Raw genomic sequence first — 72,089 nt, forward strand, 5'->3', positions numbered from 1 at the left:
TTGCTGTGGTATTAGTTGAGTTGGTGGTGAAATACGATTTCTGCTCAGGGTTTTCTGGTATACGATCAATGTCTCCAGCTGCAATTACTAGTCTGCAGATACATTTCCTAGTACTGTAAACGGCATGTAAGGTTAACTTGCAGTGTCCATTCAGTCAAGAAATACAATAACAGATATTGATATATTGGAAAAAGTGATCTGCAAGTGTGCAGGTGGACTGATTAGTGATTACAATAAGAAAGAATAATGATTATTTTTATGGGCTTATAGCTCTAGGCACTTTATAAATACAGAAAATAGATATCTCCTCTAAAGACTGTAGGCTGATGCCCTCTTGTTTTGACTTTGTGGTCATTCTAGGTATGTAGAATCAGTCCAGCGTTACTGTGCTTGTCCATCTGCAGACATATTTGTGGGTGGGATCTACAGTAACCAAGTGTTTGGTGCAGCAGTATCAAATTCCCCACTTTTTTTTGGACCTGTTTTCTGTTCCTCCACTGCTGTGCAGTGAAATAAGTGACTTGTGCGGCATTGAGAAATCTCCTTGTATCAAAGTGCATGGAAAATGCAGTGTAGTAAAATACAGACAGACAGAACTGCTAGTGAAATTATACTCGTTGGTTTGCTGTCTCTACAAATTTTCACTCACTTAAAATACAAGTAATCTGCTGAATATTGAAAACTGTTATAGGCATGTTGAGGAACTGTGAGAAGGTATCAACACTTAGTCAGTAATAGGAAGGTGTGGGAAGGTTCCTGTATTCTATTTGTGCAGACCACTATAAATTGAGCTATTAGGACACAAACAAACAAACAAAACCCCTAAAACTGGTGAAGCATGTTTCAGGAAATGGTGGCACGGAAAAATGGTGCTAGCATCAAGCATTTCATTCCAAAATGTAGACTTTGCAGTGCAAAGGAAAAAAAAAACCTAACAAAAAACCTTGCAAACATCCAATAAAAGTGAAGATGGAAAAAATTGCCTGAAAATAGAGACAAAACACCAGGTAAGCAGCAGAAACATGAACAGACAAAAAAGCTACAAATTCCATACATCTGAGATGAGATTACAGTGTCAGGACAATGGAATCATACTCTGAAAGTGATGTTTAAACTGCATTTTAGAAACATCATTACTACACTGTAATGATACTTAACAGGAAAATTTTTATTTTATTCTTGCATGTGTCCTAAGAGTGAGATGAATGTATGTATTAAAAAATATTACAATAGCATATACATTTTAAAAAAATGCATCACTGGTTCCTATTTATTGAAAAACTGAACATTTAGTATATGATCAATGCTAATACAATTTTTCATTTTTGCTAGCCCACCTATACACTAACTGAAGAATTCATATAAATAGTTGAGGTAGATGGCCTGTGGATTTTGTACACAAATAAGCTTTCTTAAAATATCTCTTTTCTACCATCAATGACGCTTTAGAATAAACTGACCTCCAGGCTTCTAGCACTGCAGCTGAAATGGATTTTTTTTTAAATTTACTTTTAAGGAATAAAACAGATTTCAGTCTTCAGATCATTGTTATTACATTAGGAATGTTTGCCGCATGAAATACATTCACAGATGGTCCCTAAACATAAGCAGCACACACTGCGTATACAAGATAAGTCATTATTTAGTTTCACTGGGTTTTCACATTTAACCTGTTAGGAGAAAAAAAAAAAGATGCCACAAAATAAATCTCTCAACATTCAGGTGCTACAGCCCAAATGATCCTTTGTGCAGCTGTGACTCTAGTGCTGCTGTCTGACTCCTCAGCTCCCAAGGCTTTAGAAAGAAATGTAGCTGGCTTAATAAAAGCTGTGTGGCAAATTTACAGTTATGCATGATTTCAGACTTTCTTTTATTAGGAAGTTCACTTTATCTTGTCAAGGCCAGTGTGATATCTGACAGAGGTCAGAGACCTCGTGGAGCTCACAACTCTAGAGATTGATGGCTAGGAAGGCATGATTCTGCTAATAGTCTTCACAGTAGTTCTTGTAATGTGCCAATCAGATGCCCTTAAATAATTAGACCAATTTCTTGGCGATACATATGAAGTACTCTTCAGAATCTTTCCCAATCAGGCATAGGTGCTTACAGGGAAATGCAGAGCAGTTAGTCTTTTGTAAGTAATAGTAAATGACTGCATTTTGTCTGGACTCTCTGTGTTCTGGGGTACCTTTCACACATGCACATAACTTTGTGAATGCTAAAAGTTTACAGAAGATCACAAAGCAATCAAAAAGAGTGGTGGGAGCTGTTAAGCACAGACATCACCTTTGCCTCAGGATATTCTTGAGCAGCAAATTCCTGGAGGCTGAGAGAAGATGTTGGGGAAATAACCCACCCCATACATCTGTCTCCTCATTCTTTTCCCAAGGTTAACTCTAGTTAGCAACTGGCTGTTTATGAGACTGTGTGGATACACAAGAACCATGTCTGGGAGGACTCAAAAAAGGATAGCAGACATGTTATTCTTTGCTTGAACTATAGCCGTAACCATAGCTAGTTCCTTTTTCCCCATAGGCTTTAGTCTTCTATTCAGTCTGCGCCATAGGACGTAATGGATGCAGTGGTGGAGAACAGAGTTTTTACACAAAAGACACTGAATCGTAGTCTTATCTCTGGGCTCTCTTTTCACATTTCTTTTGGATTCTGTGAAGTTTATTAGCTATTAATTTCTATTTTACATAATTTTATTTCTTTTTATAACTGCTTAAAGGCATAAAGGTGGGAATATTTTTCATTTAGTGCATTAAACTCAAATTCTGCATAACCACTTCAAATAAGAAATTGAACAAGGTTGTATTACTAAGCAAGAAATCAAATTCAGATAGACATAAATCTAGAGGAGAAAAAATTAACCAGCAAGCCTAAATGGATTTGTTCTTTATGTGAGTTTACTAGGAATCTAATGTGTAACCCTTTATATGAGTTCTGTGAGAAGAGGAGAGAATCAGCTCCCAAAAGTTTATACTGGTGCCTGTGGGTAAGACTCTGCACTAGATCAATAATTATGAATTGACCCGTTGTGTAGTGACTATTCACCCAGACCTACAGCCAACACTGGAGCTAATCCTTAATTAGAGCTTTTCAAAAGTAGGAAAAAAAAGCACCTTGTTTGTTTTTAAAATATGTTTGTCTTAGTTCTGCACCTTCTGATTTCAAAGAGGAGTGGAGGCAGGAATGCTGAAAATTCAGTAGGAAATACTAATTTTATACCTAGGAAATACAATTTGGATTGCATTAGAAGTCCTGTTCTTTCTGGATTTTCAGGCCAGATTTACAGGCACTCAGAAGTTTCCAACTCCATAGACAAATACCTGTGTTTATGAGAAGTACGTGGTGTTTTCCTGGTTAGAATTAACTGTTGATCTTTCTCCATCACTATACAACTTGTGATATGGCCCTCCAAATTTTTGTTACAGCTTTATTAAATGTTGTAAAAAAGATTTCTATTCTGCAATTCTCAGTTACAGATTTCACTCTTCCTCACTTCGTCCCCACCCCAGGGAACCACTAAGGCACATGCTTAATCAACTACATTCAGCTGGATTAGTCTCTTGATTAAACGTGAAGAATACATGTTGCAGGGTCACAGCCTGGAAGAGTCTATGAGGCAACTGTGTGACCAAGGGCTATAGAGAGTGAAAAGGTATAACAGAAGATCTTCAATATCAGATATGTAAGTTGAAGGTGCTGGAATTTATATTAATTAAAATGTATTTACATATGTCAATATCATATAAATCTTGGTGGGGGAAAAATGGAAATGGATGGTTTGGTTTGCTTCAGTTAGAGAGTGTAATGTAAACCTCTGATTTTGGGGTAGATGAAAGGCATGGGGATGAAAACAAAGCATATGATTTTACTGAAGGCTCCTGAAACAAGAGTCAAGGATGATTTTTATGGATGCTAGTGGAAGCTTTAAGCAAAAAGGCTGTTCCTGCTCTGATGTGTCATACTATTATTATTTTCCTTTGTGGTTCTTGATGATTTGAGGATGTGGCTCTCAGAACAATCATATTTTCCCTAAGGAAATTGAAATAACATTAAAAATTACTGTTGCAAAATAGAAGGCACCAAATCTCTAAAAGATGTAGGCACTTGCATTTCCAAAGCCAACACAAGAATGAAATGTTTGCTGGTGTTGTTATGGTCTAGAAAATACAACTTAATATTGAATTCTATTCAATCTGTGCAATGCTTAGAATGTCCCAGATTGTGCTAAGTCAAATAAAATCTCTCTTTGCTAACATTTTTTCTTACTTCCTTGCACACCAGTTTGCTCTGTTGTGCATTCAGGCTGAAGGAAGGTAGCCTCCTTTACGCAAACTAAGTGCGCTCTGCTGTTTCAGTTTGCATGAGGTAAATCAATATATGTGTTCAGAAGCTTTCCAGCTAAGGATATGGCTTTCTTTCCGGTTCATCATATCAATAGATACGGAATTAGAAAATTCCTTTTCCCTTCACATTTATTGCATGATTCTTCTATAGAGTGGTTGTTCTGTTCCACGTTTCTAGAGGAATTTGGGTCATTGTTTATGTATGGCTTCATTGAAGAACGTCCAGTAGCTAACAGTTTCCATTGTCAACCTTTGAATATCAACCACGCTATTATAATACTCTTTGAAAGCACTGCATGTAGCCCAGAAACCTGAGAGACGCCAGAGCAGCTCTACTCAAGTTATAAAAGAGCACTACCATTGCTACCTGAACAGAAGGAACATGTGGGGAGATCGAGGGCATTGCCATGACAATTCCGACCGACAGATCTTTGTTCTTTTTGCGTTCTGACATACACTTTCTTGTTCCAATATCAGGTGCAAACGATAATTATGAGAAGCCGTGCTTGTTGTGAAGAATACATGGCCAAACACTACTTCTTCTGTTTGTTGGAGCTACAAAATACGTAGTCAATGGAGTCTAATTTGAATGAAAGTTTATGGGCACACAGAGGTTGGTGTGAAGTAAGGAATGCTCTACTTTGACCTCTGTAGCCTCTCTACAGAAAGCTTAATAGAGAAATGTTTTAAATTACAGTATGTTCCAATTATTGTACATTTATGGGACGGTGTGAGCTCCCTCTACGGGCTAATTTAACGTCTGCAAATTCCAATAATTCTTTTTTGTAACAAAGCCTCTATGTAGCCTAGTGGATGAGGTGCCTGCCTAAGGTTTCTAAGGTTGTGCTCTTTTGAGCGTGTGCAAGATGGCTGCCACAAAAGTGTTTGAAGCTGCCGCGTTTGAAGCTGCCGCGTGTGTTTGAAGCTGCCGCATTTGAAGCTGCCAGGTTTGAAGCTGCCGCGTGTGTTTGAAGCCGGCGTGTTTGATGTTGCTGAGTACGTTTGTAAATTTGAGGCAGACTTTAATATTGTTAGACGGTAGGGGAGTCCTTTTCAACCTTTTTTCATTTTTCACTTGAACTTTTAAAAAGTTTTATTTTAACTTTTTTTTAAACTATTTTAACTACTTATGTCAGCTGAGGAATGCTGTGATTCACAGCCATTATTGTAAGGAGGCTGTTATGTATTTTTAGTGCTGCTGGGACCATAGGAATTTTTGAGTGACTTTGACTGCAGACAACAATGTGGAGAATAATCCTGACTGTGAAAAGTGCCGTTGGGGCTGCAGAAAAGTACAGAATAATTTTGACTAAGGGCAATCATGGCTGCATTAAGAAGAAATACGAGTATGCCCAGGTGTTGAATTTGTGAGTTGCTGGGACTGGGAGGAAAAAAATTGCTGCAAAGACAAGTTGGGAGTTCTGTAGAGAATTGACAGTGTGTTCAGGTAGTCAGGAGCTGAGAGTTTAAAAAAAAATTCTGATGGGACTGTAGAAGAGCCTTCAGTGATGCTGGGAGTGAAGAACTGAAGCTGTTTGGACAGCAGGAGAAAAGTGTAAATGGTGCCATTTGTTGAAAGCTATGAACTACTGAAAATGTTAGGAAGTAAATGCTGAACATATTTGTTGAGAGATGTAAGATGTAGTTTGTTTCTTCTGCAGGAGAAATGTTCTGTAATGTTATTATTTAGGAATGCAATTTTTGAGGTCTAAAAACTGTCTCAGACTTGACATGGGACTGGAAAGTCATTAGCTGTTGGGTGGGAGAGGGAATTATCTGAATACTGGTTTTTGCATGAACAAGCAATATCTTACTACACACATGGAAGTGAATATTGGTTGAAAATTGCAGGGTTCATACAACTTAACTAAATGGATGTTCTTCTAATGTAAATGATTAGCTATCAGTGAACCACAGGTGGATGACTTCTACTATTGTTCATCATCCAACTGTGATTTGGAAGCAAATGTTTTGTAGTTCTGGGTCTCTGGAGGTCTCCTCCCTATCATTTTCATCCAGACGTGGAGCATCCCTTACTGTTGAGGTTTGTTCACTGTCTTGGAGACCCTCTAGAAATCCCGTTGGCTCCGGTAATCTTTTAAGCATTAGAAGATAGATCTGGTAACAGCTATTTTAACATATGTGCTATGTTAACTTATCCATCCATCATTTATCAGAGTGAAATGTTGACACAAGATTGGGATCTGTGAGTCTATACCTCAGTTAATTTGTAACAAGATGTTGAGATCACAGTTTATTTTGTTTATAGTGTCAAATCTCTCTTGGACTGAATCATCACCTTTTAATTTTTCTAGACCTAACTCCTCTGTTTTGGTGATTCTTTGTTTAGATGTTCTTTGTTTTATTGTCTGAGCTGCTAACACTAAACATTATTTTGTATGAAATTACACAAGTGATGAAACGTTGAAAAAATTGTGGGGTACATTACAAAGAGTTGGGTAACTGTTCATGACTTGGCTTCCATGTGAAGGTTCGCACGTAGAGATTTTTAATTTCTGTACAATAACAGGTGCTGAACAGATCTGATTGATACTGTTTGTGATAAATTACCAGTATTGTCCTTTTTTTTTTTTCTCCAGGCATTACTCTTTCTTATTTTACAATATTTGTTATGTTTGTTTGACTTACAATGTTCTTCTTTCTTTCATTTATCAACCACCTCATGAAATTAACTTCAGTGTTTTCTTTGCTGATTACAGACTTCCATTACCTTGAACCATTTTTTTAGCTAAACCAAAGTAGTCTCTGTGCCGTGTCTGGTAAAATTCCAGAGGAGCTCAGCTGGATCGCCAGTCCTAGAGTCTGGGCCCAGTTGTTGGCTTTTATGCACGTTTGGAGCAATGTTCTGTCCTGATTCGATGAGTAGACTTCCTCTTGTAATTTCAGTCATATATATGGCGCCTTGTAGTCTTAATTACCATATCAGATACGATGTTTTTCTTGATCTTCAGTAACCTCTTTGATTTTACTGTTTATGAAGTTTTTATTGAATATTATAAACCTTAAACACCGTATGATTCGATAATTTTTTTCATAATTTTATAGGACATTTTGGTATGGTTGTTGCTCTATTTCTGTTTGTATTCCAAGCTTGGTAAATCAGATGGTTGTTTACTTTTGTTATAGTCTTGTTAACAGAAAATGCATTGGCATTCATTCTAAACTTTATCTATCTTTCTTGTCAGCATTTTGGGTTTTTCGTCTGTGAGTTTCCTGCTCCATTCTTTCCAACGTGTAGCATTCCCTTTGTTTTACTATGGTCCTTGTTAATTTTAAATGGAATGCCCCATTAACTTGTGTGTCAGTGTATCCCACCATCAAGTTCAGTGTACTACTCATAAAACTTTTTATTCGATTTATGTTCTTGCCCTTAACACAGAAAAATTATTACTGATGGTGATAGTGCTACAACATTTGAGTAGCTTCTTTACCTAAGAACTTGCTACTGGTGTAAATTAATCAGAAAGTTATCTAAAGCAAGAGCATTGCATAAGCTTTAGGTAAAATGTCTTGACTTTTCTAAAGCAAAGATATGAAAATTTCAGACTACTCTTCAACTGTTTAATAAAATTAACAGCATAAGCCCTGGCAATTTACATCCCCCCTCTTTCTTAAAGTTGGTATATTTTTTGTTCCTTTTGCCAATTTATATATAATAAGGTTTTGAGGAATCTAAAGCTGTTTGAAACAGGAATGTTTCGGTTTTCTTCTCATTTGTGATCCTGAAACTTGCTTCTGTTAGATGAAGTTGGTGATACTATGGCGGTTTATAAAACTGCACTGATGATCAGTCTCACAAATCACATATTAACATTCTAAAAGTTAGTAATTATGTTGAAAATATTTGTTGAAATAGTTATGTGAAAACTAACAGTTACCTATGCACAATGCTATGCATTTTGTCAAATTATTAGAAATAATCTGTCTATGCACTGTACTTTTTCAATTTTCCTCATGGACTTTCATCAATTTGTGATATTATTAGTATATAGTTGTACTTAATAACTACTGTACTAGTTATATTTAATTATATGTAATTATATTCTGCTCTCAGTCACATATGAAAAATTACAAGAAGTAAGAATATGTGAAGGGTTTAGCTTATTGTTTCTTCTACTGTATTGTATGGTTAATGCACAAATGGGATTACAAGGAATGGTGATGTGAGGTTTGCTTCTCATGTATTCTCCCTTACTTTTAGCAGAATTAATATTTTACTTATCTTGATCTAATAGTTTTTTTCAAGAAAATTGTCATTGAGCAGTAGCTGCATGGCTGTAGTTGAAAATTATTTATGTTACTGTTTCTGAAGTTTTTGGCTTCTGTTTGTTTTGGAAAAACATCTTGTTCCCAGTTAGATGGGCTTTCAGCTAGTTAAAAACGGTCCAGCTCTGTTTCAGACTGTGATGCCTAAAATTTAGCTGGAAGATCCACACTGAGATGGAGTGGCCTGATTTTGAAAATGCTGAAATTTGAGATGCGAAAGAATTGGCAGAAGATTTGTACTTCTAAGTGACACCACATGTATAAAATTTTGAACGCAACTTTTTCAGCTGTACTTTAGGCACCTTGATTTGAAAATATTAACCTTTGTCTCTTTCTAAATAAGCACAGACTATGTTTGGCATTGCACATTCCATTCCCCCAAAGAGCTTATAACCAGAGCAAAACAGTCAAAGCATAGCTAGGATATAGTGTGACATCTGAGAAATGGAATTAACAGGATATTTATTTTTATTGTATTTGTTTTGTTTCCAGAAAGCAGCAAAAGAATTCACTCTCAAAAACTTAAGTTTGGAGTTTTAGAAAGCAGGCACTCTTTATTGCAGAGCTGGACGTGCAGGGGTTAGCTCTGCCCAAATATGTTGTTTTGGTTTCGGCTGCTACTGGCAACAAAAGCGCCACGCGGCCGCCCCTCCCCCCGCCGCGGTGCGGAGGAGAATGGAAAGAAACAGGCAGAAAACCGGTGGGTTGGGATAAGGGCAGTTTAACAGAACAGCAAAGAAAGGGAAACAGCAACAACAACGATACAGATAAGGGGAATACACAGAACAAACTGCACGACCCCACAGACCCGCTCTCCCGCACAGGACCGGCGCCGCACACTCCCGAGCCGCGAGTGAGTTCCTGCCGCGCCGCCCCCCCCACCGGAACCCAGCGTGACAGCACATGGTATGGAATACCGGGCTCTGTTTGGCCAGGTGGGGTCAGCCCCCCCGGCTGTGCCCCTTCCTGGATTCTGGTGAAAATTAACCCTGTCCTGGCCAAACCCAGGACATGTGTGTACCAAAAAGACATAACTACTAGGTATTTATGCTATGTTAATGTATATCTCCATTATATCTCTCAGAAATGCTTAGCATATTAATGGCTTTTCTGGGAACTCATTAGCATATGTTAATATTCTTTGCGCATGTCTGTTGGTGCTTCTGGGTAGTCGTCGGTGGTCTTCAGATGAAGGCTCGTACTCTTCATCACGGTGTCTGCTGGTTGACCTTTGTTTCTGTGCAAACTCAGTTCTAAGATCACGTACAGTGTCCTTCAAGGTTGTTTTGTTCTGGTCTTGTAATCATCTTGCAGCTTCTTTATCTCTATAGTTCATGCATCTGCTCTCCCAAGGCCGAGCTGTCTAGTGTGGGATTATTTGGGAGTCTCTTATCTTATGGCCATCCCAATTAATCAGAAAGAACCAAAATTTGCTTTTCTTTAGGTACATCAATTGTGCAATGATTGTGAAGACTTAAAGTGATAACTTTATCTACATCCGCTACTACATCTATTACATTTGCTACATTCACAGGTATCAGTTTAGCTATGGAAATTCATACCAAGCTTATGTCTACCCGTACCTCATTTCTTAATTTTGTGACTATAAAATTTCGATCTCTGAAAAGGGAAATGGAAAGGTTTTTGTTTAGCCACAGAGCAAATACATGTAGTTGTAGAACAAAATTTCTCTTGATGCATGGTTTATCTGTTAGTACACCTGACCTACCAATTGAGGCAATCTTTGGCTTCCTCGGCCTTAGTAACGTACCTAAAAAGTTGCAAGGTAGTGGGTTTTGGATTATTGCTAACACAAAGGCAATCAGTTACAATGTAACTACTTTTTTTCGCACAATCAGCCTACTTTGGGCATGGACTGGTGGCACAGTGATGAAGTATTTGCCATCCCATGGTTGATCCATCCATTTTCACTCACTTAATTTGATCCAGATTAGGGGATCATTTCTTTTGTTCCCTTGCCAGAGAACACAGAGTGCCATTTCTGTTGACATGGTAAGAGACGTTAATGAACAGAATTGATCTAATAATGTGAAAACTCTCCAGTTTCATTTTGGTTTCTTCATATTCTTTGCTTGGCTACTTGTGCTTCAGGAAGATATATTTCTCTTATGCACACCTATGTGTTTGTTAACAAGTTATTTATGTTAAAAAAAAACCATTTTCTACTGCATAGTCATTATTTTTTTTTAATAATTCATTATGCCTTGCTGAGTAATTCCATCCAAGAGAGAAAACAGTACCACATGATGTTTATGAGTGGTCAAATACACTTGAAAACTAACTTGCAGATTTAGATTTATGTCACACAAATAGTGGAAAAAGTTTGCTTTATGAAAAGTGCAGGAAAAGCAAGGAAGTGTTAATTGGAGAATTTATGTGCAATAAATAATTCTACCTGCTCTTTTGTTATGTGGTAATGACAGAACTGAAATGAGTAGTGCAGATAATGGATAAAGAGGAGTCTTTTGTCAGCTGAAATCCTTTAACTTGGGGTCTGTGGAATTCCCCTTGCTCTCTAAAATGTTGGCTAAACAGCAGCTTTTTTGGCATCATGCACAGGTGTGTTTTTGTTCTGCCACCTGAAAATCCAGCAAAAAGAAAGCAGCCAGAGGCAGCGTACTGGAGGTGTGGGTTTATACGTTTACTTTTCCACAATTTTGCTAATCTTGAAGTCTACTTCAGTACACAAAACTGAAGAAGCTGGCATGTGTGGAATCACACAGCACACTAGGGTTGAAGGCGATTCATAAAGGAGCAGCCAGGGTTTTGTTTTCCATGGATTGCAGTGTTTTCCTACCACAGCAAGTTAAAGCACACCTTTAGCAAGAAGTATTTTTCATCTGAATTTCCAGAACTAAGATATCTGCATTTTGCTTGTGAGCTTTTCTATACTTGCCAGATATTTAACTCTGAGAACAGGTAGTATCTTTAGCATCTGTGTTTTGCAGTTGCGAAAGGATGGCTTCTGTGTTTGTGAAGTGTTGGTGTCTTCCACCAAAAAATATCTTGATTCACATATGAATGCAATGCAATGAGACTATACATAAAACTCATTCTACTGTTGCGGGACTTAAAATAAGTAGCTTTAACCCTTCACTGTGCATGGGAAAGCAAGAATAGGTGGTGTTGTTTATGGTTGGTGAACAGACACAGGAGTGAGATAGGTACTGGCAACACTTTTCCCCTATGAATAATAAAGTTCTGCACATGAAGGGAAATCGGAGCATTAATATAGAACCTTTTCTTGAAGTTTCAGGACTACATTATGCATCCATATCTTGGGCCCAATAAAATGAATGAATCCTTTTAGTTTTCCTACCGTTATGGCTTCATAACAGGTGAAGCCTTTTATTTTCTTCAACTACAATTTAATCTAATTTTAATATTCCCCAGATAATAGTGAAATAACTAATTCTGTCCAATTCTGTCTTAGATAAAAGCATCAGCATGTTTGGAACATAAACCTTATTTTACCTTTTGTTGAGCTGCCCAATTTTGTAAGAGCAATTCAGTGCTACATCTTAAACATACTATGACTTAGAACACTGGAATCTGCCTGGAATGTGAAAAAGGGAATAATTTATATTTAATTGGTCTAAACCTACCTTTCCTAGGTCAATAAGAGGAGGAAAATCAGCAGCATTAATCAAGATAAAATTATCAGCTGATTAATCAGTGTTCTAATTACTGCATAGTTCTTTCCCTTTTCAGTTTTAATTACTAAACTTCATTGTCTTTTCCATATGGCCATCATGCATTCACGGTACACTTTTTCTCCTGGTGAGATCACTAATATAAAAAATGTACATTCAAGACATTACTGAAGGTATAAGAAATTGCTACTGCCTACTAAGAAATTACCTAGGAAGCTGCAAATCAGCCATAGGTTATACAGGATAAGTCTAATAAATCTACAAACACTTAAGAAAATAGATATAGTGGAAATGCAGTTATGATTATCAAATCAACCTTTGTCCTAAAGTGAGTTTTACCAGTCTTATTTCATCAAATCTATCTTTTGGTTGGGTCAGAAACCAATCGCAAACTGATTTAAATTGGCAAAATACATGGGAGACCTCTTAAATTCATAGGCCTTACACAGACCACAACAATACTCTCAGCATATTCTGTTTAGCAGAATATTGCTTCTTACTAAGGCCCAAATCCTCAAAGGTGTTTAGGCACTTCACTGCTATGGAGTAATTGATTTCAGTAGATATTAGATATCTAAATATCTTCTGAGGATTTAAGCCCAAATGAACAAATCTGCCATGTCTTATATTAACAAAAATATCATGACTTATTTAGTCTCTGTGGAAGTCATAAGCAGAATGAAGAATTGGGCGTTGGCCTTTAATGTTATTTTTGAGTATGGAAGAAGGTTAATAAAGTACACAGTAGAACCAAGTTTCTAATGAAATCTTAATGTCTCATAACCATGTCAGTCTGTGACCTATCTCACAGATGCCTCTCTGTAAAATCCAGGAGCTTAAAAGACAACAAACAGGATGTCTTCATGCACACAGGCTAGGATTTAGGGAAGAGTAAAATGTATCTGGGATACACTAATTTGTAAGATAGTACCTAACTGGAGTAAGTGAGGAACGTGTCACTGTTCCCTGGTAGGAGCTGGTGCTTCCTTAGTGAGAGCATCCAGTTCTGTACATCGGGAAATACACAACATGGTCTTGCATAGTTTTATTTTTTTTGATTAATACTTTAAAGCATTTCTACTGCCTGTGATTTCTTTACCCCTTATTACTAAATGAGGGAGGGCATGCAAAGTTGCCTTTATGCAGTGAGCCTCAGGCGTGACTTGGTATCAAGTTTTTGAGTTTTGTGTGGATGGCCCATGTTGTGCAGGAGTCGTAGAGGCTGCTCGAACACCCTCTGCCTCCGTCTTTCACTCCTGACAGCAACATCTCAGAGATCTACTTTTCCAGGAAACACGGTGACTTGTCTCTAATTGCACCCCTATTTCGTAAGTATTTGTCGTATTCCTGATGAGAATGTGTTAAGTGAGCATATGTACGATGTAATTATGGAGTTTCTCTGTTGTGTTTTAGCCCATGGATAACCCATGAGACTAGATGCGATTAATTGTCCCTGAGAAATACAACTGCGTAATAAAGCAGCACATCTTCAGAAGCGTGCATGCACGGGAAGAGCCGTTCCCACCGCTTGCTGCTGTGTGCGCCATTAGCCAGGCTGCTGGACAGGACAGTCACAAAGCCTGGTCCAGCGCAACAGCCTTTGCTTTCTCCTGCGCCACAGGTCCTGTGCCTGCTCTGCAAGGTAGCTGGACTTGGGAGCACCAAATCCTTCAGAATGCTCCACTCTCCATTTCTTTGCATCCGTGATCTAAATGGTGCTCTTCCACCACCCAGCTTACAACAGTGTCTTCTAATTTTTAAAATATTTCTATATGCTTTCCTGTTTTGTTTAAAATCATTTTTCCTGAGAAGACGTAGTCATACGAGTTATTTAGATAACTGATTCGTAATTGAAGGCCTAGTTTGGAAATTGTACAAGTTTCCTATGAATATTCATAAAAAATAATTAACTTGGTTTCTGATTTAGAACCCAACAACAGTTCACTTCAATTTGATTTTTTTTTTTTTGATAGATGAATTAATTACATGCCGAGATCTAGTTGCTGGGGTTTCTTTCCTAAGTGGCGATTGACTAACTGCTGCTGGTGACAATAATACCGGTTTGCAGGCTTTTTTTTGGTGCTTTGCTTTGGGTTGGTTTTTTTTTTGTGTGTGTATGGCTTTCGCAATGCTACTCTGCACATCGCCCCCCCCCCCCCGCCCCGCAAGGAAAGCCCCTTCCCCGTTGCACGGGTGGACCCGCTGCGGCCCGGAAATGAGGACTGCTACGATCCAGCGAGGAGCTGATCCCCGCAGGACTTCCATTCAAATTCGCGCCGTGGTGAAATCCCTGCTGCCCCAAAGTAGCTCACAGGCTGGCTTTGCCAAGAGGACGGCGGCGGCTGCTCCCCTTACGACAGCCTGGATGGGGCAAGCGGCCCTGCTTTGCCTCCTGTCGGCGAAAAGAGAGGGAAGGCAAAGCCCATTTCGGCCTCCGGGAGCTGCGCACGCCCTCGCCCAGCAGCGGGGGCGGCGAGACCGGCCGCGGCACCAGGTTCGGGCGGCGGGCGGGCGGCGGGCCGGGGAGCGCCGGGCCGGGCCCGGGCGGCACCGCCTCCCCGCAGGCCGCGCGGCGGCCGCGGCCCGGCCGGCAGAGCAACGCTGCCACCTAGCGCCGCCCGCCCGCCTCTGCCTGCCTCCCGGTCGGTCGGTCGGTCGTTCTTTCTTTCTCTCCGCTTTTTTTATTTTTTTTCCTTTCCTGAAAGGTTTTTATCCCGTCAAGGAAAAACTGGCTCTTGGAAAACAACCAACTCAGTTGGAACTCGGAGATAATAATCAGTTTCTCTGGGCTTGTGAAATTGGCTCATTAAGCGTGCTTTTTAACAGAAAATATTGGAAGCGATTAAGTCTGCTTTACTGAGTGGGCATGAAATGGCTAACCTTCGGCCACCCACAGCTCCTAGGTGCCTGGCGTCGTTTTATGCATGCAGCGTAATGTCTTTACTTGAAGTGCTGTTTATTCATCACCTGCTTATTTATCTTTTTGCATTTGGCAGGCACATCGATCAATGTTAAACTGTCACACAAGGTTATTTTTCTTTTACATAACAGTAGAGGCCTAAGGTAGTGGCATATTAAAAGTAATAACTTTCTAACTTGTAGCTCAAGATGACAGCAGCATTCATACCTGAATATATTACATCCAGAAATTAAAAAAAAAAAAAAAAAAAGAAAGAAAGAAACCAAGAAATTTAAAAAGTTAAAAAACCGGATGATGTCTGTTAAGAATTAATGTTCTTCAAAGGTCAAAGACTGGAAGACAGCATTCCCTGTGTTGCTATCATTGTGTGCCTGTGTGTGATGTGGATGTGTCTAGTGAATGGCTCTCCACCACAAAAAAAAATCTCCTGTGACCCGTGGGAGCTGTCTTTAGGCCTTAACATCCCTGATAAACCGTCAGCGAGACTACTTTGCATATGCTGTTGAACAACCAACCTGATTTATCCCATGGTGGTCTGGTAATTTTGCTGAGAAATGGATTGAATCATCCTAATGTTTGGATATCAGTATAGACACTCGTGTCCACATCCTCCTCGCATGCAGTGCTGCCGTGATTGTGCAACAGTCACCTGAAGTCAGGCCACGCACATGGAGAACTCCTGGCTTGAGCTGAATAAACAGGGAGTGGTATATCTATCAACAACTGTGCGCAGCCATCTGAAAAGCGGCAAAAAAGTCAATGTAGAAGTAAGTCTTTTCATTCTAGTTTCTCTCACCCCCACACCCCCCCCTTTTCTTTTTTTGGTTCTAGTATTCTGTTGCTTTCAAACAGTGCCCAGCTTTGATAGACTTCCTGTCTTGGCACAGGGCCAGGCAAGCTTTCTCTGTGCAAACAGGTTTTCTTTTTATTTTCAGTCCAGCCTAAAAATGCCTACAGATAGAAGAATGTCAGATCTTTTTAGTGTTGAATTTCAAAGCGGTCTTTAGAATTCTCTCCTTCCCTTGATCTCGTCTTTGGATTGTAGCTTGGACTCGCTCTCTGTTTCTAAATACAAGCTGTGGACAGTGGCTTTCTAATAAAATGCTTTGATAGTCTTGTGTACATGGGAATTAAGCATCGGGCCACGGTGAATATTGTGTCAGCAGCACCGTTCATGCTGACATGAAGCATTGCTTCTCTCCCACCACTGTATATGTTGTCTGCCAAAGTACCCTTACTAGAAAGTGTGAATGAAGAAATGGAAACGCTTAAGAAAGCAAGGCCATGAAATGCACTTGCACTTCATGCAGACGGCATCTTACTTTCTGGATTTAACAGAATTTATCGCTGAGGCTTCTCTATCTTTGGATCTGTTAATTCATGTATTCATTCCCACTCTTGGGCAGACAGTTCTATTTTATCTCACGAAGTGCAAACCTGGAAGGGAGGGAGGGAGAAGGGAAGCTTGTCTATTAAAAAAAAGCAGCACCTCCACACGTCTGTGCTCTTTCGATCAATATTTGCATCAAAGTGGTTTAAATGTATGTGGCTCTAGGGTTGTCCATTCTTTCAACCTGACCTGCAGCATTGATTAGGGCTCATATACGGAAGGGAAAATAGCAAATCCGGTAAGATAAAATTTTAAAAAGCAAGGAATATCACTGTGACTCCTGAGAAAGGAGCACTTAAAGTGCTCACGTCGTATGTATGAACTCAGCAATCCCCTTAGTTAGAGACTGCCCCTCTTTGCTACCCACATAGGGCAGTTGTGGTTCATTTGATCGTATTTCTGAGCATAACAAAGGATATTTCAGATTTTAGCTGAACAAAGGTGAAACCTCCATGTTTGGGATACAGGAGTTATCTTGGTTCTGGTTAAAATATTCACACTGATTTTTCATTTAATACTTCACTTTCTGCTTGTACATATAATTTCTCCAAGTTTGCTTCATTACGACTGCAAGCCCTTCCCTGAGCTCCATCGGACATTATACATGCAGGGAGCGCTAGGCAAGCTGCACCCATAAGAGATTCTTGTCTGAAGAGGAGCACAATTTAAGCAACATTGCAGGACTGACCTTCAAATTTTCCTGATTACAAGATTTTGGTAGCATTCTGGATGAACGAAACGTTTGGTTTCCTTCCCTGTTTTGCTCCTTCTGTTGTTTTTCCTCAAGTGTCTTTCCAATTCATTTTGAAGCAATGAAGATTGAAATCAGTAAGAGAGAGGTCACTTGGTGAAATCTTGGTTTTATTTAAATTGACTTTAGCGGGTCCAGGATTTTACTTGAAGACTGACTGCCTGAACAATGTCTTGTGGCAAGACCAAGTTTTACCTTTTTTATTTTATTTTATTTTTTTTAATGTGTATACTAGTTTGTTTGCAATTTCTGTTGCAGTGGATAAATTTGCAAAGCCAAGTTACATTCTTGGATCTGCATTTCTTTCTCTTTGACCATGAATGGACTTCTGATATTGAATTCTCTGGATGTAGGATCAGCCTTTAAACTTTGACCTGCATGTGTGATTGTTTAAGCAACAGTTAATTTTGAAGCAGAAAAGATTTAAGATCAGCTTTTTTGAAATGACTTCAGTTTTTGATAAAGAGAAAGAGAAAAACAAAATGACAGAACATAGTATAATCCGTAAGACTGAGAGAGGAAAAAAATGACAGCTGAGAAATTTATCATGTAAACAAAGTAGTCCAGCCTATTGAATGGAATAAAATTGAACAAATAGAGTGAACTCTCCTCCACGCTCTGCAGCAACTCTGCTGGCAAAGCACTTAGCACCTACTTAGATTAGGCTGCATGAATACAACAATATTAAGTGGGCCTCACAAAAGAGGACTTCCAGTATTAAGAGTGATCAAAGGATTTTAGCAAGGCAGGCTTGCCCACAACCATAAAAGTCTCCTAAAAAAGTAGAACTGAGCAATTAATTTACTTGACAGAATGTCTGTGAGCGGTTTGCAATTTCCTTGTATTTACTTGTTATTCGGTGTTACTTGGCATTTTTATGAACATGTTTACCTGCAGAATTGATCACGAGCAGGGCTTTATAAGGATTCAATACCTGATATTTTATATTCGAGCTGGGTTGGTCACAGCTAATTGGTCATTTCAGTCAGAAGAAGTAGAAGTAGAAAATTAGCATGTCTAAGACATTTGCCCAAATGTTAAACCACTGTTGGCCCCATAAACCTTGCCTGCAGCTGTTGGTATTTATTGTCCGTTTCACTTATCTCACTTCATGTGTCTCCCGGACATAATTTAGCGTGCTAGCTGCCAGTAGCACCATCCTAAAGCTAATATACAGCTACCCATAAAACAGTTCTTTTCTGACCTGGCATTAGTACCTCCTATGTTTGTTGTCTTACAGAACTTTATTATCCCTAAGGATAATGGCTCCTGCAACATGTCTTGGGATGTAATGGCTCTCATGGCAAACATGGGCTTGTAGCCTATGACTTGTGGTCAATTGAGTTAAATCCAGTTGGTGGCTGGTCACAAGTGGTAATCCCCCAGGGCTCTGTTTTGGGGCCAGTCTTGTTTAATATCTTTATCATTGATCTGGATGATGGGATTGAGTGCTCTCTGAGTAAGGGGGCAGATGACACCAAATTCGGTGGGAGTGCTGATCTGCTCAGAGGTAGGAAGGCTCTGCAGAAGGATCTGGACAGACTGGATCGATGGGCTGAGGTCAGCTGTGTGAGGTTCAACAAGGCCAAGTGCTGGGTCCAACACTTGGGTCACAACAACCCCATGCAATCCTACAGGCTTAGGGAGGAGTGGCTGGAAAGCTGCCTGGTGGAAAAGGACCTTGGGGTGTTGGTCGACAGCCAGCTGAACATGAGCCAGCAGTGTGCCCAGGTGGCCAAGAAGGCCAACGGCACCCTGGCTTGTATCAGGAATAGTGTGGCCAGCAGGAGTAGGGAGGTGATCGTGCCCCTGTACTCGGCACTGCTGAGGCTGCACCTCGAGTACTGTGTTCAGTTTTGGGCCTCTCACTACAAGAAAGACATGGAGTTGCTGGAGTATGTCCAGAGAAGGGCAACGAGGCTGGTGAGGGGTCTAGAGAACAGGTCTTACAAGGAGCGGCTGAGGGAGCTGGGGCTGTTTAGTCTGGAGAAGAGGAGGCTGAGGGGGGACCTTATTGCTCTCTACAACTACCTGAAAGGAGGTTGTAGTGAGGCAGGTTTTGGTCTCTTCTCCCAACTAACTAGCAATAGGAGAGGCAATGGTCTCAAGTTTCATCAGGGGAGGTTCAGTTTAGGTATTGGGAAAAATTTCTTTACTGAATGAGTAGTGAAGCACTGGAACAGGCTGCCCAGGGAAGTGGTGGAGTCCCCATCCCTGGAGGTGTTAAAAAAACGTGTAGACATGGTACTTCAGGACATGGTTTAGTAGACATGGTGGTATTGGGTGGATGGATGGACTTGATGATCTTAGAGGTCTTTTCCAACCTTAATGATTCTATGATTCTATTCTGTGTGCTTTATATAAAAGGCGTATGGGCATATGCACTGTAGTCTGGGGGCTAGTGCGGACAAATGATGTCTCTAGGTGTTTTGGTTTCGGCTGCCGCCGGCAACAAAAGCGCCATGTGGCCGCCCCTCCCCCCGCCAGCGTGCGGAGGAGAATGGAAGGAAAGAGGCAGAAACTGGTGGGTCGGGATAAGGGCAGTTTAACAGAACAGCAAAGAAAGGGAAACAGGAACAACAACGATACAGATAAGGAGAAAACACGACAACAAAACAGACCCGCTCTCTCAGACCGCACCAGCGCCGCACGCTCCCGAGCCGTGAGTGAGTTCCTTCTGCGCCGCCCCCCCCCCTACCCTGGAACCCAGCATGACGTCCCATGGTATGGAATACCGGGCTCTGTTTGGCCAGGTGGGGTCAGCCCCCACCCCCCGGCTGTGCCCCTTCCTGGAGTCCGGTGAAAATTAACCCCGTCCTGGCCAAACCCAGGACATTATGCCATTTATTCCTCCAGACACTGGGCCTGGATCATATTGTTCTTAGACGTTAGAGGCTCGTGATTCTAGCTAGGTTTCAGGTGTACCATGGAGTTACAAATACTTTTTCTGGTTGCATTTTATTGCCAGCAGCCCTGGAGATACCAAGATGTTAGTAGCCAACCAGTTTCTGAGGTATTTTCCTCTGAAACCAAACTTCGTCACTGTGCTGCGTTTTTAATTCATGTTATTTGGCCACGCACAGCAGGTGTGCACACTTCTGTGGAAGAATGCACAGCAAGGAGGCTACAAACATAATAACCTCTATAATTTTATACAGTCTAGTTCACCAAAGTTCTCTTACAAGGCAAAGTACCACCTTTCCTTAAAACAGTGATTAGCTCTTATGAACTTTAACTTTTAAAGGAAGTCTTGCTAATATTCCCTCATGTCCTTCCTGTTGTCTCTCCCTTCTTCTCCCTGAATTCTTTCCTCTCTGACAGCCGCATGGCAAGTTTAACATTTAGTTTTGTCCACCAGGCAAGAAATTTGGGATTTGCTGCTGTAGTTTGTCCTGTGGAGTAAGTTTTAGCGTAAATGCTTCTGTGTTTGAATGGTGATTATGAAGAGTAAAGAGAATGTAAGGGTAAAACTATTGCAATTAATTCATGCTTGATTTTTCAAGATACTGTGTTTTCAGTTGCCTACCTTATAACACCTCTTATAATTAGATCACTTACATAAAAATGCATGTAAGTTTCTAATGTTAGACAGGCAAGTTTTGTAATTTTGGCTCTGGTCTATTCCCGTGTAAAGGTAAGATGGCTTTGGGCATTACGTTCTTCAGTGCCATGTTCTAATGAGTCTGTACATCTTAAGCAATGGGTCTGTCCCACTTACAGTGCTAATTCATCTCCCTGTGTGTTGTGTGCCAAAGGATCCCAAAGCTCTCATTTACATTTCCTTAAAGCCTTAAAGTATGTCTAATTTTTAATTAAACGCTAAAGACAAAACATTTTTAGCTTCCTAAGAAATCTTGCCCCTACATTTGATGTAAGCATACAACAAACTCAATGCTCAGTAATAATGATATTTAAGGAGGAAATTACATTATATAATTTCATTAAAAGTAATATCCAATAGAAGTATCAGTTTAGAGGGTCTTTATTTCTGAGTCAACATGATAGCTGGACCTATGCATTTTCAAAGACCAGATTAGTGTACAGAAACCCAGTATCTGTCTTGTGCAACCATCTGAGATTCTGGTGGGTGAGTATGGCAAGGTATATCAACTCAAGTTACAATTGCCTAAAACTTGCTCTTTTGAAATCTGCAGCATTATGTGGGCCAGACTGATCTTTAGCTCAACACTGAAAATAATACTTGAATAGAATACCCAAGGGATGTGAAGCACTCTCCACCCCTTTGAGTCCTTATATCAGTACTGAACGCCTTTCTGAAAGCGATGCTTTAGCTAAGTCCAGAACTACACAGTTTGATACAAGAATTTTTGTGCAAAATCACTGACTTCAGTTGTAGAAAAGGTTACACGGGACAGTCAGGGAGTCCTTCTGTGGCTCCAAGATCGTACACAGCAGATGATGCTAGGAGGAGGCTCCCTGGTCTGTATGAGTGGCAGCTGCAAGTGGGGGCCTGCACTTGCAAGAATGCAAGGACTTGCCAAATATTTGTGTCCCATGGAGTACAGTACAACCTAAAGGCTGTCAAAGGGCTGACAACCCTTTTTTCGCACCGACTGAAACAATGAGAAAGATGGACCTTTCTGGCTCCATGCTGCGTTCTGTGCCTCTGCTGGCCCTGCACATACAAAGGTGCATAACCACCCTCTGTCTCTGGACCCCTGCTGCCAATACCAAAATCTTCCAGATGCTATTTAACCCTTGATCAACAAGTTATCTCTTACTCAAAGAAGATGTTAGCAAGCTGGCTGGCATCCAAGAAAGTCAAATATTGTCAACAGAATATCCTGCAGCTGTGTGCAGAGCACAGCATTACCAATGAGGGTAATGGAGCTTTTGGAAAGTTTTTGTCTCTGCAACCAACTGTCCCCACAATCAGTAATGAACAAATTTGAATTCTACTTCGTACTGAATGAGCGGATGCATGAACAAATTAAAATGAGCTAATATAGTTTTGTGACGTAAATGAGAAGGGAAAAACCATCAACCATTATGAAAGAACTATCTTCAGACATGTGTCTGTCCTCCCTTCATTGCAAGAAAGTGCCAATCTCTTTATTACACTGTTTGCCTTTATGTACTTCAAATGCATCTAAATAACTGATTTGAATATTTTCTTGATGTTGGTAAGGTTTCAGCTCTACAGGCAATTTTTCAGCACCCCAAATTAAATCTAAAGCAGCCTTGTTCTGCACTCTTTGTGGAGCCCTAGACACTGATTTTTATCATGGGACTCTTTCATCAGCCCTGGAGATATGGCTAATGCCCAGTTTAAGACCTTGAAAAGGGGCAGAATGGCCCAATGCTTCCCAAATGAAATTTTTTTAAGACTTTTGAGACTTTAATTTGGCACCAGGATGAGAAACTCCATGTACATTTTCTTCTTTGGGAAAACTGTTAGCTGAAGATAAGGTGTGGCACTTCTGTTCTTTTACAGTAGCTGAAAGGGTATCTTAAAGGTTGGCTTTTTAACTTTAGTGGATACTTGCTAATGCAGAGCAACGTTAGGCAAAAGCACTCAAGCACGTAAGTAATCCAGGGTTTTTTTTGCTCCTATTTAAACAATTCTTGACTGAAGCTGAGAATAGTCAACAGATGAAGAGACGTGTCAGATTCTGAACTGGTTAAAGTGATCATTTCACCTCTGCTTCCACTAAACTGATATTTCTGTTGGATATTCTTTGTAATGGAGCAGTATAAGGCAATTTGCTTTCTCTTTTGGTATTAGTTAAACATAATTCTGGTTGATTGTGTTTCAGTTATACTCTTGCATCAAAAGTAGGGACAGGAGCTCTTAAGAAGCTAAAAATAGTCCATATAATGATCTCAATAGGAGGGAGATTATCAAATTGATGAGGAAGAAATATAGGGAATTAAGATTTCAAATACTGTAAGGCCATGTTAATAGTCACTCCATGTACTCTGGAAAACCGAGTAACCAAGTATCCCACATTCTCTGAAAAAAACCAAAGTGTACCTCAGCAAGTCCTCACCAGCTGTTCTCTTTTAACTTTCTCACAGTTGAATTCAGCCCTTCTATAACATAGAAAATTTGTCTTTAAGTCAATTTAGGGAGGAATATAGGGAAATGATATTTAAAACCAGAATTTTCAAAAGAATGTATAAGAATTTGGGAACCCTAATTCTTCTGGGAATACATGCATTTTATCATCTTCACATGCCTAAATTATCTGCCCTTAGGCTATGAATTTCAAATACACCCTTATCTTCCAGCACTCTGGTATACAAATAAAGATGTTTCTATAGCAATTCTGATTTCAGGAAAAGGACAATATGATCAGAGTGTTGTAGATATTAAGGTGATGCACATTATCTATGAGGGTGCTAGAATGTAATCTTAGCTGTGTTATTTCCCCAGCTTTTCAATAAAAAGTGTAGGGAGGAAATAACACGCCCATGTTAACATGTCTTCACTGACCTTACCAATGCTTTTGATGCTATTAGACTTCTAGGTCTGTGAAAACTGTTGGCAGTATTTCCAAACTCCTGGATGTCCAGAAAAGTTTGTGAAATTATCCGTCATCTGCACAATGGTGTGCTGGATAGAGGATGTGGCTGGCACTCTGTTGGATCCATTTGTAATAGCAAAAGGAGTCAAGCAAAGGTATATTTTGGCACAGACTGTTCATTGGACTGTTTTTTGTCGTAATGATTGATGATGCCACTAGAGACATGATGCCAGGAATATTTATTAAATTTTGAACATCTGGCAAGCTCTTTAACCTGAACAGATTGAAGGCCTCCACAGCACTGAAGGAGAAGGTTATATGTGAACTTCTTTGCACAGGTGGTTGTGCTTTCATAGCACACACTATAGAAGACCTCTAGTTCATGACCAACAAATTTTCTGTGGCAGCTAAAGTCTACAGATTTATCATCAGTCGGAAGAAAAGCAAGGTTATGCACTAGTCTTTAGCTGGAAAAGCGTGTGCAAGATATAGCCTCACAATCAACGTGTTACTGTCGGTAATGGATTTAATGATTTTTTAAGAGACTGTCGGATGTGTAAGAAATCATACGCTGAATTAAAAATACATGTTTTGCATGTGAGATTGCATCATAAATTGACACCTGCATGATATCCCACAGAATATAAGAGCTAGTATTTATTTTGCTGTAGTAATTTCCACATTAGTCTGTGGCTGTGAAAATGGACAAGTCATTGCTGGCACATCAAAGAGCTGGAAAAATTCCATCACCAGCGCCTTCAAGCTATTATGCATATGAAGTTGTAGGATAAGAATCACAAATAACATGATTTTGCAAAGAGATTGCACAAACAGTATTGAAGCAATCATTAGAACAACATTATTTTACTGGATGGGGCATGTCCTCTGTATTTAGGACATAAAGATCCCACTGTGTACACTGCATAGTAAACTTACAACAGGGACCAGATCAGAAGTCAGACAAAAGGAGAGGTATTTGTCCAGAAAATTCACTCCCTGGTTGCTACACAGATGCCATTATTTGGGAAACTCAGCATCAGCTATTAATATAGAGTACTACAGTGTAAAGTGAGACACGTTGGTCAATAGAGCTGAAAAATAATTCACAGCTAAAAACTCATGAATAATTTTGCCCTTGTTGAATGTCTGTGATTAAACAACAGTATCTTTATATATGATTGAACTAAATTCAGTTTTGGAAGAAACCAAATTATAGCTGAGGAACATTTAGGCATCGTTCTCTTCATGTCCAGCTGATGATGAAGTTCTGCTTTAGGAATCCATCACAGAGTAATGTTAGAGATGGTACCAGTTGATGGTCATGCTAATCTCTGTCCAGCCCATGGAATTACATTTGCTCTAAGTTTCAGGCAGGCATAGCTCTGCTGATGGAGTGGAAATCAGTTGAGAGTGAATTAGGCTGAAAGAGAAGGAACCTTCACATGGTGCTAAACAAGCTCCACAGCAGCCGAAAAGAGAATGCACAAGCTCAGCTTCCTTTCTGGAAACAGTGATTAAGCCTGGCTCCAGGAAAATGCATTTTTCTTTCCACACATCTCTGAGAAAGCATCGATTCATAGAGAATGGAGAGCTGCTGTCGGCAACTCCTGGGATTCCGGAGCAAAGCACACAGGGGAGTAGGCTGGAGGCTTTGTGACGTGGAAGTTCCTCGCAGATCAGGATCTCTTCTTGTTTCCCCTGTTTCAGAGATCACTGCAAGAGGCACACTCCACACAGGCCTCCTTCCCAGCAAACAAGGGGACAAATATTCAGGGGTGTTGTTCTCTGCTGCTTCTTTAATATGCAAGCTTATAATAAAAAGGAGATTGGAGAGAAGGAAAGAATCAGATCAACTGCTGTCATTTACATTTAATTGCTGTGCTTGCCATTTCAGCACTAAGCATTGAAATGTGCTCAAGATGGTCTGAGAAACACAGCATTTGGTTCTGTAGTTGTTCTTTAAACAAGAGTTATTCAAATAACAACCTAAGATGTCAAGCACTCCAGAGTAGTTGCTGTGCTAAACAGGTCAAAGGAAGAGCACAAAGCGCATTTCAGATATTAGGACTTGTCTGTAATAAATGTAAACAAGCCAATTAGAATACATTGTTTGCTGAAATGAAACTTCAAAACCAGAGATTGTTGTACACAACCTATAGGAAATAAAGTGAAAGCAGTTTGGTGTGTGTAAAATTGATAGGCAGTTTTTATCTTGTTAACCTTTTTATCTAGAGCATATGAAATTCAGTAAATATATTCACTTGCCCTACTTTTGAGAGTAATTTTTCAACAGATTTTCAGTAATTGGATATCACGTATTTTATGGTCTTACTCTGTGTTGTTGGTATAGCCAAAAAAGAAAAAAATGATAAATTGAAACATTTTAAGCTGGGCAGCTTTCATGGGAAAGTAAGATAGAGTGGATGCCTTGGGAGTAATCCTCTAGATCACTTTTGAAAACTCTTAGCTAGTAGAAAGCTCAATCATTGACATGCAATATTTAATCTCTGAAACAAGATATTGTGTATTGAAAGAAAAAAAAGTCAACAGTGTTCTAGTGTAAAACCTGTCTAGATTTTTCATGAAATATTGGAAGGAGGAAATACTTTTGTCCTGGCAAGACCTCAAGGGTGCTTTTCTTAATTTCTCTGTTCATTTTATTCTCTTATCTAAAGTATGTAAAAGAGATTTTGTATTTCAGTTATGAAAATGTGCATATTTTATACCACAAAAGAGAACCTACCCCCCCCCCTCCGCCCCCCCCCCCCCCCCCCCCTTTTGGTAAATATTCTTTCAGAAGAAACACAATCGATGTACTCAGAGCTAACAAGCAGATGGATGTATTTGAATGCCATTATCTTATGTACAATGATATTATCTCTTTCATGAAAAATTCAGCAATTTGGGCTGCTTTAGTCAAGGAGAAGGAGGAAGTAGAAAAGAAAAAATAGTGAGAAAAACATGATCAGACTTGGAATCCCTGAGGGGGTCACATTGCATCATTTAGCAGGAGAATAAGCAATGCAGAAGGAGCAAAGTTGCTGGAGTTGCTGTCTGCTCTCCTTATGGCGTTCTTGGCTCTGAGCTCTCTTCAAGCCCTGCAGCTGTAGGTGGGCAGCTCTTGGGTCTGCTAAAGCATCACACCATGACATTTTTATCATCAGTCTAGGAGAAGAAAATAAATTTGCTAACAGAATGTAGTTGGCAGGCTAATACTGCCTTGTCACATTCCAGACAGCTCCAGGTCTGGCCTGAGCCAGAGGAAACAAGAATGAAGGCCAAGAAGTTCATGATGGACATGTTATGTAAAGAACAGAAATGCATTAAAAAGGGGGGAGGCTTCTCTATAGTACAAACCAGGTATTCCTCATGATTTCAGAAATGGGAGTACTTGTGTGTGTGAAATACTCAGCACCTGGGAGGTGGAAGGCTCGGTTTCTGTAAAAGCTAACCTTAATCCTGACTTAAGCAAACTATTTCCTTTTATTGAAAAAATCCCCTCAACTTAAAATTATACTATCAAGGTATGGGGTCTTACTCTGTTCTCAGATATCCTGCTGTATCAAGTAAATTCCAGCAGGTGATCAAAATTATGTAATGTGTGCACAGGATTCGGTTTTGTTGTCTCTGGGAATGGTGTGTCAGAATGATTGCCGCTGCTGGTATTTGGTGCTTGTGGCATTTTCTGCTACACAGTTATCTGTGTGACTCCTCCATCGGTGTTAAACCTGAAGGGAGAGTAGAGAAAGTATGCCTTTCACTGCGTGCTTTAGAAATGGACATTTCATACCACACGTTACATACAGCAGGAAAGCCTATGATATAGTCATTCACCTGGGCGGCTGACCTATGTCAAACATTTGGCAGAACAGAAGAACAAAGACTGCAATGGGGAATTTCATATGGGCAAATTGATGCGTGGTAGAAGAGTCACTGTTCTCTTTGAAGCTGTGCTCAGCAGCTATGCTCCCGTAATCTTACAATATGAGATAACAGAACAGAATAACAGAATGTTAGGGGTTGGAAGGGACCTCTGTGGGTCATCTAGTCCAACCCTCCTGCTGAAGCAGGGTCACCTACAGCAGGCTGCACAGGACCTTGTCCAGGTGGGTCTTGAATATCTCCAGAGAAGGAGACTCCACCACCTCCCTGGGCAACCTGTTCCAGTGCTCCGTCAACCTCAGAGGGAAGAAGTTCTTCCTCATGTTCAGATGGAACTTCCTATGCTTCAGTTTGTGCCCGTTGCCCCTTGGCCTGCCGCTGGGCACTACTGAAAAGAGTCTGGCCCCATCCTCCTGACACCCACCCTTCAGATATTTATAAGCATTTATAAGGTCCCCTTGCAGCCTTCTCTTCTTCAGGCTAAACAAGCCCAGCTCCCTCAGCCTCTCCTCGTGGGAGAGATCCTCCAGTCCCCTCACCATCCTTGTAGCCCTCCGCTGGACTCTCTCCAGTAGCTCCTCATCTTTCTTGAAGTGGGGAGTCCAGAACTGGACAGAATACTCCAGATGAGGCCTCACTAGGGCAGTGTAGAGGGGAAGGAGAACCTCCCTCGATCTACTGGCCACACTTTTCCTAATGCATCCCAGGATCCCATTGGCCTTCTTGGCAGCCAGGGCACACCACTGGCTCATGGTCAACTTGTCGTCCACTAGGACACCCAGGTCCCTCTCCGCAGAGCTGCTCTCCAGCAGGTCCGTCCCAAGCCTATACTGGTGCATGGGATTGTTCCTTCCCAGGTGCAGTACCCTGCATTTGCATCAAAAGACAGACTGGTAGATTAAATTTACTTTTACTTGTCTATCCAATAGAGTGCTTCTTGTGTCTGGGTGAAAATGTTCCTGAATCATGGGGTCTGTACTCCAGAAGCATCATCTTCCAGAGGGCTGCTGTTCTATAGGGCATCCATCCTATTTAACTCAACGAGACTTGGAGGGCAGCATTGAATTTAGCTTTGTTTGCGCTAAAGAAAAGAACATTTCAGAGAAATGAATAATTGAAAAAAGACATTATGTAAACAGTGCAACTTCTTTGGGGTTCTGGACGTGTCAAGGAATGTCTTAATGATGAATGTTTATGAAAATAATTTTCATAAGTGACCAGATAGATTGACTGTAACTTTCCATAGCTTATGTGGTAGGAAGAGACATGTAAGCCCAAATCAGACCTTCAAAAAAGTTCTTGCCCTATATATGATATGTGTACCCAGTCATGCTGCCTTTTTCACTGTGATTTGTCCAGGATCAGAGCACATATAATTAAGATTTACTTTGGTGTAAGGTCTTCAATGTCATTTAGATGTTCTACTTAACTAAATGGTTTATCTTTGTTTGAATTTTAGTTAAAATAGTATACATCAGTCTTAAGTATAATGGTTTTCTCAGGCAACTTTAAAATTATTACCTCTAATCAGGTTTGTTTTTGTTTTTTTTTTTTTTCTTTTTTTCCAAAATGATGAGTTACTCAATTCCCGTGTCATGTCCCTTTAGAAAAATAAAACAGTGAGTTAGGAAAATATTCAGGTCATTCCTAGAAAAATAACCCCCATTTTTTCTTTTTGATGAAATGAAGTTTCTTGAAAGTGCTGGCATTCAGTGGGTTGAAAGAAAATGTAGAACTGAAAAAATATTTAATGTAAGTTGTAAAGGAGCTTGGAACCACACCACAAGCATCATAATTAACTTTAATAATTATAAATGTAAATGCAGACAAGCCACAAGGTTTTAATGGTGTGCCACATGCTTCAGCTAATTATTTTAGAGTTTGGACACATTCAGTGCCAGCTAATTATAAACCCTGCTATGGAAATCATCTGTTTATATTAGACTTATTGATCTCTAGTGTTTAAGCAATATGAAAAGGGAAATCTACAATGCTGTACCATCTGCTTTGTATTCCTAATTGCTTTTAAAGAATCAAATATATAAATAGTCAGCTTTTTATATGTTCGGCTTCAAACTCATTCAAGAAATGTGTTTTGCAAATCTAAGCGAACAAGAAAAAGATGGAGCATTAATAATTTCTCTCTTCCCCTCCAACTTTTTCCATCCTTGAATCTCTGCAGTTCACTGACTTCAACACAGGAGAAGAAAATGTGTATGTGTCCCAGAAGTCCCACATATTCGTCAAGCCAGCTGAGAACTTATGCAGTTTATCATTTACATCTTTTAACTGCACATTTTCTTTTACTCCTTGCCATCAAACACACCTTATGGCTATGAACATTTCTTGTTATTCTACTTAATGGATACACAAGAAGAGGGGAAGGGAAAATAATGTTCAGACTAGTGATCACCTCCTCTGGGAAGTATTTGGCTTTATGGCAGATTAAGCCTACTGGGCTGCATGATGGGCATTTGGTTAGTGGGGAGGATTCAGACTGTGATACATTACTTTTTCTCTTTTGTTTCTTTTGTTGTTAGAAATACCACTATTAAGTATTTCTGCTACTTCACAGTAATTTCTTCATAAAATTGCTGATTTTCATGCCATTTAAAATAACTCTTTTCAGTGCTTTAACTGCTTGCAGTGTCACTTTTACTGGGATGGCCTATTTTGTTAGATATTTACTATTCTTTCATCTTTTAAAATTACATTAATAAAAAGACAGTGCTACTCGGTGCTTGAAGTACTCCTGGGAAGTGAGTGTTCCCTAGACCCATTTCACAGATTGAGAAGAAAGCAGCAGAGCTGAAGTGATTCCTGTGTGAAATCTGTAGGTATTTCAAACTCTCCAGCCCTTTCTGATGTCTCGTCCTCTAGAATTTTTGTTCTGCTTTTGCAGTTATTTTTTATGCACAGAGCACTGGAGAAATTATCTTTTTCTAAAGTTGGAATTTCTAACTTCACCTAATTGTTTTGTTGCCCCAGGAGAAGGTGTCTCATTAGGGGGTTTGGCACTCGGGGTACATAATGACGTTACTTCCGGAGGAATCCTGCAGTGGACAGAAGAAGGAGAGTAAAGATGCAGAAGTGTGTCTGGTGTGAATTGTCACAGCTGTAACTTTTAAAGCCCGTGAAGTTATGACAATTTGCATAGGACAGGAGAGTGCCCCAAAAATTGCCATCTTTTTGACAAATTGAGAAACTGGGCCAGATCCCCAGCCAGTGTCTCTTTTAGTAACTCTGCTGAAATCCATGGAACTGTGCCAGGCTGCACCAGCTGGGAGTCTGGCAATAGCCATTTCAAATTAAACAAGTTAATGCACTTGACTGCTGCAGTTAAGAGGTCCTGAACCACTGCTGCTTTGCCTGTTGAGAAGTTTCTAACTCCCGCTTAGACAACTCCTCTGCCCTTACATCCCAGTTTCACAGCCTTCCTTTGTATGAGGTCTAAATATTTATGGTGCAGCACAGTGGAAGAGAGTTGGTCCTTAAAAACATACCGAAGAGCTGTGTTTAGGAGTGTGGATCACTCTTTTGCTTTTTTTTTTAAATGATTTTTTTCTGTTTACTGGGTTTGTTAAATTACTGTGCTTAGACTGGCACTTTGGAGGAAATGTCTGCCACATATGGCTTTATACTTCTCCTGTTCTAGTCCATGTGCACACCCTTATTTTAATCTCTCTGCATGTATGTTAGTAGTGCAAGCTTCTATTGTTATCTGAGTTTATTATAATTAGAGCTCCTGGTTTTCTAAAATTCAGCAGGGAAAGAAGTACAGCTTCAGTCTTATATTGCTTTAAAAGTCAGGCTTCTTCCCAAAAGTGAGGTATGAAGCAAGAAACAACACTGGAATAGGCTTTTGAATGACCTTTCCAGTAAATCTCACATTTACAGTGAACAGTGACATTTGGAAGCTTTTAGAGAGCTAGCTAAACTCCTGATCTGTTTTTCAGATAATTATGTTCTTTCCTTTTAATCCATCAGCATAAACAGTAACACAGAGAATAACTACTGATCATGTAGCATCATTTATACTCCTGGTGTTGAGGAGCAAGTAACAAGAGTGTGGAAAGATGTGTTACTCTTGGTGACACTTGGTATGGGGCATGCTGTGAGAATATTGGGTTTAGTCTGGCAGCTGGCAGTGGGACAGAGCCTATGATACTATACGGAGAAAAAAATTTATCAGTCATCTTGGGATGCAGTTCCTAGTGCATCTTGTATCACTGCAACTTCCCTAGTGAAAAGCCAGGCCTCCAGAGGAAGTCATAGCAGAGTAGAATAAACACAAGCATCTTCCTTCCTGAGGATGGATGCAGGAAGAATTACGTTGTTTTACCACTCACAGACAACAAATACAATTATTATGACCTACTCTTGGTTCAAGTCCCCTCTTGGAAATCATTACCTGAGTCAGTGATGATGAGTCTGTTTGTACTGTCGAGGTTTTCTTCTTCTTTAACCTCTTTGGCAGTACTTTTAGAGGGTTATTCTGGTGCCATTAGTACTTTGACACTGTTATTAAGAACTAGATTACTCACTTTGTACCTTCTAATGGCTAGGAAAATGAAAGTGAAATGTCAGGTGCAATTAGGAGATATGCCACCTACTGTATTCCCTCAACTCCTTTGTTTGTTGCCTTCCCATATCACCCCATTGGGAGTAAAACCTGCAGTAGTCCTCAATGAAGTTATCATCGATGAAGCTTATGTTGTGAGCACAGCTCTGGGGTGGTCTAGATTACTTAGGACTTTTGAAGATCATGGGAAGCACCTAACATTTCATCAAAATCATCTGCAAGCAGAAAATAAGAAGCAAATTAATTATGTAGTTTTACTGGAGAACAAAAAGCCAATTATATCCTTTCAATAGCCTTCAGCTATAGCTGTAGGTACTGTGATGTTAAAGAATTTAGTCTTAACTTGCCAGAGGTGGGGATTATTACTATTGCAGAGGCAAAACTTGATTGAAGAAGTTCTCTGGCTACATTGGAGGTGGAAGTGGTTGGTTTTTTCTACTGCTCTTGTCTGGACAAAATGAATTTACTTTACAGATTTAGCTGAAAACTTTGATGTTTTATAACCTATAACTAATACATCACTAAGATCAAGGCTATCTGCCCCCATTGATAGGACGAGAGGCAATGGCCTCAAGTTGTGTGAGGGGGGGCTTAGATTAGATATTAGGAAAAATTTCTTTACTGAAAAAGTGGTCAGACATTGAATTAGGCTGCCCAGGGAGGTGATTGAGTCACCATCCCTGGAGGTGTTTAAAAAACATGCAGATATGGCACTTCAGGATATGGTTTAGTAGACGTGGTGATGTTGGGTTGATGGTTGGACTTGATGATCTTAGAGGTCTTTTCCAACCTATGATTCTATGGTTTGTTTTGCACTGCTTTGGTATTACATCCCACCATGTAAAGATTACATGAGACGTCACCCACTCAGCCAAAACATAGGCATCCAATGTATAACCTAGAATGTAAGATTACTACCTAAAAGCTGTGCCAGAATTGCAGTGATACCACAAACTGAGACAGCTTCAACCATGTTGTAACTAAAAGGCTTTGTAAACTCCTAGGGTGAAAATAAGATAGTTTGATATGGAGATGTATCCGTCTCCTTGCACCTGAGTGTCATTTTCTCTTCAGAGTGAGTAGATGGGCTTTTGTGTAGAGAGTGTCATAAAGCAGTAGAACTTACTTTTGGCAAGCAGAAGCTATTTAAGAGCTAAACTAAACTGTTACAAACCAATAATTTTAAGGAGGAGTAAAACAGTGCTAACCTGCGTGGCAAGCTTTCAGCTGATACACTGCGAAATGGCAAAGATATTAAACTCCCCTAAGATAAGGGTTATAGTAGGAACTCCAGTGACCCTCCAGTACAGTGGGGCTTCTGTGGTACTATAATTAGGGTTATTATGATGAAGTCAGGCATACAAATGTTAGCATTCTGCTCATTAAAATAGTTCTTTTCGGACAATTAAGGATTCTGCATTTCACATTCATAAAGTGAATAATATAAACTTCACTTGCGGTTTCTTTGATTATGTGTTGGAAAGAGTTAAAATTCTGTATGTAGATCACTGTAGTTTTATTATGTAAGATGACCTTAGGAACTGTCATCCCCCTTGAATTTATACAAAGAATTCAAAGTAAAGGTTTTCTAGGTTACACTTCTTTTTTCAACCCTTTGTCCTGTCAGCTCAGTCCTAGATATCTTCATCTGCCGACATGCCCAGATGTGCAATGAATGTTGATTTGAGCTGGCCCCTCAACCCCTCCCTGCTGGTGTCATTAAAACCAGGGAGGTAGCTGCTCCCCTGGCATCTTTGGCAAGGCTTGGCTTTACACTGTGGACTAAATTATTGATGAAGAGCACTTCTGTCACAGTGTGTTTTACCCACCTTTAAATGAAACAGTGTGGATAGAGCTGTCATTGCCTCCTCACTCCCTGCAACTTCTACATGACATTTATGATGTGGTTCAGATTGCACTGAAGCAATTAATCTCCAGTAGAGCCTGCACTCAGAATGAAGTTCCCTGACAATTACCAAGGGCTAGTTTTTCAGTGAGCATACCACACAGTCATTGATACAGTATACAAAAGAAAACATCACAATATACTGTAAAGGTTTGTTGCTCTTTTTTTGTGAATCTGATGCTTAGTGTCTGAACATCCTTTTCACACCAATACCTTTTCTTAACAATGTGGATGAAACCTAGTGTTCAGACCCATGCTTTGGGCCTGATTCTGTCGTGCACTGAATGCCCTCAGATCCTGCTACAATGAACAGGACACAATTTTTGCCATCTGTTAAGAAAAGCCTTACCAAAAATGACAGGCATTTTTGGTAAGAGACATCCAATATCTTCACATCAGACATCTGTCTGTACCTGGAAGCAAAACCTGTTTTTTAATACTGCATTCAGCCATTAAAATGGTGCTGGAGATATAGGAGCTGCTATTTTATATCTCTTCTAGGTGCTGTCTGAACATGAGGATAGACTTTCCTGTAAAGAAGATGTGCTTCTTGCTTAGGATTTTTGTAGGCTAAAGAACAGAATAGATTTTGTTTTATATGTGTTGTTTCTCTCACACTACACAGTCTCCTTAAGACCTTGATAGTGAGCTTACCACGTGAACCATCTGCCAATCTGCAATGAGGAAGATTTTTGTCCAGGTTTGGGATTTATAATCTGTTTTATTGGGGAAGGGAACGCTGACGTGAACATGGGATTATTCCTGCCACTTCTCTTTAAGTGGAGCCACCAGCTTCCACCTGACTAGCTACCAGAGATGGACAGAACTAGCCATGGTTTTGTATTGTAGTTGAAGCACAGTACAGCTCCATCTTCCCTGATGACAGCACTGTCAAACGAACATGGGGTGAGAATTCAAACTGGCACCTGTGCATCAGGGTGATGGCCACTTTAGGAATGCGTAGACAAAAATACAGACAGTATATTGGTGGATAAACTAATGTGTGGACTTATACTTACATGCTCAGGCTCAGAGGTGAGTACTGTGACAACTGAAACATTTTGACACAAGTACTTATTAAGAAAATGCGTGAATTGTTATGGATGAAATCAAATATGTCTTTACCCAGACCATGAAACAATCTGCTGGAGATTTGGAAAGACTAACGTAACTTGCCTTTCCTGCAGTTCTGGTATTCCTGCTGTACCTCATGGGTTGGCAGTATCAGAAGGTGACCCTCTGAAATGTGGTCTGATGTGTTTTGGCCCAGGAGATGCTCTGGTCTGAATGCTAGGCTCAGCAGTAAACGTATGGGTTTAGGAACCTCTCTTTGAGCATTCCCTTTAAAAAATAGTAGCTGTGCTGCAGTTATCTGATTTTTTTTTCCAAATACATGAGATTTAAATTTCATTTGAGCAAGAGGCATGTGAAACAAATCAAGTAAAGGGATTTTTTTCATGGCATATTTAGCTAGAATGAAATTAGGAGTTCTCAAAACCACTCAAAGCTGATTTAGATTAGGTATCAGGGTGGCAAAGTGTCTGAAATATTTTGAAGGAAGGGCTAGCCTCCTTCTTCCGACAAGGAAGCTCTTCCCCAGTTGATTCATCTCTGTTTTGTGGTAAGCTAAAGTGTGCGTGTGTGGAAATCACATGAGGCACTCAAAGTTGTTGGTGTGGCTGCATTATAGCAAGCTGCCTTAAAATGTCTCATTAGAGGTCAGAGGAATAAATTGTGAAAATTGAATAAATTGTGAAATTGTTGGAACCTGAATAAGATACTATGAAAAGTAAGTAAGGAACGTGCTGTGTTCTTCGTATTTTAGTGGTGTCTCACTTTTAATGATTTCACCATCGTTTTGCGGTTAAGGTTAAAATGAAAGGTTTAAGGGATTCATTGCAGTATTATGTTGGAGAACGAGGGATACTTATACAAGGGATTTGTAGTATAATAAGCAGCCTTTAATGAGCGTTTCAAAACTCCTGTAGATACTCATCTCATCTCTTTGGTGAGACATGCAGAAGGTCTTCTAGCTAAACCATTCACCTTGAAGAATCTTGCTGCTTTTGTCCACTTTTCTCCAACATTTCATCTGGTTTGGGATGAAGCCCTTAAGCATGAAGTGTTCTTTCTGCCCTGGATCTGATAGCACAAAGGCCCAAGTCTTCATTATGATGTTTCAATTTTGGCTATTTTAGTATCAAGATTTGCATCTCTGCCAGGACGGTGTATTTCACTTTGGACATCTGGAATAACTTGTACTGGCACACTGTGTCTACCTTACAAATCAGTTTCTGATTTATCCAGTAGTTTGTTGGTAAGTGTATTGATTTGCCTATAGTGGCTTTAGCAGCAGATACTAAGATAAGATAGTAGATAGAAAATGCTTTTTGGTGACACTTTCATTTCTGTCTTCTCAGTGGGTAGGCACCAGTAATAAGGCTGATGGGCTATTGAGTAGTCTTCCTCTGGGCATCAGCATGTTGATGGACAGCAGGTGAGGTCCATACAGCTGAATGGCACTACTCTCCAGTGATCATGTGCCTGCCGGTTCACTTTAGTAGCTGCCAGCCCTGACTCCAAACAACCTTAGATTTCTACACTATCCCTTATTGAATTGTTTTAAGCAAAAGGAAAGAATCAATGAACTTGTCTCTGTTACCAAACCAATTTTCCTCGTTTCTTGTTTTGGAGGGGGAAGAAGGTGACAGATCTGTTGCCTGCTGAGTTCCTCTTTGGAGGAATGTATTTCAGGCTGTGTACTGCCAGGCCGTTTCACTTTTTTTTATGTAGTAGATTGAGAAAGTCCTCATCTTGCTACTTTTTCTTTAAAACACCCTGGGGAGGAAATGCCTCAGAGAAGACATGATTAGATTAGCCCCTTTCCTTCCCCCCCCCTCTTTTTTTTGTTTTTTAATTAAACCAGGAATTTAATATTATGCCTACTTTTGCAAACTAGTGTTGGCATGTAAGCCTGACATATTTTTCATGTAAAAACACAACCTATCAATCGGCATTTTAAAACTTCAGCGTCTGTATTTAGCAGTCTAAATAAAATTGCTATGTTTTCAGAGGTTCAGGAATCTATGAGGGATATGGTATAGATGGAAGGGACCACCAAGTGATTGAAGAAATAGCATAGCAACATGTGGCATAGGCAGAAATTGAACTTTCCACAGGTATGGAGTGCCAGCGCAACTGGGGCAGTGATGACACTGGGAGGCAAGCACAGGCTAGTGCCCAAGAGAAAAGCATACAGATAGTTTGGTGGGTCACGTGTGTGGACATACACAAGTTGTTGGGGACAGAAGGTTTGTGGTAGTGAGCAGGAGAGTGTTAGGGTAGAGCTTTATGGGGGAGGGTTTGGCATAGGAGGAAAGTGTTAGGAAGGCAGTATAGATTTGGAAAAATACCTCATTTTACCATATTTGAACTGATCCTTGTGTACAAAGGCACAAACGTGGGGAGCTACTTTCCACTTCAGTGCTGAAATTCAGAGGAGGTAGTGAGGAGAAGGCTGGGTGCTGCTGCAAAGGGAATGCACTGTCTTGAACTAAATGTTGATCTTATGTGATGGAGCTGGAGAAAACTAATGATGAAAGAGAGATTAATTTATGTTAAAAATTATATCAAAAGGCCCATCTCTCAAATATCTACAAAAATGTGTATGTGTGATTTAGGGCATGTGAGTCTTTACTGATGTTAGCTGACACAAGATGGGAGTCTGAGCTCCAGATTTTTTAATAGGACAGGTTAGAATTTCTTTTTGAGTGAAAGTTAATATATTTAAATATACGTGAACAAATTCCCTTGTCTCCTGGAGAGTTAGGACATGACTCTCTACTCCGTTGCAGCACTTTTCTGCTGGTGCTGCAAATATGCTTTGTACAAGTGTTAAAAAATGCTGTTACGAAGCAGAGAATTAGACTTCTGTGTAAAATAGGGAGATGATGCAGAGTAATTTGAGTAGGAAATCCTGTGACATTAGCGATGCTCCAAGTGCAAATTTTAATATGGATTTAACTGCAGATCGGCTACTGAGCCTCCATAATGATATTTTAAGGTTAATTTGGAAACCTCGTTCGGCGTTTTGGCTGCCTAACAGCCACTGTCATTAGTGAGAGTCGCATGGTTGAGTTCCAGTGCTCTGCTCTGAAAATCTCTGTCTCTACAGTTGTTTATGTACATAGAAATAAATGAGGAAATAGACCATTCTTTGAAAAGACGATTTTGTGTGTAATAAAGTGCTAATGTTTTAATCCACTCATCTGTACTCCCACAAGGCAGGCAGAGGACCTTCAGATCTGAGTTCTGAACCTTGTCTTAATGACAGTTTTCTTTGGTCAGAAGCAAATCAAGCTCTACCTTTGTCATCCTGGCTATTTTTCAGTCTTGCTGTCGTTCCACAAGACAGCAGTGAGAGATTGCTATGAAACTAATTAATGTCTGACAGACAGATTGAACCAAATATCCAAAGGATTCAGAGTATAGTTCATTCCCCTTTACAAAACAGAATACCACAAGGCAAGAAACATATAGATGACATTATTATGCTAACAAATAGCTGAGGGAATTTTCTTGCTCATTTTACCCAATTAGACAATTTAAGACAATTATGGTTAAACTCCCCTCCCAGACTGCAGCTCAGTTACCTTGATACGTTGGTAGTTGTAAAGAGATACATATGAAATATTACCTAGGAGGGAAGCTGTGTGCTTTAGTGGACCTCTATTGTCTCTCAGAGTGCAACCACAAGGGAGAAATAAGGGTCATGTGTCATATATGCATAGCCAAAGTACAGAAGATTTATGACTCAGTGAATATGTAGATATGCTAGTGTTCTTGACCAAGCTGTGGAAGCTGTCCTTGAGTGTGTCTGAGGTTTTACAGTTTGAAAAAAATACACTTCAAAGCGAGAAAGAGACAAACAATTATACACATGCAGTCTTTGGAACACTTGGGCAGTGTTCTCTGCAATCGCAAAAATAATGACTGCTCATCCTAGTCTCTTGGGGGGGAAATTTCCATATTTTTGCTTTCGAGGCACTTTCAAAGCCATTTACTGCCATAATTCATACACCGCTGGATTAAGAACCATATGCCTCTTAAAATCAGCAAGAGGCTGTGTAGCAGATTTGCTGATTTAAGGAAAAGGAAAAAATAAAAATAAAATAGGCAGCTTGAGACCTACTTTTACTTCAAAGGATATAATAATACCAGTTTGTAAGTCCACTCATTAAGAAACAGTTCCTAATTAATTGGGTGGGGTGACAGCAAAAAATACCAGACTCCAGTGTGTTGACCACTGCATTTGATTTCTGTACTTACTGTAGTATCTTTTGGTCACCAGTTATCTGTAACTATTGACTGTGTATTCAACACAAGTTGTATCCAGAGGCTTAAGCAGTGCTTGTGGATCAGGAGAGGAATATTTCATTTGTGAAACAGGTATCGTTCTGTCAGAAAGAAGAGATGGTCCTGTGATGTTAACTGTGAGTGATCACAGTTTGCTACATTAGTTTACAGCCTGATGCTAATTCACTGTACTTTTCAGCAGAACATGCACCAATTTCACTGCTTAGCAGTAAAACACCTTTCACTGGTGTTATTACTACCAGCATGTCTTTTAGATTATCTAACCCATTATCTGCAAATTCATGTCTTTTGGGATCTGTGCTGGCTTCTCTATAGTGCAGCTCATGAATGTCCTTAGAATCCAGTAGATCTCACACATCTGTTTATCAATACCGATCTGTTTATCGATACCAACTCACCGTCTCTGTGATCACAAAGAAAACTTCTAAAATAACAGGCTTTTTGTCTACAAGCGGCATGTGAATGACTGCGAAAGTGACTGCCTGAGTCTGCAGACAGCCTGAAAAAATAGCTTTAAAAGGGTGATGTAAAGATCGCTGATGAAACTTCAAAACACAGCCATAATATTCTCACAATTAATGTCTGTCACAGATGTATAGCCCTTATAGTAATAATTGCTGTACATGGCAAGGAGATGGGGAGAGATGCATTGGCATAATTGGCAGCTGCCAAAACCAGTAAAATATTCAGACTTTTCAACCAAATTTGAAATTATTCCTCATCTTTTCTGCAAAGGGAGATGGAAAGAAAACATACTCCGTCTTCATCATCTTGATTGCTTTTTCTACTTAAAACCAACTGGCCCAATAATAAGATCATTCCCAGCAGATGACATGATATTAAAATAAAATCAGTGTTAATGCAAAGAACTGGATTGCAGATACAGTATTTGTATCTTCTTGGCTAAATTGTAGTTATTACAATAACTACAATTGGTAGTGCTGGCTGTGTCACTCTAGTAAGGACCACTGTTCAGTCCACTGTTGGTTTTTGAGGACAACACAGCAACTTGTTCAACACAGTATTTTGTTGAAAGAACCTTGTTTATATATCTCTTTAGTTTTAGTGCCTGGATAACAGCTCTTGGGGAACATTTGCAAGAAGTTGCATTGATTTCTCATTTCTCATAAGGTCCCAGCTGGAGCCTTTCATCATATTTGGGGCAATGTAATTCAGGAAAGATTTGGATCAGTCAGACACAGTTTAGAGGAGAAAGAGGAGGATAGTCAAAACTCCATAAAATGCAGCCCACAAAGATTAAAAGAAATGGGTTACTGATCCTGAGGCACTGATGTCTGGAAGGGAGTATGATTGGTCTTTTCACATATGTAAAAGTCTGCTCTCCTTGTCCGTAGTGGATGAAGCAATGAGACAGAACTGAAACTAGCAGGATTCAGGCTGGATTTTAAAAAAGCCTTCCTGGGCACGGAGGTTATAGCCTCACTGTAGCAGATTGCTGGAGTCTCTTACAGTGTCCTGCTTGGAACTGGGTAGACAAACATCTGGTAGAAAGGATGTAATTTTTTTTCACCTTCTCACCATATGATTCTGTATATCTCCATGCAGTTCCTAAAACTGCTGTTGTTATAGTATATTATTTCATTCCTGCTAAGAGGTTATATGAAGGAAGGAGAATTTCATACTTTCCCTCTTTTTCCTGGAAGGATGCTACCAATAGGTGGAGAACCTCATCACAAAGTACTTGGTTTGAGAAAAGGCTATTTCTTTCCTGGGAATTTTGTAGCGGGTCAACAAGTACAAAAGCATCTAGAAAAGGAAGATCCCAGGGATCTGGGAGGCAGGACTTGACTACGATTAGTATACATCATGCCCCAACATGGATTGATAGGTGGTGTATCTGTCACAAGGGGCTGTAAGTGTTTACAGAGGAAACTACAGTTACCTGGAACAAACTGTTGTTTCTTTTTTACTGTCCTTTTTTGTTTGTTTTCCTGAACCAATAGGAGATCGTGGCCTAATTGTGTCCTAAACACTTTGTTTTCTTGTGTTTCAGCCTTTCAAAAAGAACAGAAGAGGGTCAAAGTGTGTTGCATTTCAATGTGTCTGAGGCTTGCTCTACAAATGTGTTTGCTGCAAGAATTTAGCTTAGAAAATAAAATCTTTTGGTTTTTAATGAAGAAGGGTAGCTACTTCTTGTGCTTTGACAGGCTTTGTAAAAATCTGTGTCTGCTTCTAAGGGAGAGATTCTTAGTTAATCTGGGTGAATCATGAATGGGACTGAAATGGGACTCAGGCCCAATGGTGTTAGTAATTTTTCATAATTCATTTCTTCTTCTGAGGTCTTAAAAGCTTTGACACAGAAACCTGATCTAAACCTCCAGTTGCCTCGCTTCCCCTCAACAGATGCATAAGAAATCTGAGGATATTGATTTAATAAGCTTCGCAAATACATGCCTCGGAATTCACTTTTTACTCCTGTTTCAAAGAGCAAACAATCACATGCCTGCAATAATGTAAATTTTACTTTCATTATGACTGTACTTCCACAAGCTAATTACATCTCAGACACAAATCCTGTCAACTTTCCTGCTCCGTGGCAATAAAGGAACCTGCTGGGCAAAATAGCCACCACTGGTGTTATTTCAGGAAATATCTAGCTGACTGTGGGAGAGAATTCTTGTTTTTGTATTGAAGTAAAGACACAAAACAGGAAAACTCTAGTAGATTTATAGTAAATGTAAGAGGCTATAATGATCAACGTGATTGGACAACATAGCTTAAAATTAATCATACTCTTTGTTTAAGGAACCTGTCTGGTTTTGCCTTGCATGTTCTTTTTCACATTTATTGAGAATACTGACTGAAATTAAGACCCTTTCCACGGGGATTTAGTGTAGCATGTTTTTCCTTTGCAGTCAGGGTAGGCTGAAACTATTCCAGAGGAGTGCTGCAAAAGGGGCTTTATTTCCTCCCAACTATTTGTTACTACTGATGTCCTAGAGGTTATCGCCCTAACCAGCTTAACCACCTGTCTGAGGAAAAAAACGCAGTCAGTCCTTCTGCACTTTAATGCTGGAGCAGCCAACTTAGTTTTGAGATTTGTTTTAACTAAGCCATCTGACTTTTTTTTTCTCTTGCATTTTTTTTTTCAGTTAAGCAAATGAGTGCACTCACAGATTTGGATTTTCCAGCTGAAATGTGAAGGTGGCAACTTGCAGCAGAGGGGTGGTGAACAGCCAAGTAAACCAGGAGTGAAGGCAGTATCTTTCACTGCGTGGCCGTTTCCATAATACACTTCTGGGTGGAACATAAAGGCGCTTCCAGAGGTAGGTTTAGAGGCCCAGCTGACAGGTGCTAACTTGTTTAACTGCTGTGCTTTGATTGCATTTGATTGTGTGCCCGTAACCTGAGCAGATTCCAGAAAGGAGTCACATTCTACTTATGGCAAGTTCCTTATGTAATACATTATGGTTTTGGCATGTGGTGTGGTCTTGTTGCAGCCCTCAGGGGAAGGAGCTAACCCAAATGAGTATGGAAGAGGTTTTGAGGGGAGCTGGTGCTTTCTTACCTGACCTGGGCCATGTGACAGGACATATTTGTTGTTTTGGTTGCTTTTAGTGCTGAGCTGTGATTTGCAGGAGGTGCCCACCCCCCAAGGCATAGCATTATAGCTTCTGTCTCACTCTAACACCTGGATGAGGGGTTGAGGAGCTATGATGACTTGGCGTGTTGTCTGAAATGGGTAGAATACCATTGCTGTGGGGAAAGGCTGGGACATGAGAGTAAATGAGAGGGAAAGGGTGATGGATTCTTACTTAACTGCCCCCAGTAAATGAACACCAGATACTTAGGAGGATGCCCTTTCTAGTCAAGAAGAAGTTGATGTGAATCACCCTTTCTGAACAGCTGTCACATCATAAGTTACTAAACATCACATCATTCTCATTCAGTTTAGCAGCACTAAGCATGGCACAACATCAGGGAGATAGAACTTGGCTCGAATTGTTTAACGTTAAACTTTTGTTGATAGTTTCAAATCTTCTCCAGATTTCATCATGCTGTTGATAACCTGATGTCCAATAACTTCAGCTTCATAAACGCTCTTTAGGTAGAATGAGTCTCCAAACACACAAGGGCACAGCTCTTCAGTTACCTGGGTATCTCACTTTGAAAAGTCAGTAGGAACCTATATGAACCTCGTCCATAATATATAGCAATGCACAGTGTGTGTCCAGATGTTTCATAGACTCAGTTGGGGTGAATGGTACTTGGGCAGTTGTCTGCAATTACTGGTGTGTGAATTCATGCTTTTGGTTTGTCATTAATGTAACTCTGTGATGTGCAACCCCATTCAGAGTCCTCAAAGCCTGTGTAAAACCTGTATCCCCCATAAGACCTGAGTCGTATGAAAATGATACATGGGCTTTCTGAAGGGGTTTTTAATGGGAAATGGTTGCCCTGAAAGGTCTCCATTGCAACGACATGAACATACTCACAGGCACTTGTCAATCTCCTAACCTTTATGCTTTGAAATATCTACTGGAAAGTAACAGTGCATGATTTCTAGGACATGGATTGACACAATGATTCCAGACTCTCTGCTTTGCTGATTAACATGCCACTACTTTCTCCAGTGGAACAGCATGCATTTGTGCTAGTGATAATCTGCCCCAAATGACTAAGGAATTAGGAGTGTAAAATAAAATTTTACTCTAATGTTATTAAATAGCTTCATCCTTGGAAAAGAACATGAATACTCCCTTTATATATGAAATTAACCTGAAAGTTTAGGTAAATGTCTAAGTACCCCTCTAAGTAGCGCTTGGCTGAACACTTTTTTCGTGAAATCATCTAAGCAGTGCTTGGCTGAACACTTTTTTCATGAAATCATCGTTCTTCTGAAGATGCTTGGTATTTTGAGAGGAAATGGTGGACGTTGTGAGGACATGGAAGCTTTAAAAGCCCTAATAGTGCAAAGCAATTTTTTCCATACATTTTCATGAATATTTTTTATTATGCATTGAGCATGTCCTAAATACATAATTACATGGTGTCTTGGCTGATTGAGTAAATAATACTTTTTTTTTTTTTAAAAAAGAATGAATATTTAACAAATGGAGTGCAATGGCTTCAATGTGGGGAATATAATAGGGGTTTTAAAAACCTGCCTAATTATGCACTTAACCAAGACATGATGACAGTTCCTCTAGAGCCATTCTGGCCTGTCAAGTAAATAATATTCGTTTTACAAAACCAACTAATTATGGATTTACCCACGGGACTGTAAAAGATCTGAAGATGCAGGTAAGTAATATGCACTTTATAGCTAACCATGCAGGGGGAATTTAATTTAATTAAAAATGCAGTAGGTAAAAAAAGAAAGAGTAAACAATGCCTATAATCTCTCAAAAGCCAGGAAATTCAAGTTAAGTTCAATACTGTACCATTTTGAAAAAGTCAACGTACCAGTGAGAAATATCCAAGAGTGGGATTCACGTGGGTGGAAGTAATTTTGTAGAAGGAGATCTCTTTGCTTTCCTGAAGCTCTCTGTGTCTCGAAGCATCTCTTCTGGCTCTCAGGACTGCAGATCCAGGGCTCCTCTTCAAGATTACATTGTGCATTCAGGGGTATGGCATGTTCAACATCTGCCTTTGGTCACACTTGTGAATTTTTCCCAGAGAATTTTATACTAGATTTGCTACAGGCCTGAATAGTAAAAAAAAAAAAAAAGAATGGAAATCTGAGTTCATATTTGTTTTTATTAATATGCATTTGCTAGGACACTGTAGGAATTTTTGTACTTGCTTAGGGGATTTGAAAATGACTTGCTGTAAGCTAACATTGTGCTCTTTCTGAGCCACTGAGAAGTGTTAGGAAGAAACACTAAGGCTTGAATACTCCATCATTTGTCTCTTTTTGAAATACGTTATATGGAAAAGAAGGCAAAAGGTGGTATCAAGCCTTTTAAAGAGTCTTGAATGAGAAAAATATTCTGAGCTTAATCCTGCAAATTACCAAGAATATTGTGCTTATTTTACTGTGTCACTACCCCTCTGTATACATGACTACACGAAAACTTATGCCTGAGGAAGACTGACATTTGAGCAGACTACCTTATAATTTATCAAACCAAGGAAATATAGATCTCAGGTGAAAGTATAATTAGGAGTGTTAGCTAGGCTAAATGAGTAGTGCAAGTGTTTGTATGTACATGCACACTTGGATGTACTAAACTAGTGATTTCTTCACTGAAGGCTATAACAGGTGAATCTGAAAGACTGCAGATAGCACATTTCCTTAGGAAACAGTCACTGAACAATAAAACAGTAAACGGTTAGTTAATGGTGACCCATACTTTCCACTTCTCAAACAGCATACAAGGCAATTTTTGGGTTTTTTTGAGTCTTCCTCTTTTTTTCTGAAGTCTGAAAAACAATGTTGGGACAGCTGAAATGCACCAGTCCCCTCTTAGATTGCTAGGCAGTACACAAATAACATTTTCCGAAATTTTTCTCCAGTTTTATGTATCAAAGTTCTGTTCTGAATATAAATTCCTGCAAGCTATTGAGATCACAAGTATGAAATCTGAAACTGCTGGTTCTATGATGATAAAGGGACATACTCTTTAAAAGAACCCATTTTTGCTGCAAGCAATGAACATGCGATGTGGAAAGAGACCTAGATTGGAAGCCGGGTTTGAAATGCTGCAGGGGTTGCATTACATCCTTCTAACACTCTTCTTCTTTGGTCAGATAGAAGCTTTTTTTCATTGTTTATGTGTTTACTTTGAGAATGTTAGATTGGTAAACTTCTATTAACCCTCTTCTTCTTGGCTCCCTTTCTTTCCTCGTCTTTCCCCACCACCCACCTCTCCAACACTTACTGAATATAGCAGTTCTGTTTGGGATCTGAAGAACTGTATTGTTTAGCCACAAAACCGTCTTCTCCATCTTCTTCTCCTTCCTTAAAAATACATTCTTCTTTTTAAAATGCAAAGTGGATTTGCGGTATTCAGTTACTGAAATGAGATACAGAAATTTATTGTTAGGAAATCAAGTTTCGTACTAGGAGAGACTGGAGCACCGTCAAATTAACAACCTGGCTTGTATATTAACTGTGTTATGGTCCTGCCATTCTGCTTATGTTTCTCACAGAAAAAACCCCACCTAGTAGCAGTGATGACTGCAAAAAAACCCCAACTCACAGTTGATGTTTATTGCTTGGAAATAGTTGCTTTTACTTCAGATACTTTGGAAAGCACAGAAGTGAAATGAGCTAGTGGCAAGCTGTGAGGGTTTTAGGACCAAATACTGCAAATAAAACTCACCTGGAGCTTTTGAGGAGTGAAAAGTCAGGACTGCAGTGAACAAATTTCTTGCTAGCAATTGCCTTGACCATTGGGTCACCATTGGAAAAAAAAATATGATAATCTTTACATTAACTTCAGTAGTTTTCTTTGTGCCAATTGCTCCTATTGTTGCTATGCTCAGCTAAGCTGGCATGACAGGAGGTGTATTAACGGACTGCCTAAGAGAAGACTTGCTTGAGTTCTCAAGCAAGGTGAATAGGACTTGGAGAATCTGACAAAAATGTTTTATCTGAGCTGTTCTCTTAATTAAATTAGTCCCATTCCACAGCCAGCTGAATAGTAATGTCAAGGAGGAGACAGCCACCTTACGAAACCTCTCCTGTAAAACTTACTGTATTTTTAGATTCTTGGATTCTTTCATTGCCGTCTGTAGCATACACATCACATTCTTCACCATGCCATTACCTTACAGAAGTAGACGAAGAATAAGAAATCATTTTATCTAGGTCAGAAAGGGAATATGCTGAGAAAATTCCTTTCTGAAGGGAGAAATCAAGCCATTGCATAGCACTGGGCAACACAAGACACGTTAATTCAGATATTCTTTTAATGATTTTAATAGCAGCATGTCAGGATCATGTATCAACTGAAGCTGATGTTTATTGCTGGCTTAAAAATATTCTTGCCTCAGCTTTAGGTAATTTAAGAAACGTTTTTGGTTCCTTGCTACTCTGATGCCTAATGGCCAAATCGTGCTCCCTCTGTCTATTGGGGAGCGTTTTGAGAATTGGTACCTTTTGCTGCATGATTAAGACCCTCAGGATTTGGTCCTGAGAACCTTATGATATGTGCGTGAAGGTTTCCTAGGTCTGAGCAAGGAAATTGTGGTGCCTTTAGCTTTCATCCTACATACTCCAAGAACTCAGAGGGAATTAGAATAAAATTTCTGTGGAATTTTCTTGAAGCAGAGCGGAGAGTTGTGCTTGTATAGGGCTTGACAGCTCTTGACAGCGCTGCAGAAAATGCAGACATGCTGCAGAGCAGGCCGGGCTTTGTACCGTAGAGTGTGAGTGCCCTCTGCTGCTCCTGGACACACTATACACGCTGGGAAAGCTCGCTTTTGTTTGATTGTTTTTAACAAAGGTAAAATCTTCAAAAAAAGGTGTTTATCCTTGTGATGCACAGTGAATGAGTAGAGGTGGCACCAGATCTTTTTAAGGAACGTGCCATATTCTAAACTCAGTTAGAGTTAGTGGTGTCAGCAGTCAATGGAATTTACTGAATTGACACCTAGTGTAAATATCATAATACTTTTATGAACATTTACACTGATAAGTAATTTCCAGAGCTATAGTAACAAGCTCTGTGGATAACTCCAGTATCTATATATCAATAAAGTGAAATGCTTTGAAGTACTTAAAAGCAAATTTTTATACATTCCCTTAGAGCTCAGGTCATTTATAGTCATAGTTCCTAACCGATTTATTTGTAAAAGCATTTAAGGGGGGAGGGGGAAAGTTTCCAATGCGGAGCCTCTACAAAAGCTAGCCAATCTATTTTAAACATTCTGTTCATATTATTTTGTGCTTCTCCATATGACTTATACTGACAGCAGCTTTTATGGAATACTAATATTCTCTCACCCACATTACATATCTAAAGCTACTAATTACAAATCACATTTTACATGAGCTTTGAAAAGGAAACTCCAACACTTTGTAGAATATTTTTTTAAATAGCCTAGTACAATATGAAATAATCATGAGACAAAGACTATTGTAAATCAGGCTGCTGAATTACTGACTTTATGTTTCTGCAGTCCTAATCTTTAATTTCTTCCTCAAGCAAAACTCCCACTGATCTGAAGAACGCAAGTTTTAGGTCTATCACAGTGAAGTGGCACATCTGTATGAACTACATTGTATCTCAATGTAGTATTTCAGTATTATCTAGAAATTGGGTGCAGATTGTATATTGTGAATCTGCAACTGGGAAAATTCATGGCTCTTTGCCAAGTGGTCTGAGGACATTAATAAGATCTAAAGCATGTTTTGAGTTATACTTGTGAATGTCAATTGGAAACCACTTTAAAGTGAATTCCAGGTTTACAATAAACAGCATATTGAAATCTGCTGTAAAAGGCAGTTCCCCAGTTCTGGGGCTGCTGCTTCACGGGACCCATGTTAAAATATAGCCTTTGGTACTCTGCACTGAGTGGAAGCAGCTTATGTGGTATCTCATGCTGACCTCTTTTGATTCACTGAATCAAAAATGCCTCCATTTTTTTTTTGTCCCAAGTTCATCACTATTCCAGATAGAGCCTTAAGCAGTTTAAAGTGTCACCGTGAAATTAATGCCGTGAAAAATCAACAGAATTGTAATTTAATGCCATGAGAGTTATCTCAAAGTGAACATGCTATAGAATTGACTGGAAGGAGCATCCCACAAGTAGTGCAGGTGGTACAATACATCTGTGCTTCCTGACACCTCGGTTCAAATATGTGTTTGTTTTGTTGGCTCAGATCAGTATTTTTTCATGCTCCCCACAATGATGTAAATTAGAACTAATTCAGCAGTCCCTACACAAGAAATGTGTATTGCAAAGGTCTGCAAATCAGGACTGCAGTGCCTTGTCAGAGTCATATGTGGTAAATTCATGCACAGATATATCTTCCCTGTATCTTCTTCTCTCTACTATTGTTCTTTTGCTTCCACAAGGATTGAAACTCACCTCAAATCTTGAAGATAAATCAAATTCATAACCTTAAGTGGATATGCAATTCCATAGAGAACAAGTCTGACAAAGACAGCGAGGCTAATACAATTCTAAGACAGCCTACTAGCCTAGGGGTTTCCTTTAATGTTACTTCTACTACAGTCAGACATTGGCACAAATTCAGACCTGGTACAGGCAGGAGCTGTTAAGGACTACATGAGATCCTGGGCTAATGAGACTGTTCTTAGCACTGCTCACTAAGTTCATGGGGAATGTCAACACTTCCTGCCCTAGGAGGTTGCAAAGAAAGATGCAAATCTGTGGCCAAGTTGAAGGCTGGGGTGAAACTTGGAACAAGTCACTTTCAAAGCAGGTCTGTGCTGCGAACTTGCTGAAAACAGTAATGCTGTGATCTTGGATGTCAGAATTTCTTTGTGCTAGTAGGTGAGTAAGTACAAGCATGGAAGAGAAGTAGTATCTTACCTTAAAACTACTGCAGTTTTTACTTTCTGTACAATACCTGGTAACTGAGTCTTCATCATAACGCAAGTGTATTCTCTCTGTATGGACAGATCTCTGCATCTCATGCCTTACACAGTCAGTATTTTAATAGCAAAACTTAAACCTGAGATTATTATTTGAGTGTTGGGATTTAGCCCTTCCTCTGACATAGATGTTTGGATCCAGGCACTGTTTAATAGCCTTGGCCTTCTTATAAACACCATTTGTCTTTTCTGTTTGAAAGCATCTCTACGGGGAGTCATGGATGATCAGACTCCCAAGAGCTACCATAATACTCTGCCATGGATCGTCTAGTAAACTGGCTATTGTTTAAACACCTTTCCCTTCAGTTCTGCCGTCCTTCCTAGCACCTCATTTTCAGCTATGAAGGCTGGGGAGTAGCTCTCACGAGAGCTGCTAAGAATATGATTCTATGAAATATCAGAGGTAGTTTTAAAAAGTGCACCTCACTCGGTATCAAGTAGTACTATAAACATCTCATACAGGATCTATCACATAATGTGTCTGACATTGATTTACAAGCTGTAAATATATTGCTGCTCTGGAACTGGAGAGAGTAAAATAAACTAGCTTAAGCTGAGCCTCAAAATGAGAAATAGTTGTTATCTCTACTGTTACCAACTTTGTTGCCTTTCTGATGCATCACAAAACTAAGGAGGTGGCAGACTACTGGTTGCATTTTCCTTAATATCAGTTTTCTCTTATGCATTTCTCTTTAGAAAAATGGGTTTTGAGCAGTCAGAACTTAGTCTTGTAACTCTACAAAATTGTAGTTTTATGAACTTTAGTGCAAGTTGTTGCAAGAAGAATTTTGGAAACTCAGAGTTCTGTGCAGATACTGGAATGAAATCTGTACTTCTGCAGGAACATCTATACTGATCTGAAGAAGTTAGCATGGCACAGGGTGTTTGCTAGAATGCTTTCAAAAAACAATGTCAAACCAGAAATGAAGTACAAATTCTGGTTCGTATGCTCTGTACCTTTACTCTCTTCCACACAAACCCATGAGCTACAGCTTTAGTAAGTCCATTTGTATTACCCCTTTCTGCATTTTTTCGCTGGCTTGTTTCTCTCCATCAATTAGTTTCAGGTTATGTCCGTGTGGGATGGATCCATAATAGTTGTATATCAATTGAATATTTGGGTCCCTTTATTGAGAGGAAATACCAGAAATTAAACGTTACAAGTATCCAGAAGCAATTATAAAATGAGTAGATTATAGTGGTAATACTGTAAATGGAAATTCACTGAAATGTCAAAGTACTTGCCATAAAATGTAGCAATAATATGATACTAAACACAATACGGAGAGCTTTCAAATATTAATACCTTTATTATTTTCTCTATTAATACTGATAAAGTTCAAACAGTCATCACCAAGCTGATCGGGGGAATAATAATATCATTACCATCATCTGCTGGAGGGAGATATAATGGTGCTGTCATTCTGTCCTACTGGAAGATCACTTACGAACCGAGCTGGATTCTGACATAAATCCCTGGAGGTAAATGACAGGACATTACGAGGCTCAGAGGATAACTGTAAACTCACATGCTAATGACTCAGACTTGTAAAGATACCCATCATAACAAAACTGGTAACAAACAGTAAATTAATTTTTCAGCTTGCTTGGCACTGTCTGCTTAGGGAAAAAGTTCGTTGTATTTGAAGGCTTAGTGAGCTTTGCTTGCTATATTTATTCCACTATTATTTACTTTATAGTGATCTGCAGACAATACCACCTCTCATGGCTGGTTTATTTAATGACCTAATCAGCATGCAATTCGCGGAGTTTTAACAGAATGAATATGCCTTTTCCTGCAGAAATGCCTGCTTCGCAGAGGAGGCTTCTGAGCCACTCAGACCAAGAGACTTCCAACAGATGCAGATTGGTGTATAACTTGAATGTCTTCTAATATCTGTAGCCACTACTCAATCACTTTGGGTCATATTGAGGCTTTCTCAAAATCTCCTTGGAAGTCTACATATAGCTTTGCGGTCGCAACCATAGTTAATAATATCAGCATCTAATCTAGAAATTCTGAGCCAAGTTCTGCCTCCATTTATGTGTATGTTACCTAATTTAACCCTCAGTGTGTCCATGTATTTTCGTATCACAGAATCACAGAATGGTAAGGGTTGGAAGGGACCACTGTGAGTCATCTAGTCCAACCCTCCTGCCGGAGCAGGGTCACCTACAGCAGGCTGCACAGGACCTTGTCCAGGTGGGTCTTGAATATCTCCAGAGAAGGAGACTCCACAACCTCCCTGGGCAACCTGTTCCAGTGTTCCGTCACCCTCAGAGTGAAGAAGTTCTTCCTCATGTTCAGACGGAACTTCTTGTGCCTCAGTTTGTGCCCATTGCCCCTTGTACTGTCACTGGGCACCACTGAAAAGAGCTTGGCCCCATCCTCCTGACACCCACCCTTCAGATATTTATAAGCATATATTAGGTCCCCTCGCAGCCTGCTCTTCTTCAGGCTGAACAAGACCATTTCCCTCAGCCTCTGTCACATCCTACTGACTGCTGAGCACATGTAACTTTGTCATCTGCTGAGCACCCTGCTTTTCATCAAAATGTATACCCTGTGCTTCTCTTTAAAACAGTGTGTCACAAGAGACACTGAAGACATATGCTTCATATTAAGCGTGCATGCAGGTGCTCACTTGGATTGGGAGCACAGTGCTTACCTTCTTGTGGCAACAGAGCCTTGCAAGTAAAAGCAGAAATTAGTCTTTCTATTTCTTGAGGCTACGCAAAGAACATAATATGGCCTTCTCAGTTATTTATGTAAACTACCTCTGTGTCTATGGAATATTTTCTTACTATGTTTATCTCCTTTTTCTTATTGTGTTTATGTTTATGTAAGGTGGTCATTAAAAATGTGGAGAACAGAGTACAACTGGTCCTATTTTTATCTCTTGAATAAAAACAGATTTCAAAATTTTGCATTAAGGTACACTATTTTTTTTTTTGTTTTGTATGAGCTACTAAGGTCTGCCAAAGTCAGCCACACCAATGACTGATTTTATTAAAAACAACCCTATCAAAATAAGATATTTATGTTCAAGAGAGGACGAAAATATATTAACCACTATATTACTTCAAGGTATAGATACTCCTAAAGGAGCATATTTTGAGTACCAGGTTTAACACTGGGGCATTATTAGCTGCTAAGGGTGGGTTGAGGAGTAACAAGACCTCAGACAAAGCTGTGGGCCATATTTATTGTAAGTGATGGCATATATTTCTGTTGCATTGTGGATGAATCTGTTCCACAGGTATGTTTTTAAAGTTATTTTTGTGTTAGAAACAAACAAAGAAAAAGAATTTCCAGAAGAGCAGCCTGTGCATTTAATTGTAATACTGAATATTAATTAATGAAAAACATAAAAAATAAGTTGCTGGCTGCTGTATAATTAGGTATCTACACCCATCAGATCAAAGTATGTAAATGAACTACATTCTAATAAGCCCCACTGTTTAGCTCAAGAATGATAATGAATTTAATTTGCCTGCCTTAACTTAGCCAAAGCTACTAACTATGTGATTTTCTTTGTACATTTTTTTTTGAGTTGGTACAAAAATGAGATAATCAATAATGGGGGATAGTCTCCTGAGTGATTCCCACTAATGCTAATGGGAGTTAATTGCTTATATTTAGAGGCGACTGTACAGTTCTGGCACTCCAGTGAACATAAATTACACAGTGGTGGAGATTGCAAAATGGGCTAAATCATCCCCACCCACAGGAGGAGGAAAGTTATTTGGGGAAAACCAAATCATTCCTTCCACGGCATATTGTCTTGCAGCACATGGGAGGGTTTTGCTGGCCAAGCGAAAGCAGTCTCAAAGGGCATGTCATGAGGCTCCTCACTGGACCTGGGACCCATGGGACGTGTCCTTGGTGCCCACAGACCGTGGGAAGAAAAGCCATCTTGGGGGTCAGCAATGCTGCTGTCCCCGGCCAGCACACTGCTGCTTTGTGTGGTTTTAGAGATGGAAATGCAAGGCTCACTGTGCCAGGAGGAGTAGGATTCCTTCTATTTTTCTGGCATCAGATGGATTTGGCTGTCCCGTCTTCAGACTCTGCTGTGTTTCTTTCAGCTCTTTGCTGAATAGCCACAGAAAAGGGAACAGCATCTTGTCTATGCTCACACACTTTCCCTGTCCCCACGTTTCACTTCGGTTTTTTCCTCTTCTTCACTTCCTTGCACCAGCTACAGGGCACAAATAAAAACTCTGCCATAGACTGTTGGCACCAGAAAGTCCCTGAAATCACTGGCGCAGGCAAAGCAGCTATGGAGTTTCACTTACCCTTTGGTGTGTTGGCATCTGCTTGCTGTGGTTCAGCATTGAAGGGCTTGGAACATACAACTGGTAGTGTAGCATCAGCTCAAGGCATTTACAGGTCCTGAGGCTTCACAAAGTGGGGTCAGACAGCCACGCGGTCCTGCACTCTTCCTTCATCATTTGGGCAGTATTGCCTGGAGGAAGATCCTAGCCAGAAGGTCTGGAGGTTAGTGGCAACTTGGAGGGGTCCCATGGCAAAACCAGGTGCTGGGTGACATCTAAGGAGCAGCAGAGTCTGCTGTTTTGCTCCTTGCTGGTGCAGGCATGGTACTAAGGAGGGGAAACTGAATTTTTAATGTGATTAGGAGTTTGCCATACCCTGCTTTGAAGGGCTGTGCAGTGATGCTGGATAGCTAATTCTGCTATTAGCATTATATAGGACTGAAATTCTGTTGCTTCACTTCTTAGTCTCCAAATATCCTATTTAAATTAAATTGGTCCGACATGTCTTTATCCATTTTCAAACAAGAGACAAGACAAAATAAACAAAAACTATCACAGTTTAGCTGAGTCTGTGAAAAGTGTTGTATTATCTTAGCTACAAAAAACCCCGTAGACTTATTTAAAGATGAAATTTTGCATATTGTTAGTCTATAATTTAGGCATTTCAGTATTTAAAAAATTATATGGCTGAGTTATTTACAGCAGAAGAGAGGGAGTTGTGCGTGCAGATTTGCTTCTTGTCATCATGTTTTTAAATCTGTAATGGGCATAATGGAGTCAGCTGTACAATGATAATTTGCAAAGCCCCATTGATTTCAATGAAAGTGCAATGAAGATGTTTAAAGGTATTGGGAGAGCTGGTGCTTCCAAATGAAGAGAGATTAAAAAGGCCAATATTAGCAAAACGAACAAATAGAAATGAATTGGATTAGATAGAAGGCTTACAATACAGAAGTCCAGGTGTAGGTTAGCCGATCACTGTAACAAAATCTTCTCCCCATATTTGAACAGAGCTCAAAAGGTTTTGTGCTTCCATTTAAGGTTTTTGCTTATAAATATATGTTTTCATTTCTCATGAGCTGCGTTTCAAACTGACATTCACATCTGCCCAATGCTTTTTAGCTCATTCATTACTCTAGTTTTTAATCAAATGAGCAGGAAAGGATGGGTGCTGTGAGCACCAGGCATGTGTGGATGACGCATACTTGAAATGGAAACAGGAACAGTACAAAAGAAGCGAGTGTAGAAGTGACCTGTTTTCAGTTGCTCGCAGCTTTCCCAAACCTGAGCTGCTTGAGCTGAAGTTGTCTGCTCCAGTTGTCTCCCTTAAGCTCAAATTTTTGGAAAGCTTTGGCTGAAGTGACCCAGCTGTTCGCAAGGATGAGACTAGAAAGAAATATAGGGTAAACTTTTCATTGGATACATCAGGAAGCCACCCATGCATACTGGTGGAGAGGTAGTTTGTGCACTGTGGATGCTGCCAAGGAGTTTTAGATTTGTCTGCCCTGAGAACCAGCCTTGACCAAAGGAAATTTTTGCAGCTCAGTGTGAGTCAAGAGTGGATGAAGTTAGAAGTGTTTTCAAGGACTCTTGATTACTGGGCTGATAGGAGTGGCAGGGGAGCAGTTCATTATGTGAATTAGTGTCCTGCTGTCTGGTTGCTCACTCAGCGCCTGGTGCTTCCTAGTTCAGCTGTTCGCCCTCTGGCACGCTGCAATGAGGCTACTTTTGAGCTCCCAGTTGTGTGTTTAATAGTAAAGTGTAGCTAACACGGCCGTCCCTCCCTGAGCCAGTCAGCAGCAAGACCGTGTCCTAGTCTTTCTCTGCCTTCTTAATACATGGCTTCTGCTGCAAGCTGCTTTGTTGGTCATAGTTTGAACTTGGCACCTCCTTTTGCTCAACATGAGCTGAAATGAGAGACTCACCAGCCACTTTTTCTTCTTAGGTTTTGTTTCCAAGTGCACACTATCACATGAATTCACTTCACAAAGTCCTCTCTTTACTGCTAACTAAATCCTTTCCCAGAGGAATGTCTTGTTCCTGGGAAGCGAGGAGTGATGTTTTGCTGTGACATCTTTGTGGAAGTATCTCAAGACTGATCCAAAGAGAAATGGTGTTTCCTTTTACCCTTGTGTGAAGATCTCCACCAAATGTTACAAATGACAGCTTTCAGGAATCAGTTGTTAAACATCGTCAAGGCATAAGTCAATGAAAATATGACTTTAATTATTTACAAACAGCAGGTTTGTCATCATCAGAAATAGTAGTATCAGCAGTAAGGACCTGGAGTTGTCAGTTCTGTGATACATTGCCATTTTGCTATGTTCGTTGCTATTCAGTGTTTAATTTTCATAAGTGTCTAGCATCTTAGTAGTTCTATAAAAAATGGTTCTCCGAGGTTGAATGATGTTCTGTGCTTACACGAGCGTTGTAAGTAGATGAAGACACTGTTGTTTTTTTTTTAAGGGCTGATGTATGGAAGGCACTTCATGCTAATTTTGTATCATGCTGGAGAAGAGTTCTTGTAGACATTTGCAGGACAATTCTATTATTCTCCTTTAATTCATCTCTTAAAACTCTGTTGTGACAGGACATTACCCGTTAACAGCAACTAGGCAGTTGGTGTGCAGAGACCTCTGCCCATCAAGCCGACCAGTATTATCACAGTGGAATTTTTTTAGCTCTTTTCTGTTTGTCTGTATGTAATCACAAACTGTGCCTTGCCCTATATTTCAGTTACAAGCACTCTTTAAAAGTGTTTTGCATTTGTGTGACACCTAGCATAATGAAGTTATGACTGAGGATTGAGATCCTATACAATTGTTACTAGCAACTGTCATAAACATGCATGTGTGTATAGGTATGCACATACATAGGTATGTACATGCATGGGGCAGGGGCTGTAGGAAGGGTTTTCAAAACAGTAAGAGATACTGCAGGAGATCCTATTTGTAAACTTAATTAATGATAACAATGATTACAGCTTCTTATTTGTAACATAAGCATAGCATTCTTCCATTCACTAAGGAGTCAAAAACCTGCTTTCTTACTGTAAATCACAAGTATTCTACATGTGTGTTGTGACATTAAGTGAACTGTCCTGAAGTGCCAGAAACGATTTCTTTTGTATCAGCTAGTCATCATTTGTTACTGTTCTCATCAGTGGCAGAGGTACAGGAAGTTTTACATCTGGCATTGAACATGAAAAGATAGCAATCCTGCCAAGGAACAAAAAAAAAAAATCAAGATTAATTTCAAGGTGTTCCATGTCTCTGCGTTTTGAGGACTAAAACCATGGAAGCAGCTAAATAGTTATGTTAGTGCTACTTAAATTGAACCAGTTTTACATGACTGAGCTATAGGCTTTTTGCATAGAAGGTCTGCATCACCAAACATGTGATTTTTAGCAACAGTGTTAACAATAAAAATAATACTTCATTATCTTTGTAGATAGTCAAGTGTATCTAGATTGCTTTTAAATTCCAACTTCACTTTTCTAAATCATGTTATGAATAAGGCACGCAGCAATGTATCCATTGAAATAATTGTATCCTCTGCTTTTAGGAAGCAGTGAGATATTAGAGGAAATATATTTGTATGTAAATTGCTTCTTTTGAGTTAGGAGGCATATTTATTTTAAAAAAGATTTTGAACAACCCATAAGACTGCAGATGTTTTGTGGCCGTCTTTTACATTTGATGTGTAGGACATGCAACAAACTCCACATCTCTGTGCATTGACACAACAGCCTTGTTTGCCAAGATTGTAAAATAAATTTGAAAGATATTATATACCTCTGCATATTGGTGAGTGGATATAAAGGGGACAAGAAAAGCACATTCATTCAGTCTTTTTCTCTGTCTTTATATACATAAACATAGTGAAGCCTCTGGGTGACGCATGTCTTTTATTGTGGTAAATGTATTGACTTAAATGGGGATAACTTGCATGGAGAACTGACATTCGGATCAGAGACAGAGTATTAAGAATCTGATTTCAGTGTGGTTAAGCCTGGACATAAATGCAGTTTTTCAATCCAAAGTGTATTTTATTGTGAACTATGTTCTTATAGTTGAAAGTAATGTGAGCTCTTTATCTGATATTGACAGTCCTAGTGTAAGATGTCAGTGAAAGAACATCGCAATTGCATCAGTTGGACCAACACAAGTGTCAAATCCATGATCTATTCTCACATTTAGACACATTTTTCCTTTTTGCTTTGGTTTATGCAGGAAAAACTTGCTAGATCTTTAGAGGTGAGACGTAAATTGCAGCAAATGGGCTTAGTTCCAGAGTACAGAGGTTGGTTCTTTGTTTTTGTATATCAACTCATTCTCTGTATTTCCAGCTATAGGCTGAGACATTACGTTTCCTAGCTAAAATGAAAAGAAGAAAGCAAAGTTGCATAAGAATTTTAAAGGTATTTCCTCCACACTTCCTCTGATTATTTGTTGTAATAATGCCAAAGCCCCAGGTATTTTCTGTATGTATGAAGCTATACAGAGTGCAGCTCAGTTGTGTCTCAGGTACAGTTGTTTTACAGAGAGGGAGCTCTTTTTTTTTTTTCTTCAAAATTACAGTTTAGTGCAGGACAGTATTATACTGTGTTATGTGAGACTCTGGTATACATATTATGCTTCAGTTGTCTCAAAATCACACCTTTGGGGCCTAATCCAAAGCCTGACAGTTGATTTCAGGTCCTTCATTGATATCAAAGAACTTTGAATAGGGACTTCTGGCTCATTCAAAATCTAAGCAGCATCAGAGAGCTACACCAGTGAGGCCAATAGTGCGAATTATATTGCAGATGGGGCCTGTCCATTTTTATCAAGTGAAAAATTGAACAGTGCAGTTAAAATCCTGGAAGCTTCCCTGCGCTAGAGTTCCCATCATCACCATGGTAAGCTACAGCTAGAAGGTCTGCTCATATAGCCCCAAAGAGAAATGCAGTGTTTTTGCAGACAGGCCTGCAGTCAGCTAGATGTGGTATACCTGTGAAGTTCTTCACAGCTTGTAACAAAATGAGCTGGGAAGGCGTTTCTTTAGTGACTCAAATCTTAAAAAAGCGTTAGGCAACTTGCAGGATGAACGCAAGAAGTGCCACAGCACAGAAACATGGGAAGCTGACAGAATCCTACAGGGAGCTGGTTAAAATCTACTTCACTTGAGTGACCAGCCTATAAGAGTACAAAGAGGTCAATATATCCATGATTGTTATTACAATTTCCAGTTTAAAATATGCCAAGTTCTTTAGGAAAAAAAGAGTCTCTTTAAAAAAACCTTTTAAATTACAGCTTCAAAACATTAACGTGTCTAGCAGCTTCCTAATTTCCCCAAGGACCTAACAAGTAGGCATTAGGATTCCTGGACCAAGAAAAAGACTTAAAATTGTAGATTTTTAATATACAACAATTTTATATATGTTACAGAAATGGAGCAGCTAATTTTGTGTGACTTCTAGTAACCAGTTACCGGACCCCCTACAAAAGTACTGATAGGTATAGGGACATGTGCTATATTTTCATCCTCAAACTACCCTTCAGCTTTTGGAAGAAACAAACATATTTCCTTTTTCCCTGTCTCTTTGGAGAAGCGTTTTGCTTGTTGAAAAGAATGACTTCTATTTCTGAATTTGGAAAGTTGGACAGGTTGTAAATAATGCCCATCTTCTTTTTTCAACATATTTATTTTCTATAGGAAATGAATGAAGTATACTTCATGATGATGACAATGAGGAAGACATTACTGATCTCTACTATGCAGCACTTCAGATATAATTAATTTTAGCATAGCAAGTAAATAGTTCTCCCAACAGTCATATGAACTTGCTAGATAAGTATTATCTTTCCAAGGGTAAGTGACTGGCAGCATTGGTATTAAAAGAATGGGATACTGAGTTCTATTTTTCTTCCTTATTTAAGCAGGGCAAGTAAGGATATGTCTGTGATAACTGCTCATAACGTCAGTCCATGAAGTTTATGTGCCAAATGACACCTGGCATGCTAACCGCATCGTACTTGCCCCTAGTTCAAGTTCAGAAGAAGTAGTAAAAATGGAAGTGGTGCAGTACCTTCCTGTCAGAAAATATTCAGTGGCACACGAGAGTCGTATGTCTGCAGGTAAAGGAAACAGTATTTATTGGAAGAACTGTTGTATGTTGAAGGGCTAAACTAAAGACCCTTCACAAAAGTAGCCTTTCTGACTTCACTGTAATAATTTCTCATTTTTACTGACACAGACCAGATCAGAAATTTAGTGCCATGACAAGAGATGGGTCTGTTAATGGGACGGAAGAAGTGCTATCAGAGATGGGTGCAAAGAAAGTTGGCCAGGATGGTCAGATCCATATGGATTTATAATCTACCAATGGGTCACCAGCTCTTTTCACATCAGCATATGTGAACAAGACGACAGCAGAATTACAAGGAGTTTAGTCTGCAGGAGAGAAATGAAGAATGTAATGCCATAAAGAACTGAATCCAACATGGGAAATTCTGTGCCAGACTTCATAGTGACAGACAAAATGATCACAGAACTAAAAACTAATGACTGATTTGGTGTATATTATCGTAACGTGACTACAGATGTCACATGTAAACAAAATTTCAGCAGTAATATTGTCCTGTGTTTTAAAAGGGTCGCTATTAATGAAGCTGAAAATGGTTCTGAGCCAGTCATCCAAGCAGAAGAATTAAAATAGAAAAGGCAACTACAAAGAGTTAAAAACTTCCAGTGAGACTCATCAAAGGCACAAAGGCCAAGTGGAGAAGAGTCTTTCCTATTCATAAAGCAGTCTGGCTTAAACAAGAGAAAGCAGATGCAAACAAAACAGAATAGGGAAATCAGTTAGCTAGTGCAAACTGTAGGAATTCTAGAAAATGAAAGAGGGAAATGAGAACAGACTGAGGACCTTGGAGCAATCAGGTATGAGATTACTAGGAAAAGGGAAAACGTAATGGGGGCTCTGATTCATCACAGAACCTAAGTGAAAGAATTCCCAATGTAGAATAAAGAGGCTGCCATTTCCAGTAAGTTTTTCTGTTCTGTATTTAGGCAGAACGGCGGTGTGGTCCAACCAAGTGGTGGTAATGAAATACTTCCTGTTACAATCATAAGTCAAGAGAATATTAATCAGGAGTTTCTGTGTCTGAAATGGGAAGATATAATGTGCATCTCTGGATTGTTGTGGATAATCAGGCAGACATGAGCTCTGAGGAGACACCACAGCCAAAATGACTAATGAGATTCTTGAATGAATATAAAGGGAAATTTCAAGAGAATGAGAGGTTCTGTGACCTTTTTGGTGCTAGTGTGACTGCTGCTGGCATACTCCTGGTATGCAGCTCTCCTCTCCATAATTGGAGAGGATACTGACAACTGGAGCGTGTTCAGAGAATAACAAGAGTGATTAAAGTATTGGAATTAATGCCTCAGCAAGGAGAGAAATGGGTACTCAAGGAGCTTGTCCTCGTACATAGAGGCTTTCCACCTCCTCTGAGCACCCTCCTTCTCATCTCATACTCCGTAGTGGAATTATGGGTGCTGATAATGACTATTCCATTGGGCCATTGCCTTGGCTTGGCACTGAGAAGCGGGACTCTTGCGGTTTCTCTGCTGTAAGAGTCAATGCAATCCCCACCTTTAGCACTGTCCTCCACATCATGAGGAATTGTCAAAATAAACCCAGTAGAGATGGAGTTAGTTGGGAGTAAATAACTCCTGTATTTTCTCTTGAGGCATTTCATTTTTGAAGTTGAATCTACTGAAATACATAGGAAACAATGGTTGCTGTCCTTACAATGTGTTATCTGTGTGGCTACAGGGACAGCATCTCAACTTCATGCTCTATTGGCCTTCTGTTAATTTGCACCATGTTGGGTTTGATTCTGAGTATAAAAGCATTGTTCCTTGGACATTTAATTTAAAATGGCTTGTTTTGAAAGGACATTGTTTCCAAGGCCAGTGTTTTAGGCCTTTATGTAAATGCTGAAGAACTTCCATCAAAGTAAGAAAAGAAGAAAATAATTATAGCCGTATTATTATATGTAATTTAAATGTTGGCCTTAATAGAGTACACCGTAATAGAACTTTTCAAGGTAAAATATGTCCTGATTAAAAGGCATTATAAATTCCCCATCTGCTTTTTTTTATGAACACAGTATTAAACCCTACACAGAGTGTGGTACTTTTGTGATCTTACACCATTTGTATGAAAAGCTTTAGTTAAATGCTTATCCTAATGGGAAGTGCAAAATTTTATCTCTAGAGATGTTGCAGCAACTGAAAGAATAGGCTTTACCAATGTCCTTGTTTTGGGGTGGTTTGGCCTATAGTTTGTTCGCATCTATTTCTATACAATCAGATATGAAATGTAAAAAAGAAAAAAATAAGGTAAGGCTATAGAAGTTACTCATTTGAAAGGTTAAAGGCTAATACTATAGTGTAATCTATACAGTTCTGTAGAAAATATTTGCTTTATTTTTAAGGTGCTAATTAGCAGTTCGTGTCATATGAAAATGCGGAAACATTTAAAGAATATTGATATAACAGGTTATTAATAGTCTGATGTACCTTTTGATATAGCTTATCTTTCCATGACAATAGATTTGAGATCATTTTATTACCTCCTGTTTCAAGAAGTGTCCTTGGAACCCATACATTTCAAAACTATGTGGTAAAGAAATGTATGTATCATTAATTACTTTAAGAAAAGTGATCAGTTCTTCTCAAGAATTTTGAAAGACTTTGTTATTAAATTAGTTACAAGCTACAAAATACCACGAGAAAGAAGAAAAGATGTTATTGTTGGTTCAGTGGCTGATGACAGCAATTGAAAATCTGGTGAAATGGATTTGCACAAAACTGATTTCTTAACTGCAGTTTCAATAATACGGAACACTGGATTCTGAGAAAATGTGGGAAGAGAGTAGGAAATTGTCACATAAACTAAACAAAACATTCTGTTGAAGTACAGTCTCCTGGAGTAAACAGTCATTACTGTAAGAATGGAGAAGCAATCACATCGGTTAAGTGTTTTACACTTGTCAATTTTCTTTGTATTTTCCATCCTCAGCTTTGACTGGGCTGATGGACTCCTACAGGAGCGGACATAAGCAATAAAATGCACTGAAGGAAACAGCATGTAGCAGAAAAAGTGTCAGAAAACACTGCAGAGAAATATGCAAGTTCAGCTTCTTACTCTAGGGAAAAGCATCATATTTAGCTCTCTTAATAAGAACTATAGCCATGTTTCAATTTAGAAAAAAATCTTTGCTTTAAAAAATGTTACACAAGTGATGTGCTTTGCCATTTTTAAATCATTCTGTTCCTTTTTCAGGGGAGGGAGAGGGAAGAATTTTGTTTCCTGGATGAAAGCATAGCTCATTGTTTAATTTCTGGTTTTATTTTGGTGCATATTTTAAAACACTGACCATAGATCTGAGAAAAGAAATTGTATTATGTATGCACATAATATGATGAAGTGTTTTGCTCCCTCTGATGTACAGTTGAGTCTGGCAAGCCCTGGAATTTTCCATAGTCTCATATACTCCATTGCAAGTTCCAGTTCTGGAGTCTTGGAAGTTTTAAAGCTGACTTGGTTGCCATCATTTTGTACACCTTATTCTAGTACTCTCAAAATGGCACCTTCTCTTCTGTGTTTCATGACCGAATAATCCACAGATTCAGAGCTCACCCATAACAGCATGCCCAGAGTTTGCCACCTACCTGATGCAAACCTGCTACACAGCCTAGCCCGTTCCTAGGACTAGCGTAAATCCTGCAGTGTCCATACCGGTTTTTCTGCTGGGCTACAGCTTAAGTATCAACAGCTTTGGTACCACCTGTGGCAGATAATCTGCAGTGTAGCTCGCTGGTTCTCCTCAGAGGGCATTGAATGCTGCCCAGAGGGAAAAGTCCTAACTGCCGTATTTGCCTCCTGTGTGAGCAGGAATTGGTCTTCTGAGACAGCAGCGCAAATGGCTGTTGAGGGAGTCCATCTGTTTCCTTCAGGTGGTTTGCAGGGACTGTCATTGTCCTGGCCAATATAAAAACACCAAATAACAAGGAAGAAAAAATCCTGTCTGGTGAGCAGGAATTAAAACAGGTATTAAAATTGGAAGAGGGTGTGGGGGAGGTTCATATTTTAGCAGCCAGGAGTTTGCTGGGGAGCTCAGCTTCCTCGGGGCTGGGAGGCGGTGGGAAGCTCCTCTGCTAGTTCTCGAAGAGGTGAGGGGCAGAGACATCCCCCTCCTGTGACACACCTTTACTTCAGTCCCAGCTGGAAGACTGTAGGTGGTCACATCTTTCTGCTGGCAAAGCGAGGGGGCTAGGTGGATGAGAGTAGCAGCAGGGGCTATAAAAGAAATGAGACAGATAAATGTAAGTCTAAAGTCTCTAAATGAATCTGCAGGCATCCTGAACAGTGCAGTAATCCTGGGTAAGCTTCGCTCTTGGCAAACATTTATTCAACAGCCGTTTAATAGCTCCTGACTGACAGCAAGTCTGTAGTGTAATCTAAGTCACTCCCTCCCCCCCATCCACCCGTTGCTCTGGAGAGAGTTTCCTCTCCTGTGAACTGCGAAGGAGAAAGGATATAACTGTTCTTTCTGGAAATTCCACTTGAACCAGGGTTCAAGGATAAATATTACCTCCCCTTGGATATGTTAACTATTTTTTAATGATGTGATCTGATATTTTAACAGTGTGCTCAGTGCAGCAGAGCTTTGGGTTTGTTGTTTAAATATCTTTGATGGTATGTCATAACAAATTAGTTTCTAAATGTTGCCAATTTGGCAGACAAAGCTGATTATTTCCTGCAATCACACTGCATATGTGCACAAGATTATAATTAATGACCAGGGATGCCAAGCACACACTTTAATGATGATCCTTCAACATTTAAGGGACTGTTAGAGTTATTGGCATTTGTGCCTTGTGTTGCAGAGGATAGGGGCAATGGATACTGATAGATCTATCAGTGTCATAGAATCCAATGGTTTCCTGATTTTTCTTATAAATTGGAGGATTCACTGGGAGTTATTGACAAAGCAGCTGCAGTGAATATTAACAGTGTTTGTGCTGCTTTCACTGAAGCAGTATGAACTCCTAATTAGATTGGAATTGCTCTTTTGGCAACTTTGCAAGGCGGTTTTCCTTTAGCATATTGTCAATTTTGTGTAAGGATTACAAGGAAATCAGTGATGGATTTTTGAAGAACACCTGAATGTCAAGACAGTGGAGGGCTGGATCAGAATGAAAACTGAGGTGGACAGGCACAGTGGATGCTTAAAAAAAAGTGTGTGTGGGGGGACGGGGAGCAGGCAGGTGGGGTGAGGGTAGGTAAAGCCAACAGCAATAGGATGTGAATTCAACTTTAGTGCTCTTTTTAGGATGCTCAGGGAAACACCTGTTTAGGGCCGTTCATGTGCACAGGGCAAGAGCTTGTATCACACTGTATTTGGAGAAATGAGAGGGTAAAAACAAAAAGCTACCAACTCAAGTCAATTGCTAAGTTCATTTCAGTGCCTCCCTACCCTATCTGCTCAAGGTATCTGCTCTTGGGTATAAGGACAGAGATAGTGTTTCAGGTTTTTGTTTCCTCTGTGAAAATCAGTGGATATCAGTACTGCCCTGGTGCTTTAAGTTGTAGAAGTGCTTGTGACATCTTCAGCAAAGGCAGCACAAGCTATGCCCTGAACTCAAAAAGCGTGATAAGGTATTTCTGTCACCTGCTCCCTAGGGATGAGGTGGTGCGTTTCGTCGCTTTTCTATCAGAAACCTCATGTGGCATCTTCTTCATCTTTCCTATAAGGAAGGATGCAAGGAAGGCAAAGGAGTGAGAAATGGAACAGGGGGATATGGTGGAAGGAAATGTGCCACTTGGACCTTTTTAGTGAATTCAGCTCAAAGCTCACATAAAAGTACTAACGTTGACATGCGTTGTTACATAGTATGATTGGAAAAATCTAAATTTAGTCTCTGGCTATCTGAAGCAGAGGTAGATTTTCTGAAAGTTTCTGTACTTTCTGTGATTCACCTGAAAATCCGGACCTGGGTTGTATTTTACTGGGATCATTATCATTAAGGCACACTTTCATCATAAAGCCAGCGTATGTCTCCATAGCTTCAGTATACAGATTATGTTTATGCCTGTTAACATTCACCAAGACTCTCAGTCCTCTACCTTTTAAGTAGACCTTGTTGAAATTGTTGACAGTAAATGTCTTCTTGTTGAAAATATATATATTTTTTCAAATTGGAACTGTATGGACAATCTCTCAGCTATAGATATTTTCATCAATATTTGTGTAGATGTTCGATACCAGTGGCTTGAAACCCAAGTACTTAGTTTATCAAAAAGCCAGTTTTTAATAAATTGGTATAATTCAAACTCTGAGAAAAAATATTAATGTTTATCATAATTTATTTTACTTTTTTCAACATTGGTTTTGAAATTTTTTTCTGTCATATTTAGTTCTTGACCCCTAAATTTTTAATCTGATTTGTGAATAGATTCTGGGATTTTTAATTGTTTTTTAAAGGTGAGCTGATTTTAGTAAAGAAATTTTAAAGAGGACAGACTTCAGCTCATTCTTTCGCAACTTGTCTTTCTAAGTAAGATTTTACAGAGACGGGCTTGTGGATTGATGTGTGCAACTTAAATTAAAACCCAGTTACCTCAGATATCTAGGAGGGAGCAGTCTCCCAAGACAGGGGAAGCTGTGTTGGTGCTGATACATCTCATTAAGTCAAACCCACAAAGTTCCAACCAATTGAAAGTTAAATTTAACCCTGACTCATGTAATTGAACAAAATTTAAGTGTGTGATAGTTTTTACAGACGAGGCAAGTACCTGAGAGGGAAGTGGAAGCAAATGTCCTAATTCAGTGAGCATTAAACATCTTGGCTATTTTGGGCAAGGCAGTGATGGGACTGGCAGGAGGGGCTGGAATTTTTGACTTTCAGTCCCAAGGTCAGGCAATTTGCTCCTTTTGGTGAATGCTCCTGCTGAGTAGATGTTTATTTTGTACTTCATTGCATTGACTTACATGTGATGATTTTGCACTTGGTTGTAATTATATCTGATTAGCTTTATGCTAGAAGTACTGCAAGAGATGGCAGAAATGAAAGCCACAGTTTCTTCATGTGGTATCGTATAGAATTTGTTAAAGGAATCATGAAAAGAAAAAGCAGGGAAGATTTCTGTCCTGGGGACTCTTACCAGTATTGTAAATACTGGTGCATTTTTCAGTATAAAGAGCAGATTAAGACAGAGGTGAAGAGCTTTGTTTAAAAGTCTTCCAGAATGACTTGGATGCACACAAAGGGCAGGTGGTTTGCTTCTCTCACTATACTGTAAACTACAGGTCTGAATAGTTTTGGTCAGGTGCTTCTGAAACAGAATAGTTGTCTTTTTTTTTTTTTTTGTTAAAAGAAGGAAGTCTTCCCTTGCTGTGAAGATCTACAGGGACTAGTATTGCCAGAAAACAAAGTCCCCAAGACTAAGGAGATCCTGGTCTCTGTCAGCTTTTGCCCTTGCCCTTGGCCTTAGGGTGGGTCAGTTCATCTTTCTGTAGCTCAGTTTTCCAGTCTGTAAAACAGATTATAACAATATAGGGCACTGGGCAGTCAACATTGTGCTGATACATAAATCTACTGATAATGACCGCTGCCTAAAAACATTATATGGCGGTTATTCACTAATAAAAGGGAATTAAAATTTTCCTGGTGATAAAAACTGTAGAACACAGTTATATTACGAGAAAGTAAGAATATAATTGAGGTCTGGTATAAACAGAGGTTGCCAGCATATGAGCTGCTCCTGATATTGATCAATAACCATCTTTCACTGTAATTGTTTGAGTTTGTGTACTGCTGTGCGTGTGAGTTATTGATCTTCTCTTTCTAGCTTCTTTGTGCTCTTCCAGTTTCTAATTCATTCTTTCTTTTTTCTCTTAGAGAGTTTAAATAAGATCTTGAAAAGGATTATCGATCTGAGCCTTGAGAAGAGATTGCTTAAAGCCAGCATTCACCCCCAAAAAACCCTAAAAAAAAAAATCAGTAGTCCTGATGACCATTCCAGCTTATCAGTGAGCTGTCTAGTAAGGACAGCAAATTAGAATAATTTATGTTCTGTGATGAGAAGTCCAGCATGCAGCACAACCGCTCAGCATTGCTCAGGATTAGTTCTCTGTATTCACTGTCTCTCTTCACAATGTGGTGGGGCTGATACTCAGAGGTCTGTGTGTTTCAGTATGGTTTATCTCTTGTCCAGACTTTCAGTCAAGATACAGAACATCTACAACACTCAACTCAGGGCACTTTCTGAAACTTGATCGCTGGGACATGTGCAGCACCAATGTTTTTAAAGCCCAGGCTGTTCCTCCAGGTGTTTGGTAATGAGCTGGATTTAGGGGCACATTTTAAGCTAACAGGGAGCAGGGGACTAACACCTTCTCTCATTTTTGTGTGGAGCGGGGAAAGCAATGTCCATTCATGTGCCCAGGTTTCACTTTAGATTTTACGAAACAACACCCACACCTGAAATTCTACCCAAAATACCTTTGGCTGGCACTGTAGATGCTGAAGCACTGCGATAAGCTGGTGTGCTTCTTAATGAGTGGGAGGACACTCTTTTCTCTAGCTTCAGTTTGCGAAAGATCTGGAGGGGGAACCCAGGGATGGTATAGCCCATTAGTACAGTGTCAAAGTTACTGTGGCATGGCTAATGTAGCATACTCACATTTAAAAGTAGCAGACATGGTCGGCTTAATCAGCTGCAGTGCTGCCATCAGATTATACAGAAATAACTTAGAATCAGTTGACTTATTCAATTTTTGAAACTCCCTGAGTGTATTTTTCTCATCTGTAACAATATTCACATAACCAAAGCTTTACTGCAAGGGAACTATTGTGCTCTGTAGTTTCGCATCACGATGCAGTTTAATGTCTTTGCATGAAACGAGTTTACTCTTCTCTGCAGAGCTCAGTTTCCATGCTGCTTTTCACTCAGACCTCATTTCACTGGAGCACATTCTTTTTACTGAGTTCCCCACTTACAGCTTCTGCACTGGATTTGACATGCCTTTCCAGCCTTAGTGCCTTCTTAAGCTTCAGCAACTTCAGCAGCATCCACCAAAGTGGATTGACAGCCAGCATCAAGGGCAACACCTGGGACTAAATTTTCTCTTGTCTTAGGTGTGGTGCAATCTACAAATTATGATGATCTTTCTCATAAGTAAACTTAAGAAGTATCTGACATCATTACTTCTTTTAACATCCTGTCTGGAAGCATCTTTTTGTTGTTGCATTTGAATGGAAATGCAATGCCTTATGAGTGATACACAAACTTTTGCTTTCTCACACCTCCCTTCTTGCCTCAGCTGCATCCCTCAGGTTTATTTTCTGCTCTCCTGCCTTGTTTCCCTGCCTGCTTTGCAGTCTGCTGCTTTAGCTGTCCCTTGGCCACTTTCTTAGGCATTGTCCAGGACCACCTTCCTTTGAGAAAGGAGAGTAACTCAGGGAACCATAGTATGCACGTGACTAGTAAGGCTGTATAAAAGCAGATTTAAATTGTGATATCGCTTGCATATACTGTGTGTTCATGTGTGCTAGCTTCATGATAGATAAGAGAAAGGAGAGGTATGAGAGATCCCAAGCCTTGTGGTTTCAGGGCAGCTGCGTGAACCTAATTTGTGAACAATTTCTATGGCATATGTGAATGACAACGCTCTGAAAAGAAGAACACATATTTAGATACCTGAAAGAGGATTTAGGGGTCTTAAGATTTTAACAAGCTTGCTGATCCAATGATGAATACCTCTATCATAAGCTTTTTGCATTTATCTTAATAACTTTATCAAGACCTGAAACAATAGCTTTTAGAGTGTTCCTGCTACTACTTTCCCCACTTTCATTCTTATCAGCAGGTATTAAAATGGCTTGTTTCCAGATAAGAAAAATATATGTCTTATAAAATATCTACGGTTTTCAAAATGGCTTGCACTTCTCATTAACTTAATATTTTTTCCATTGGTCACTTTGTCACCGAAAATCCGGGAACAGACCTCGTAACACCAATGTAGTGTTAAAAGGCAGGCATTCTTTATTGCGACGTCGGATGCACGGGGGATAATTCCGCCGAACGTGCATACCCCATACACTTCCCGTGCAGTTTATATAGATCAAAATATACATATTCATCTGATTACATAAGCCCTTTCTTTCATAGTCAAATCAGTCCATTTTCATACACTCCTCCCACCCGCACTTGCGCAGTGCCTCCTAGTGGTGGTCGTCGGGGGTCCTAAGATGAAGGCTTATCCTCTTCATCACAGTTTCTGCGCAAACTCGGTCCTCTTCTGGCTCTTGTCCCTGCGGCACGGGTCATCTTGACCAGTTCTAGGCACCTGCTGATTTTAATTAAAACTAACTTCTTTGGGGAGAGAGGTATGACTTTTTGCTTCAATTAATTCACACAATAGATAGGTACCACAAATACACCTGCAATCATTTGGTAATGCTATTTCTATTAAAAATCCCCCTTCACCATTATTGTTTAACATTAATGGTTACCTAGGGACTAAACCCTCTGTTCCCAGACCTAATGTCCAGATGGGCAGGGCTGTACAAGGGACATAGCAGCATTGTTCGTGCTTTATGATTAACTAATTCCATCACTGTGGTTACAACTTTGGATTTAGTACTTTCCAACCATAATTTTTTAAATTTATTTTTGACCTGGCATTACCCTAAAATTAAATTCCAATCTGCCTTCTGCCTAAAATGGTCTGGGGAGGAAGCCATTTTGCATTACATTATCATCCTATCAAATTTAAATAATTTAAAGGTGACATGAATAAAATATTCATTAAAAGTACAGTAACCATTTGTCTGTGATCTTTAGCGATGTCCCCATTAACTTTCAGTTGACTCTCGGTTGAAAATAGCAACCTCCCTTTCTAAGCTTTCTGGAACACTTTTCATTTACACAAAGAATGTAGCCTGTCTTCTTGCTTTCTTACTCATTATTTGGTAAACTTTCTTTTTATTGCCTGTCTCTGGGCTAAAATACTTCCCTCCGTAGAAGTCTGAAGTACTGATGCACTGACATATTAAAGCAAAAAGATATTATGATGTTGTCAAGCTTCCTTTAACAACATAAAAAAAAATATTCCTGGGGGAATTCAGCAGCTGTTTGGGGATTAAGTGTCTTCTATTTAGTAACTTCTCACTGGTTGCCTTGCATCATCCTTGTATACAACCTCACTCTTGACATTCACTGACTCTAATTAGAAGATTACTGAAAATCAGCAATTCATCAGTCCTCAGATCAAGCTGTCTCTTTGCTTACCCTTTAGTTCAAGGGGAGTAGAACTCTGTTAAATCTGACAATTTTAAATTTTTTTATTACTATTATTATTTAATTTTTCTTTTAGTTCTAAAATTGATGAGAAGTAGACAACCTTAAAGTCTGTGTTGAAGGTTTTTATTTTGATCTGTGTCTTGGTAAGCAGTGACTCTCTTGAGCTTGGGAGCTCCTGCTTGCAGGAGCCATCTGCATTGTGGCCCTGAATTTACTTTCTGTGAAGAACAGAACAACTCCTTTCAACTCAGATTACTTGCTGCTGCTGATAAAGCAGTCTCATACTAAAAAAAAAGGTAATTACAA

This window comes from Opisthocomus hoazin, chromosome 2 (genome assembly GCF_030867145.1).
Source record: "Opisthocomus hoazin isolate bOpiHoa1 chromosome 2, bOpiHoa1.hap1, whole genome shotgun sequence".
Taxonomy (NCBI): domain Eukaryota; kingdom Metazoa; phylum Chordata; class Aves; order Opisthocomiformes; family Opisthocomidae; genus Opisthocomus; species Opisthocomus hoazin.